The following is a 63365-nucleotide window of genomic DNA, read 5'->3' as shown; positions in this document are numbered from 1 at the left end:
CCTTAATTATCCTGAATGTATTTAATCCCAGCTAAATACTACATTTTGACTCCAACTCACAAAATGCCTCCTCGTTTCTGGTTAAGCGTGGCCATGGAAACTTATCATGCTTAACCCACGAGCATGCTCACTTAAAGAAAAAGTACTTATTTTCATGTTGAAACTATTTCAGGAAATATTTAGTGGAATGGGAGAAGTAAGAAAGAGCACACGAAGAGCTCTCTTGCTCTTTCACTTTAATTGAGAGTGACTAATTCGTCCAACCATTAATGGAATTTTGAAGGGCAGAGCTAGCACAATTTACTTTTAACAACTTGTGAAAAAACGAATTAAAAATAACAATTACCAACCTGACCTTGTCTCCACCAGTATAGGTGTTGCAGGTGTTATTACAAGAGTGCCTTCTTTGCACTCCCTTTATATTCCTTTATGTTGTTTGGTAGTAAATGAGATGAATAACAGATCTAACAACTCGTCACAGCATCCTTGAGGATCAGGATGCGTTCACGGCAGCAGAACTGAAAGATTGCTGGAGGAAATTGATGGGTCAGTTAGCATCTGTGAAGGTGAAATGATGGGCAACATTTTGATAGGCAAATCAAGACCATGCATTGGAAGAGTGGCAGCTATCATGACTCTTCACTGCTCCATCCATATCAAACAGATGTTTATCCTACCTTGAATGAGGAAAGGATATGCAAATATGTTGAATCACCAAACATACCAACAAATAGGTATCAGTTCCTGAAAGTTGCAATGCAGAACAGGAAAAACAGCATGTATGTCAGACGAGATCAAGTAACAGAGATGGAGACAATAGACAATAGATAATAGGTGCAGGAGTAGGCCATTCGGCCCTTCGAGCCAGACACTTGACTGTAGATGCTGGAATCTTGAACGAAAATCAAACTACTGGAGCTACTCAGCAGAAATGCTGAGTTTCTCCAGAACCTATCAATCGCTGCTTTAAAAATACCCAAACACGGCCTAAACAGATTCATCACCCTCATTACTCATTCCTCCTAATCTCCTTTCTAAGAGTCCTTTTATTCAGAGACTGTATGCTTTGGTTTTAGACTCTCCCATTAGCAGAAACATCCCCTCCACATCCACTCTCTCCAGGCCTTTCATTATTTGGTAAGTTTCAATGAATTCCCCCCTCATCCTACTAAACTCCAGCGAGTACAGGCCCAGAGCCACTCATCATCCCTGGGATTATTCTCCTAAACCCCATCTGGACCCTCTCCAACACTAGCGCATCCCACCTCAGATATGGGGCTAAAAACAGCTCACACAATTCTAAATGCGTCTGACCAGTGCCCTCCGAAGTTTCAGCATTACATCCCTCTGCTTTTATATTCAGTACTTGAGTGTAAACGTCAATGCACAGCGTTTAAGTCATCGCCAGCTGAAAATCAATAGGTGAAAATTTCTTGAATAAAAACAGAATTTGTTGGAATTACTCGGCAGATCAGGCAAGAAGTGTTGTTTGATTCCCTGAGGTCATCTTTTTTAGTTGTCAGTCTATATATTTTATTGATTTCATATAATATGAAGAAGCAGTTTTGTGTTTAAGTAAACAAACTTCACCAAAATCATTTTAGAAGTACTGAAATATATGCTCCAGAACTAGAACAGCATAGCTAGCTAGATCTATTATGGTCACAACACTGTTATTTACATGATAATGTGGAAATGTGTATAGGGAGGTTTCACGGCAGTCGGGTCACGACCCATGACCCGTACTGTTGTTTTTACGCTACTCCAAGTGGAGTACACGCGATGAACTGCAGGTAGGCACTTACCATTGTTTCCAGCGTAGCGGGCCCGCTGAAATTGTCAATTTTTGCGCTGTAATTATGGAAATCGGGATAAGCGTGTGAGACATTTAGCCTACTTCAGAATTCTAAAAGTGAGGAAAAATGACGGTAGATAGAAGCGAGAGCTGAAGGGACAACAACAGCTAGAGTGCTTAGCGAACATTGGCCGTTTGCTCACTGCATTTCATCAACTAAGGCATTATTTGTGTTTTTTCTTGATTCCTTTGGCATCTAAAAAGTTTCAGAAGTGATAAATCTGGCTGTAAATTTTTTAAATCGCCCATGGTTCTCAAGTGGGTTTTTACATACAAAATGAAAACGCATCTGAAGAAAAATTTAGCCAGATTTATCACTTCTGAGACTTTTTAGATACCAAAGGAATCAAGAAAAACCACAAATAATGCCTTACTGTTGATGAAATGCAGTGAGCAAACGCGATAATTCCCAATATTTTCAATTCCAATATCTGCACGGCCAATGTTTACCAAGCACTTTAGCTGCTGTTGTCCCTTTAGCTCTCGCTTCTCTTTAACTTCATTTCGCTTCACTTTCGGAATTCTAAGGTTGGCTACATGTCTTTCACACTTATCCCGACTTCCACAATTTTTTTCAGCGCAAAAATTTAACATTTTGCCGGTTTTTAACAGGTATGAAAGTACGCGTTTCTTGCATTAATAACATATACCGGAAGTTACGGATGTCCTCCAGATGGATTGAGCGGCTCCGTGCGTCAAGCCCTGTGACCCAGTGACCTTTCGTGCAACCCCCCTATAATAAGGCCACGAATAAAATCCAAAATGACCAAATACCATCCATTTACCCAATTTCTCATCGTCCACATGTTGATACGAAGACAAGTAAATGATGCTCATGCACACCCTTTCCTCACTAGTAACCTCATAAGGTCCCACATAGGAGATTAGTGGGCAAAATGAGTGCACATGGTATTGGGGGTAGAGTGCTGACGGATAGAGAAATGGTTGGCAGACAGGAAACAAAGAGTAGGGATTAACGGGTCCCAGAATGGAAGGCAGTGACTAGTAGGGTACCGCAAGGCTCGGTGCTGGTTACAATACACATCAATGATTTGGAAGAAGGAATTCAAAGTAACATTAGCAAATTTGGAGGCCTCCGTGGTGCTGCCAGGTACTGTACTTATTCTTGTAGGAAGAAACTGCAGATGTTGATTTAAACTGAAGATAGACACAAAAAGCTGGAGTAACTCAGCGGGACAGGCAGCATCTCTGGCGAGAAGGAATGGGTGACGTTTCGGGTCGAGACCCTTCTTCAGCATTGTTCAGCTTGTGTGCTCTTCTTATTTAGTCAGCCTGTGTGTCCTGGGTTCCGGATCTCTATGTGGAAATGGCAATAATAAGACCGCTAATACATTTAAATAGTTACTGTGATTTGTACTATTTGAGTTAGTGTTTAAGAGTTTAAAACGTGTAATTTAAAATTATCCAGCCCAGGTGCAGATCAAAATATCACCACACTCTGGCTCCACTTTCATAAGTGCTAAATGGCAAGCATGTGATCTGGGGAGCTTGGCTTCTGGGGTTAGTGAGCCTCAAGGCCTGGAATATTTTGAGAACATTTATCCTCAATCTAATTCTGAAGATTACAGATATCACAGTGGGTGCTGGGCGATAGGTGTGCCAGCCATCAGAGAGGTGCTTTAAATGTTATGCAAAATAGGAGTGTTTACATCAGATAGTTTAAACATGGGAAAGTGAAATGAAGAAACAAGGAACTGCAGATGCTGGTTTACACAAATGGACGCTAGGTTCTGGAGTAACTCAGCGGGTCAGTCAGCATATTAACCTCCAGAGATGCTGCCTGACCCGCTGAGATACTCCAGCACTTAGTGTCTTTATGTGAAATTAAGCCTGGTTACCTCATAGTGATGTGAATAGTTTAAATAATTCAGCACTGCCAGGACATTGTATGAAATATGCTTGCATATTTGTTTGTAGACCCAGATCAGGACATTGATGTATACTAATCGGAATGAAAACTCTTGCAAGATGAGGTGTTTTAGAGTTCTACGACCTATGGAGAGGATCGTGCACTTTAAGGTTTGCAAAGTGTGAGAATATTGCAATTAATTAACTGAAACTCGAAGTCGTGGACAAGGATCCTTATTTGAATAAAGGTCAATTTACTTCTATTATACTGTATGAAATATTCTCCCATATTTGTACTGAGAACAGATCCAGTTATTATACATATAGATCCAATCAATGACTATTTCCTGTTACTACAGATACCAAAAGCATTTGAAGATACTCATGATGACAGTGCAAATGTTGTTTTACATAAATCCCCAGTTGAGTGATTGTGACAGTTGTTGCAAAACCAGAAAAATGGATGAATTATAAACGTCAACAAATGGTTAATGTCCTAACAGAGTGTGGCCATTATGGGATACCAGCAGAGGGCATTTTGACAAAACAACATGGGCGAGCAATTAAGATTCCCTGTTCACAAATATAAGCCCCCCCCTGGAGCCCTAAACCTAACTCCAGCATTTGTGGTCAAAAGATAAAGTGCTGGAGGAACTCAGCAGGTCAGGCAACATCGTGGAGAAAATGGATAGATAAAGTTTTGGGTCAGTACTCAGGAAGTGCTTAATGGTTGCCTTTTTTACTCCGTAAGGTGATCTGCTTCTTGGAAAGGGGCCAGACTTCAGGCAAGCCGATTGTTCAGCATTTGCCATTAAACACCATATTTTTGGTGTACACAAACGATCTAACATTTGCTGGAGATGAGTGTTAAGGGCACACTTTATATTTGACCAAATATATTTAAGTGCTTCCTGTGCATGTAAGCTTGGAAGACAGGTCAATACATTGAGCAACAGGCACTCTATGTAATGCGTCATAGTTAATGGATGAATAAGTAGATGCTTTGTACAGAGGAAACAGTAAATCAAATGCCATCCACTCATTGATGAGAGGAAGTAGTTAGAAATACACCCTCCAAGGTGTCGTTCCAACAGCTCTCAAGGTGTTGGTGAGGCTGACTAAGGCGTGGATAGTAATTAATGCGTGCTCTCTGGATATCCAGCTCAGTATGTGCTGAAAAATTAAATCATAAGCTGAGAACTTGAATAAACCAAATATACTTTAGCAGAATCTGAATAGGAGCTACTATCCTGGGACAACAATAGAAGATGCTTTGGCCAAATGCAAACCCCTCTACAGGGAACCATAGGCTGAGAATATTTGTGAGGATACAGGCACACAAAGCAAAGATTTTGGTACTGTTCTGACAAGGATTTGCATGTAATCATTATGTTTTAAACAAAACTTTCAGGAACACTGGATGCTGAGGATACTGATCAGGAGACGCTTAGCAAGGTTCAGAAGCTGTTCAGTGTCTTGAACACACAGCCATGGGCGGTGATGGAGACAGATATGGAAGTAGCATTGAAGAGGCCTGTACTTTAACTTGGCATCATGTTCGGTACAGACACTGTGGGCTGTTCCATTTAACCAGGACATTGAGAAGGCTGCCAGACAAGGTGATTTGATGCAACATCTGAGCAAATGATTTGGACACGATGGAAAGAAAGAAGTGCAGTTTGAGCTTGAGCCACTTCTCAGAGCTTACTTCCAGTTGAGAGATGAGCAAGCTGATCTTTGGAAATGGAAGTTAAGTGTGGCAAGCCAGGAAGAAATGGCATAAGCAAATGTGTTCATTCCTCATTTCTGGAAGAGAATGGTTGCCCTTAAGGATGAGTAAAAGTGACAAGCATGACAGGGGAGATCAGAGACCATGTGCAAAAAAGTGAGACCTGCAGGTCTCCAGAAAGGAACCACCAAAGGAAAGTCTTCGCCCTCATAACATCCCAAACAAACCATGGGTCAATGTCGGGTCAGATCTATCACCTGGAAGGAACATGTATTTGGTGATAACTGATTTATCTTTCAATCTTTTGGGAGGTAGATTTCAGAAATGGCACGTATTCTTTTAAGGTTATTTACAAGTTCAAAAGACAACATCTGTAGCAGCATCTGTGATAATGCTGATCTTTTGATAATGGTCCATAGATCATAACATCATCTCTAGAAATCGTGGATGCATTGGTGATAATTTTCCAATGTTCTATAGACCCAGGTTCAGTTCCTGTGGATTGGAGGGTAGCTAATGTTATCCCACTTTTTAAGAAAGGCGGGAGAGAGAAAACGGGGAATTATAGACCAGTTAGCCTGACATCGGTGGTGGGGAAGATGCTGGAGTCAATTATAAAAGATGAGATAGCCGCACATTTCGATAGCAGTAACAGGATCGGTCCGAGTCAGCATGGATTTACGAAGGGGAAATCATGCTTGACTAATCTTCTGGAATTTTTTGAAGATGTAACTAGGAAAATGGACAAGGGAGAGCCAGTGGATGTAGTGTACCTGGACTTTCAGAAAGTATTTGATAAGGTCCCACACAAGAGATTAGTGGGGAAAATTAGAGCACATGGTATTGGGGGTAGAGTGCTGACATAAATAGAGAAGTGGTTGGCATACAGGAAACAAAGAGTAGGGATTAACGGGTCCCTTTCAGAATGGCAGGCAGTGACTAATGGGGTACCCCAAGGCTCGGTGCTGGGAATGCAGCTATTTACAATATACATCAATGATTTGAATGAAGGGATTCAAAGTAACATTAGCAAATTTGCAGATGACACAAAGCTGGGTGGCAGTGTGAACTGTGAGGAGGATGCTATGAGGATGCAGGGTGACTTGGACAGGTTGGAGGAGTGGGCAGTTGCATGGCAGATGAAGTTTAATGCAGATAAATGTGAGGTTATCCACTTTGGTAGCACAAACAGAAAGGCAGATTACTATTTAAATGGCGTCAAGTTGGGAAAAGGGGAAGTACAATGGGATCTGGGGGTCTTTGTACATCAGTCTATGAAAGTAAGCATGCAGGTACAGCAGGCAGTGAAGAAAGCGAATGGCATGTTGGCCTTTATAACAAGAAGAATTAAATATAGGAGCAAAGAGATCCTTCTGCAGTTGTACAGAGCCCTAGTGAGACCACACCTGGAATATTGTGTGCAGTTTTGGTCCCCTAATTTGAGGAAGGACATTCTTGCTATTGAGGGAGTGCAGCGTAGGTTTACAAGGTTAATTCCCGGGATGGCGGGACTGTCATATGCTGAGAGAATAGAGCAGCTGGGCTTGTACACTCTGGAGTTTAGAAGGATGAGAGGATTCTCATTGAAACATATAAGATTGTTAAGGGCTTGGACATGCTAGAGGCAGGAAACATGTTCTTGATGTTGAAAGGAAAAGGAGGTGGGGTAGCATTGCTGGTTAGAGAGGAGATTAACGCAATAGAAAGGAAGGACATTAGCTTGGAGGATGTGGAATCGATATGGGTAGAGCTGCGAAACACTAAGGGGCAGAAAACGCTAGTGGGAGCTGTGTACAGGCCACCTAATAGTAGTACTGGAGTTGGGGATGGTATCAAACAGGAAATTAGAAATGCGTGCAACAAAGGTAAAACAGGTATAATGGGTGACTTCAATCTACATATAGATTGGGTGAATCAAATTGGCAGGGGTTCTGAGGAAGAGGATTTCTTGGAATGTATGCGGGATAGTTTTCTAAACCAACATGTAGAGGAACCAACGAGAGAGCAGGATATTCTAGACTGGGTATTGAGTAATGTGGAAGGGTTAGTTAGCAGTCTTGTTGTGCGTGGCCCCTTGGGCAAGAGTGACGATAATATGGTTGAGTTCTTCATTAGGATGGAGAGTGACATAATTAATTCAGAAACAAGGGTTCTGAACTTAAAGAAAGGTAACTTTGAGGGTATGAGACTCGAATTGGCCAAGATAGACTGGCAATTGATTCTTAAAGGGTTGACGGTGGATATGCAATGGAAGGCATTTAAAGACTGCATGGATGAACTACAACAATTGTTCATCCCAGTTTGGCAAAAGAATAAATCAGGGAAGGTAGTGCATCCGTGGATAACAAGCGAAATCAGGGATAGTATCAAAACAAAAGATGAAGCATACAAATTTGCCAGAAAAAGCAGCCTACCAGAGGACTGGGAGAAATTCAGAGACCAGTAGAGGAGGACAAAGGGCTTAATTAGGAAAGGGAAAATAGATTATGAAAGAAAACTGGCAGGGAACATAAAAACTGACTGCAAAGGTTTTTATAGATATGTGAAGAGAAAAAGATTAGTTAAAACAAATGTACGTCCCTTGCAGTCAGAAACAGGTGAATTTATCATGGGGAACATGGCAGACCAATTGAATAACTACTTTTGTTCTGTCTTCACTGAGGAAGACATAAATAATCTGCCGGAAATAGCAGTGGACCGGGGGTCAAATGAGATGGAGGAACTGAGTGAAATCCAGGTTAGCCGGGAAGTGGATGTTGGGTAAATTGAATGGATTAAAGGCCGATAAATCCCCAGGGCCAGATAGGCTGCACCCCAGAGTACTTAAGGAAGTAGCCCCAGAAATAATGGATGCATTAGTGATAATTTTTCAAAACTCTTTAGATTCTGGAGTAGTTCCTGAGGATTGGAGGGTAGCTAATGTAATCCCACTTTTTAAAAAGGGAGGGAGAGAGAAAACGGGGAATTACAGACCAGTTAGTCTAACATCGGTAATGGGGAAACTGCTAGAGTCAGTTATTAGAGATAGGACAGCAGCACATTTGGAAAGTGGTGAAATCATTGGACAAAGTCAGCATGGATTTATGAAAGGTAAATCATGTCTGACAAATCTTATAGAATTTTTCGAGGATGTAACTAGTAGAGTGGATATGGGAGAACCAGTGGATGTGTTATATCTGGACTTTCAGAAGGCTTTCGACAAGGTTCCACATAAGAGATTAATATACAAACTTAAAGCATACGGTATTGGGGGTTCAGTATTGATGTGGATAGAGAACTGGCTGGCAGACGGGAAGCAAAGAGTAGGAGTAAAAGGGTCCTTTTCAGAATGGCAGGCAGTGACTAGTGGGGTACCGCAAGGCTCAGTGCTGAGACCCCAGCTATTTACAATATATATTAATGATTTGGACAAGGGAATTGAATGCAACATCTCCAAATTTGCGGATGACACGAAGCTGGGGGGGCAGTGTTAGCTGTGAGGAGGATGCTAGGAGGCTGCAAGGTGACTTGGATAGGCTGGGTGAGTGGGCAAATGCATGGCAGATGCAGTATAATGTGGATAAATGTGAGGTTATCCACTTTGGTGGCAAAAACAGGAAAGTAGACTGTTCTCTGAATGGTGGCCAATTAGGAAAAGGGGTGATGCAATGAGATCTGGGTGTCATGGTACACCAGTCATTGAAAGTAGGCATGCAGGTGCAGCAGGCAGTGAAGAAAGCGAATGGTATGTTAGCATTCATAGAAAAACGATTTGAGTATAGCAGGGAGGTTCTACTGCAGTTGTACAGGGTCTTGGTGAGACCACACCTGGAGTATTGCATACAGTTTTGGTCTCCTAATCTGAGGAAATACATTCTTGCCATAGAGGGAGTACAGAGAAGGTTCACTAGATTGATTCCTGGGATGTCAGGACTTTCATATGAAAAAAGACTGGATAGACTCGACTTGTACTCGCTAGAATTTAGAAGATTGAGGGGAGATCTTATAGAAACTTACAAAATTCTTAAGGGGTTGGACAGGCTAGATGCAGGAAGATTGTTCCCGATGTTGGGGAAGTCCAGAACAAGGGGTCACAGTTTAAGGATAAGTGGGAAATCTTTTAGAACCGAGATGAGAAAAACATTTTTCACACAGAGAGTGGTGAATCTCTGGAATTCTCTGTCACAGAAGGTAGTTGAGGCCAGTTCATTGGCTATATTTAAGAGGGAGTTAGATGTGGCCCTTGTGGCTAAAGGTATCCGGGGTATGGAGAGAAGGCAAGTACAGGATACTGAGTTGGATGATCAGCCATGATCATATTGTATGGTGGTGCAGGCTCGAAGGGCCGAATGGCCTACTCCTGCGCTTATTTTCTATGTTTCTAGAATGGAGATGAAGAAACACTTTTTCTCACAGAGAGTGGAGAGTCTGTGGAATTCTCTGCCTCAGAGGGCGGTTGAGGCAGGTTCTCTGGATGATTTCAAGAGAGAGCTAGATAGGGCTCTTAAAAATAACGGAGTCAGGGGATTATGGGGAGAAGGCAGGAACGGGGTACTAATTGGGGATGATCAGCCATGATCACATTGAATGGCGGTGCTGGCTCGAAGGGCCGAATGGCCTACTCCTGCGTCTATTGTCTATTTTCTGTTGTCTGTTGTCTATTGTCTATTGTCTGTTGTCTGTTGTCTAATGTCTATTGTCAAAGGATTGGCAGATTATTTACCGAATAATATACCTTACTTTCCACAGTAATAAGAAGGTCGGAGAATGCTGTGCGGGTGGCTAAGGACTGCTGAGGGAAGATAACTCAGCAGAGTCCAATCTTCCTGCTACCTGAACACCAAACATCCACATTCAAGGGATGATGAGCAGGTGTCTTTGTGGAGAGACATATAACCAGACAAACTACAACTCAGTTCAGTTCAGTTTAATTTATAGTCACATGTACTGAGGTACAGTAACAAGCTTCTTGTTGTGTGCTAACCAGTCAGCAGAAAGACATGACTTGATTACAATTATCCCATTTGCATTGTATAGATACATGATGAGGGAATAATGTTTAGTGCAAGGAAACTCCGATCAAGAATAGTCTGTCGGTCATCAAGGAGGTAGATAGTAGTTCAGCATTGCTCTCTGGTTGTGCTTGGATGATTCAGTTACCTGATAACAGCTGGGAAGAAACTGTCCCCGAATCCGGTGGTGTGTGTCTTCACACCTATACCTTTTGCCTAATGGGAGAGGGGAGGAGAGGGAGTGACCAGGTTGTGACTTGTCCTTGATTATGCTGCTGGCCTTGCTGAGGCAGCGTGAGGTCTAAATGGAGTCAATAGAAAGGAAGTTGGTTTGTGTGATGGTCTGGGCTGCGTCCACAATTTGCTGCAATTTCTTGCGGTCTAGGATTCCCAAACCTAGCTGTGATGCATCCTGATAAAATGCTTTCTATGTGTATATGTAGAAGTTAGCGAGAGTTGTGCCGCAATGTTGTTGGAACCAGGATTGTTAAAAAAAAGTGTAGGAGAATAATTGGAGGTGGCTAAAATAAGGTGGACACTACTAGACAGATGGCAATGATCTGCCACTACTAAGCTTTGGAGGTATCAGGGATGAACCCTGCATCAGAAATGGCAGTAGACAATGGGTCTGCATGAACACCAGACTCCAGATCATACAAGGTCATGACAAAGGAAGCCATCCCACAGAAGAATCACTTCCATTTTAGGAAGTCTACTGAAGAGACTTACTTGGTGGAAGTTACAGGGGGGTGCTTCATTCAGAGAAACGGAAACACAATGGAACCCAATTTCTTGATCACTTCCAATAGCAGTGTCAAATTGCCCATGACACGTTAAGGTGGAGACTGTTCTTTGTGCGAGTGAGACTCGCTTTTGAAATTCAGCGGCAAATGTAGTATTGCTCTGGTTCCATAAAGAATTCAGTGTTGTACAATATTTTTAAATGTGCCAGTTGTTGGTCAGCTCGCTGATTGCATTTTTCTTCTGCCCTCTGAAGGGGCTGCCACTTGGTTCTTTTCTCTTCTGGTAGTCCTTCCATAATGTGGAGCAGGGGCATATTCCCTGTGATTGCAGGGGTTTGCTCCGCTGTTCTAGCTTCACAAAATCATGGGTTGATAGGTTCATTATCCAAAGTAAATTGCCCTTAGCGTGCAGGTGAAGCTGCTGGGGATTTGAGGAGATGTAAAGAGGATAAACTGGGATTAGTGTAAATGGGTGTTTGATGCTTTTTGGGCCAAAGGTATGTTTTTGCACTCCATATGACTTGCACATAGTGATTACTCATTCATGATCTGAAATGATAAGGGCTACTAGCTCTTCAACTATGTATCATTTGCTTTTCATCCTCTTTCTTGCTCTGATGATTGTGGGTTTGAGTATCACACCGGCAACTGATGCTAATCTTGTCTGACTATCCTTCGCAATTAAAGGGAATGCAGGATTATTAAGACTTGGCACTTATGAGGTGAGGTATTAAATGCATAACCTTTTCCACTGAAAATGTGCTGCATTGGGGAGCCTGCACTTTTGAGATAATATATTGTAGAAATAGATTGCATGCAGAATCACAACATACTTTCATCCACAATTTATGAGGGCAGAGGTGAGTGGAGATGCCAGAAGATTGGGGACATGGGCAGAGGTGAGTTGAGATGCCAGAAGATTGGGGACATGATGGGAGATGAAAGATGGGTGGAAACGATCAGTTGTGCTGGGAAGCCAATGCAACAGGTAATGATTGGGGTAGTGATTATAGCGAGTGTTGAAGTGGGTTGGGGAGATGATCCAGGAACCTAGGGAGGGTATGAGGAAGCAAGCAAGATATTAGGGGTGACATTGAACAAAGGTTTTATGGTGGTGGGGAATATTGCAGAGAACATCTGAGACACTGGTAAATGACTGGTAAAAAATAATGGAGGACTGACAAAGCATAGAGATAAATTATAGGGGTTGGGGATATAGTTGTTCTCCTTGGGGAGGTTCTGACTGGATGAAAGAATAACATATCGATGTGTGGAATGCACAGCAATCCAGGCAAGGACAAACCTTTAACTAACACAACCACAAGCCTCAAACATTAAGTTCAGCTATCAGCAGTGTTTGTACCCTGTGCCAGTGGTTGCTTGCATATACATATTTATGTTGTGAATGTGTGTTGTATGCAGATTAGCTGCCAAAGGAGGTAGTTCAGGCTGGGACTATCCCATCGTTTAAGAAACAGTTAGACAGATACATGGATAGGTAAGGTTTGGAGGGATATGGACTAAGCGCAGGCAGGTGGGACATGTAGCGGGGACATGTTGGCTGGTGTGGGCAAGTTGGGCCGAAGGGCCTGTTTACACACTGTATTACTCTATGACTCCAACATGTCGGAGCACGCCCACCTGTATCCATGGGTACGTCCAACATGCGAGTGGAAGGGGTGAAGGAAATTTCCAGGTATGTGCACAAATACCAATTTAGAGTTTGTATAAAATTTGTTTTGCAGTCTACTTACTGCTACTGGTTGAACATTTATATATAATATCTAGGCTTGTGTGTGAAGAATCATCATTTTGTAGGGACAGGATAAAAACTGATTTTTAAAAAGAAAGCAAATATTTGGCACTACTTTTCAATTACGAAGAGAGTGAGGAGTCCTATTTCGTTGCCCAATTAAGATCTTTCACGTTCATTTCACAGTTATTGTCAAATTACCATAAATGGAGAGCTGAATGTCCTGAGATCAGTGCAGACCTGAGGCCTTTATCCATTATCGGTCTCCTAAAGGCTGGTTACCATGGGGTTTTGAGGTCTCGTGATTCCAGTGGAAGCCGAGTTTTGATATATAAAATTGGTAAGTGTTGCATCATTCATATCTATTGCCACTGATTATTTAATGAAAAGGCCAGCTTACTGCATTGCACATAGATAGCATAAATAAAATTAGCGATACGAGGGGACGAAGACAAATAAAAGACAAGAGAATGTATGCTAAACAAGTGGTATCATATGTTTGTTTGCTATGCTGGTCCAATTTCATTAATTGGACTAAATTGTTTAAACATTTATAGTTGTGTGGTGCAATGCATTCATATATATGAAGACTGTGCCAAGACATCTTTTAATTGGGATAAAAGAATGATTAGACAACATGCATCTTTTTTTTTCCTTTCAAGATAGCAATATTTTGAATATATTAGAATAGGTTTTGCTGGATGAGCATAAAGATGATGTTGCAGTCTTTCTGGATAAGCATTCTCATGCACAATATGTTTTCCATGCCATCTCCTGATTAAGCTAGTGATATACCATATCTGCATGAGGTTTGGAATTACTACAACATTTGCTATTTTTAATTACTTAGGACATTAAGTGTTCTCTTTTGTACAGACATTTCCTCAAAAAGGGGAAACAAGAATGTACAGTAAAATAAGTTAAAATGTATTAAAATGTTTGGAAAGATTAGTAGTTCAATAGACAATAGACAGTAGGTGCAGTAGGCCATTCGGCCCTTCAAGCCAGCACCGCCATTCAATGTGATCATGGCTGATCATCCCCAATCAGTACCCCGTTCCTGCCTTCTCCCCATATCCCATGACCCCGCTATTTTTAAGAGCCCTATCTAGCTTTCTCTTGAAAGCATCCAGAGAACCCGCCTCCACTGCCCTCTGAGGTAGAGAATTCGACAGACTCACCACTCTCTGTGAGAAAAAGTGTTTCCTCGTCTCCGTTCTATGTGGCCCCTGGTTCTGGACTCCCCCCAACATCGGGAACATGTTTCCTGCCTATAGCGTGTTCAAACCCTTAACAATCTTTTAAGTTATTTTGAGGTTTCAACATTGCAATCACGATTCTGCTTCCTGCTACGATCCATGTTAAAGCAACATAATGTAAATGTCTAAAACAAATTGAGTTTATGAATAGTAAACATCTATACCTCTCATTCATGAACCAAACTGTTGAATGAAGTTCTAAATGCTTAAGGATCCAGAAGGGAGTCTCATTTTTAATTGAGAGCAAGCATTTAGCAATGATTTAGTGGTTAAATCATAAGTGTAGTCAAAAGTTAAGGGTGTTTTGTTATCATATTTACTGACATGGAACAATTAAATTCTTACTTGCAGCAGCACAACTGGTTTGTAAACACTACATAGTAGCTAATATAATAAACAAACATTAAAAAACAAGTTAATTAGATTAAAAAAGAACAATGTGGTACAGAAAAAAAGCCCAAAGTCCCAGTGCAACCAAGGCAGTCGTAAGTTTTTTGTTTTAGAGATACAGCATGGAAACCGGCCCTGCAGTCCACCGAGTCCATGCCGACCAATGATCAGCTGACCAGTGAGCATGATGGTGCAGAGGTAGAGTTGCTGCCTTACAGTGCTTGCAGCCAATTAACCTACAAACCTGTACGTCTTTGGAGTGTGGGAGGAGACCGAAGATCTCGGAGAAAACCTACGTGGTCATGGGAAGAACGTACAAACTCCGTACAGACAGCACCCCTAGTCGGGATCGAACCCAGATCACTGGCACTGCAAGTGCTGTCAGGCAGCAACTCTACCGCTGGCACACCCTATCACTGGTGCATTGAGGCAGTAACTCTACCAGGGGGAGGATTTTGTTGTTACATAACATTGCAGCAGTAAATGTTCATGCCATTGGGTTGTGTGCTACCCAAGCATACTGTAATTCTAAACTAAACTAAACTAAACAATTTGTATACATTCCTCCTTCTAATTTACAATTCACACCTATTTACCCCCTCCCCCTCCCACCTGCATTCCGTATCTGGACTACACCTCCTCCCACCCTGCCCCTGCAAATATGCTATCCTGTACTCTCCATTTCTCCAGCTCTGGTGCATCTGCCCACAAGATGAGGCTTTACCTTCTAGGACATCTGAGGTCTTTCTTTAGTAAACATGATTCCCCCCCCCCTGGTGTCATAGATGGATCCCTCACCCATGTCTTCTCTGTGTCCCATAGATTTGCTCTCGCTCTCCTTCGCCCCAGATGGAACAAGGATGGAGTTCTTCTAGTCCTTGCCTTTCACCCTTCCAGGCTCCGCATTCAACACATCATTCTTTAACATTCCCACCACCAGTCACATCTTCCCATCCCCACCCTTTTCTACCTTGTGCAGAGACCGCTCCATCCGCACCTTTTTGGTTCACTCATACCTTTCCATGCATGACCACTTTCTCCCCAGATACTTTACTCTGCAAACATAGGAAAGGTAATACCTGTCCCCATACTCTTCCCTCCCATCCATTCAGGGGCCTGAGCAGTGTTTTCATGTGAGACAAAGATTCACACATACCTCCTCTTCCCTTCCCTTCCATTACCATTCTGACCTTTCTGTTCTGGGCCTCCTCCATTGCCAGAGTGAAGCCACACGCAAATTGGAGGAACAGCAACTCTTATTCTGCTTGGGTAGCTTATAATTCAATAGTATGAACAATGAATTATCAACCCCTTTTCCTCCCCAACCCCCCTTTTTACCCCACTCTCTTCCTTATGCACCACCTGGAACATACCCATTTTTTCCCTTCATCCTCCCCCAGTCCCCTTCCACCTCTATTCCTTCCTTTGGATTCACAGTTCACATATCTTCTATCCGTATCTCACGCTTTCTGTCTTTGCATCTCTGGCCTTTGTCCAACTATTTGCCTAGCAACCCCTGCTCCCCTTCACCAGTATACACCTATCCTAGGCTTTGTTCACCGCCCTCCTCTCTTCCTACTCACCCTCACCACAATCACTGTGGACTACATATACTCTGAATTACATATCCATGTTCTCATGAGATGACTGCTGAGTTACTCCAGCACCTTGTGTCTTTATTTTATAAACCTACATCTGCAGTTACTTGTGTCTCCATTTCACTATTACCCTAATTTCTTGCTACTTAGTACAATTCTTATTTATACTGCACCAGGTCCTCTTATTATGTGGCCTTCAATCTTTTTGATAACTCAGTTTAATGATTCCAATTGAATGAATGGGGTTATGTGTTTATGTTAAAGCTGAGGATCTGGACACAAAGATTATTTGGGCCTTCAGCTGTCCTACTTGAGTTCTGTCCTAAATTCCAATTGATTGCTGACTTATGCATATTGTAGCTGTTGATTGCTGTTCAACATGATCCTGGTTTAGATTAATTTAGAGATACAGCAGGGAAATAGGCCCTTCGGCCCACCGAGACCGTGCTGACCAGCGATCCCCACATATTAATACCATCCTGCACGTACACCAAGAGTCAAGAGTATTTTATTGTCTACACTAGGGACAATTTACAATTTTAACAAAGCCAATTAACCTACAAACCAGTTCATCTTTTTGGAGTGTGTGAGGAAACCGGAGCACCTGGAGGTAGACTGGGAAAATCAGGTTGGTTCAGGACCGCAAGAAAGAGAGTTTGTAGAATGCCTCCGAGATGGATTCTTAGAGAAGCTTGCAATGGAGCCAACCAGTGAAAAAGCAATTCTGGATTTAGTGTTGTCCAATGAACCAGATATGATAAGAGAATTCGAGGTAAAGGAACCGCTTGGAGGTAGTGATCATAATATGATTAGTTTTAATCTGCAATTTGAGAAGGAGAACGTTAAATCGGAGGTGGCAGTGATGCAGTTGAACAAATGGGACTATGAAGGCATGAGAGGGGAGCTGGCCAAAGTAAACTGGAAAGGGCATAATCCAGGAGACGCAGGATCATTTCATTCCAAAAAGGAAGAAAGATTCTAAGGGGATTAGGAGGTAACCGTGGCTGACAAGAGAAGTTAGGGATAGAATAAAACTAAAAGAAAATGATGTATAACACAGCAAAGAGTAGCCGGAAGCCAGAGGATTGGGAAACTTTCATAGGCCAACAGAAGGAAACAATACGGGCTGAAAAGATGAAGTATGAAGGGAAGCTGGCAAGGAATATAAAGGACAGTAAAAGCTTCTTTAGATATGTTAAGGGAAAAAGAGTAGCAAAGTCAAATGTGGGTCCCTTGAAGGCAGACACAGGTGAAATTATTATGGGCAACAAAGAAATGGCCGAAGAGTTGAATAGGTACTTCGGATCTGTCTTCACTAAGGCAGACAAAAACAATCTCCCAGATCTACTGGAGGACAGAGGATCTAAGGGGGTAGAGGAACTGAAATAAATTTTCATTAGAGAAATAGTATTGGGTAGGCTAATGGGACTGAAGGATGATAAATCCCCTGGGCCTGATGGTCTGCATCCCAGGGTCCTCAGGGAGGTGGCTCTAGAAATAGTGGACGCATTGGTGATCATTTTCCAATGTTCTATAGATTCAGGATCAGTTCCTGTGGATTAGAGGGTAGCTAATGTTATCCCACTTTTCAAGAAAGGAGCGAGAGAGAAAACTGGGAATTACAGACCAGTTAGCCTGACTTCGGTGGTGGGAAAGATGCTGGAGTCAATTATTAAAAAGGTAATAATGGGGCATTTGGATAGCAGTAAAATGATTAGTCCAAGTCAACATGGTTTATGAAAGAGAAATCATGCTTGACTAATCTTCTGGAATTTTTTTGAGGATGTGACAAGTAAAATGGATGCAGGGGTGCCAGTGGATGTAGTGTATCTAGACTTTCAGAAAGCCTTTGATAAGGTCCCTTATGTGGTAAAGAAAGCTTTTGGTGTGCTGGCCTTTATAAATCAGAGCATTGAGTATAGAAGTTGGGATGTAATGTTAAAATTGTACAAGGCATTGGTGAGGACAATTCTGGAGTATGGGGTACAATTTTGGTCGCCTAATTATAGGAAGGATGTCAACAAAATAGAGAGAGTACAGAGGAGATTTAAGAATGTTGCCTGGGTTTCAGCAACTAAGTTACAGAGAAAGGTTGAACAAGTTAGGGCTTTATTCTTTGGAGCGCAGAAGGTTAAGGGGGGACTTGATAGAGGTCATTAAAATGATGAGAGGGATAGACAGAGTTGACGTGGATAAGCTTTTCCCACTGAGAGTAGGGAAGATTCAAACAAGGGGACATGACTTGAGAATTAAGGGACAGAAGTTTAGGGGTAACATGAGGGGGAACTTCTTTACTCAGAGAGTGGTGGCTGTGTGGAATGAGCTTCCAGTGAAGGTGGTGGAGGCAGGTTCGTTTTTATCATTTAAAAATAAATTGGATAGTTATATGGACGGGAAAGGAATGGAGGGTTATGGTCTGAGCGCAGGTATATGGGACTAGGTGTTCGGCACGGACTAGAAGGGTCGAGATGGCCTGTTTCCGTGCTGTAATTGTTATATGGTTATATGGTCCCGCACGGGAGACTGGTGACTAAAATTAGAGCACATGGTATTGGGGGTAGGGTGTTGACATGGATATAAAATTGGTTGGCAGACCGGAAGCAAAGAGTAGGAGTGAACAGGTCCTTTTCAGAATGGCAGGCAGTGGCGCGTGGAGTGCCGCAAAGCTCGGTGTTGGGGCCGCACTGTTTACCATATATATTAATGATTTGGAAGAGGGAATTGGGAGCAACACTAGCAAGTTTGCGGATGACACAAAGCTGGGTGGCAGTGTGAACTGTGAAGAGGATATTAGGAGGTTGCAGTATGACCTGGACAGGTTGATTGAATGGGCAGATGCGTGGCAGATTCAGTATAATATAGATAAATGTGAGGTTATCCACTTTGGCGGCAAAAACAAAGGGGCAGATTATTATCACAATGGGGTTAGGTTACGTAAGGGGGAGGTGCAGGGAGACCTGGGCATCCTTGTACACCGATCACTGAAAGTTGGCTTACAGGTACAGCAGGCTGTGAAGAAAGCTAATGGAATGTTGGCCTTCATAACAAGAGGATTTCAGTATAGGAGTAAAGTGGTTCTTCTGCAGTTGTATAGGGCTCTGGTGAGACCACATCTGGAGTATTGTGTACAGTTTTGGTCTCCAAATTTGAGGAAGGACATCCTTGTGATTGAGGCAGTGCAGCGTAGGTTCACGAGATTGATCCCTGGGATGGTGGGACTGTCATATGAGGAAAGATTGAAAAGACTAGGTTTGTATTCACTGGAGTTTAGAAAGATGAGGGGGAATCTTATGGAAACATATAAAATTATAAAAGGACTGGATAAGCTAGATGCAGGAAAAATGTTCCCAATGTTGGGCGAGTCCAGAACCAGGGGCCACAGTCTTAGAATAAAGGGGAGGTCATTTAAGACTGAGATGAGAAAAAACTTTTTCACCCAGAGAGTTGTGAATATATGGAATTCCCTGCCACAGAGGGCAGTGGAGGCCAAATCACTGGATGGACTTAAGAGAGAGTTAGAGCTCTAGGGGCTAGTGGAGTCAAGGGATATGTGGAGAAGGCAGGCACAGGTTATTGATAGGGGACGATCAGCCATGATCACAATGAATGGCGGTGCTGGCTCGAAGGGCCAAATGGCCTCCTCCTGCACCTATTTTCTATGTTTCTAAAATCCACACAAGTCACAGGGAGAATGTATAAACTCCATTACAGACAGCACCCATAATCAGGATCGAACCCAGGTTTCTGGCAATGTAAGGCAACAACTAACCGCTGCACCACTGTGTCGCTCTTTGACATCATGGTGCTGGAAGGTAAGGATGTTGTAGGATCATGCTTAATCAATGATAGAGGTAAATAATGGGAATAGAAATAGTATCATGCTTAATATACTTTTGAGGCAATCAATTAGAAATGGAATAGATGGTAAATCAAATGCAATTCTATGAGATAATATTGGGTGAATTTTCTTTCCCAAATGAGGTCGAATTAAGGAAAAATGACCAGTATGTGATCACTGCCCATTTCTCTTTCCAGAACATTGGGATCCCAAGGTTTTTTCAGTCTATGAAGTGTTTCGCGTCAGTCTGATCACATCAGAACTGATTGTGAAGGAGGTCAAAACCCAACAAAATGGTGTGAAGGTTATCTTCGATCTCTATGGCTGGCGATTTGCTCATGTTTTGCATATCAATCCGACAGTTGCCAAAAGAATTGCTGAAGTGATTGCAGTAAGTTTTTCATCTTTAATTCAAGATTTAATTTATAACAAACCTTAATAGCAATATTCTCCCGCTCTGCCACTGCATACCTGGTGCTGTACTGCTGTACTATGTTTCCTTTCACACTACATCCAGATCCTTTGGTTAAATGCAGGTAAATCCAGGCTTCATCATTAAGGCCCAGAGCCTCATATTCCTAATCTCACTTATACCAGAATGCATCTTTAAAGTTTTCCTAAACTTTACAATGTCAGTACTCGCCTTCCAATAACATGATCAGTGATGGAAATCGGGGGATACGCAGGTGGATGGCGTTTCCCCTACTTTTCAGTTTCCAGTTTCCATCCTGTGCGCGAATTTGCAGCTTTATCCTGCGCTACTTAATCCAAGGTCGAGCGAACGAGCGGACAGACAAACGAAAGCAACGATCATAGAGCGGAATAGGTGACATTTCGGGTCTGTCAGTATCATGATGGAATATTCTTGAGTTGTAATTAAAGTGGATTAATGGTGGCAATCATTTTTTTGTACCTCAAGCTTGTAGATTTTCTGGGTACAATGCTTCCATAATATCTGTAAATACTAACGTTTTACAGCTCCCAGTAGATTATCCAAGTAACTGCATTTACTACAGTGGAAAATTGGGCAGAGAAATAGCAGATGGAGTTTAATCAAGATAAGTGTGACGTATGGCATTTTGGGAGGTCAAATGGAAGAGGAAAGTATATAGTGCATTTTCAGAATCCTGAGGAGCATTCATGTATAGATAGATCTTGTAGTGCAAATCTATATTTCCCTGAAAGTGGCAACACAAGTGGAAAGGATGGTAAAGATGGAGTATGTGGAGGCAGATACAGATAGGATTAGATAGATTGCCATCATGGTTGATGCAGGCATCGTGTGCAGAAGGGCCTGTTCGAGTGCTGAAGGGCCTGTTCATGTGCTATACTTTTTAAAGTTCATAACTAATCTGTGCTGCAATGCGTACAAAGAGTTTTTTTAATATCAATATATGTGTAATTTATTGTTCAGCCCCATTTATCTTGAGAATGTGGCAATGATCATGTCCCTGAACTGTCGACATTCTTATGATGGTAATGATTCTATAAGGCAGGATATTTCAGAGTTTCAATTCAACAATGACAATAGGTCAATGTTACATGATCCAATTATCCAATTAAGATGGTCAGCGTTAAACTTCAGAGTTACATTGTGGTACTGGGCTCCCACACAATTCTGTTCTTGTTCTTCATTGTGGAGGTTGCAAGGGAATGCGGAAGGTTCCAGGAAGATACTTGATTTTATGCTATATTCAATAGGCAATAGGCAATAGACAATAGGTGCAGGAGTAGGCCATTCGGCCCTTTGAGCCAGCACCGCCATTCACTGTGATCATGGCTGATCATCCACAATCAGTACCCCGAACCTGCCTTCATCCCATATCCCTTGACTGCAATCTTTAAGAGCTCTCTCTCACTCTGTCTTGAAAGCATCCAGATAATAGGCCTCTGAGGCAGAGAATTCCACAGATTCACAATTCTCTGGGTGAAAAAGTTCTTCCTCATCTGCATTCTAAATGGGCTACCCCTTATACCTGACTTTAAAAAATATATATATGATACCCACCTTAAAACTGAAAACTTTGTTCCTATCTATACTATCGAATTAGGATAATATGCACTCATAAAATCTATTTTAGTTTAACCATTGGATCAAATCATTCTTACATTTCTTTCTTCTGTGAAATGTAGAATCCCAGACATTTTAGTCCATCTTAATTGCAAAGAACCCAAATTAATTTCGCAAAGATGATTATCACTTCGGGAACAATTGGTTCCAAAATGTGCTTGTGTTTGAAATGGTTAGATAACAGTTCAATGTTCCACCAAAAGTAATTTGAATAAAAAAAGTTAAAATCTTTCTACAAAATATGTATCAATCAATGTAATAGAAAAAAGACACATTTTCTATTTGCATTGAAGAATGTTCATTGATGTGTTTAATGGTAACAATCTGTTGCTGTTTCATTCATAGTGTTGAAAGCAAATTTTTATTCAAAGTATCTAATTTCCTTTTGTTACTTAAAATAAAATGACATTGAACAACATGTCAATTTGTGTACATATCAGTTCCTATATAAATTAATATTTTTCAAAATGTAAAATAATTAATTCATGTCTCTTTAACTGTGAAGCTTTAAAAGAGCATTCCATTTGGAAAATATACTCAGAAAGTTGGTCAAACTAAGAGTTAAGAGTGTTTTATTGTTATATGTCCCAGATAGAACAATGAAATTCTTACTTGCTGCAGCACAACAGAATATGTAAACATAGTACATAACAGGAGAAAAAAAGAGTTCAGTGTGTTTATATATATATATGTATACACATACACACATACTTAATAAACAAGTTTACTGTCAGTTGTACATGTACGGTGAGACATTTACAATGAAAAATCTTGCAGCAGCATTATAGGCACATTGACAAACAATAGAGAAACAAGTTGTACATATGTTACACATAAATGACATAAAATTCTAAAAGATAAAAGACTCAAGATATTACCGCAAAATCTAAATTAGAAAATAAAATCAAGAGGTGGGCCGTAGTGTTCCGTTGTCAAGGTGGGGTTAGGGTTGAGTCAGGTTGGTTCAGGAACCTGATAGGTGTAAGAAAGTAGCTGGCCTGGACCTAGTGCCTTGGCACTTTAGGCTTCTGTACCAAAGTCTGACGGTAGCAATGAAAAGATGACATGCCCGGATGGTGGATATCCTTGATGATAAATGCTGCCTTGAAGCAGCATCTCGTGTGGAATGCACTAGGCTGACTTCGTCACTCTCTGCAGCCTCTTGCGTGTCTGTGTGTTGGAATTGCCATAACAGGTCATGATGCAACCAGTCAGGATACTTTCTACAGTACATTTACAAAGGTTTATTCGGATACATACCTAATCATTTTAAGAAAGTACAGTTGCTGGTGAGCCTTCTTCATGATTGCATCTATGTGCTGGTCCCAGAAGAGGTCATCTGAGATGGGAACACCCTGAATTGAAGCTGCTAACTAACTCCACCATCAAACCACCAGTAGAAACTGGCACGTGGTCTCCAAACTTCCACTTTCTGAAATCAATAATCAGCTCCTCAGTCCTGTTAACATTAAGCGAGTGACTGCTGTTGCAGCACCACTCAGTCAGGTGTTCTATCTCTGTCCTGTGCACTGACTCATCACTACGGGTGATCTAGCCAAACAGTGGCGTCATTGGCAGATATATAGATGGCATTGGGGGGAACGTATTCGGTATGTTTCAATAGATAATAGGCAATAGACAATAGGTACAGGAGCAGGCCATTCAGCCCTTCGAGCCAGCACTGCCATTCAATGTGATCATGGCTGATCATCCCCAATCAGTACCCCATTCCTGCCTTCTCCCCATATCCCCTGAGGGGGAACCTCATTGAAATGTACCGAATAGTGTAAGGCTTGGATAGTGTGGATGTGGAAAGGATGTTTTCACTAGTGGGAATCTAGGACTAGAGGGCATTGCCTCAGAATTAAAGGATGTTCTTTTAGGAAGGGGATGAGAAGGAATTTATTTAGTGGTGAATTTGTGGAATTCTTTAAGCTGTGGAGGCAAAGTCAATGGATGTTTTTAAAGCGGAGATAGATAGATTCTTGATTAGCACGGGTGTCAGGGATTATGGGGAGAAGGCAGGAGAATGGGGTTAGGAGGGAGAGATAGATCAGCCATGATTGAATTATGGAGTAGACTTGATGGGCCAAATGGCCTAATTCTGCTCTTATTACTTATGGCCTTATGACCTTATGAGATGTGGATAGCCACACAGTCGTATTTGCTTTCAGTAGAAACTGGTAGTGTTAAATCTTTTGATCAGATGGCAAAGTTAGGTTTGTTGGCAGGGCCACCACAATATTTTTAAAATTAGTGTTAAAAATGTTGAAACTCAGTTTATGCTTTACCAAATTTGCACCTTTGCACTGGTCATGAACCTTTGCACTGGTTTGGTAAATTCCATTGATAAAGCACAGTCTTTAGTCCTGAGAGACTGCACTTTTTTTCTCAGTTAGATTTCAGAAGTAGCAAGGTAGTACATTAACATAGAACAGTACAGTTCAGGAATAGGCCCTTTGGCCCACAATGTCTGTGCTGAAGATGATGCCAAGACCATCACTTATGTACCTGCACATAACACATACCTGTATCCCTCTATTCCTTGCATTTCCATATACCTTTCCAAACATCTTTTAAATTGCACAAACGTATGTACTTCAACCACCATCCCTGATAGTGTGTTCCAAGCACTCACCACTCTCTGTGTAAAAAAACATGTCCCGCATATTTCCTTTAAACTTTGCATCTCTCACCTTAAAGCCTTTAGTATTTCATTTTTCCACCGTTGGAAAATGATTCTGACTGTCTAATATGTCTCTCATAATTTTATATACTTCTATTAGGTCTCCCTACAAGCCGTAACCTCAAGCATTCCAGAGAAAACCATCCAAATCTGTCCAATCTCTCCCTGTAGCGAATCCCCCGAATCTAGGCATCACTCTGGTAATGACAAGACTAGGCCATTGACCTAGTACTCACTCAGAGTGGATCTTTTGGACAAGGTGTGGTTGGACAGGGTATAAAAGAATTTGAGCAGCAATTAAAGAAAGTTATGAAGTCAGGTATAGAAGCAAGTAAACTTGATCTTGTTAGGTTTTCCTGAGCATTTGTTTCAAAACAAGGGTTACATTTGCTCAAAACATCTTGAGAACTAGTAGATCTTAAGTAGGTGGCATTTTATTAAAAAGTAGAAAGGCCAAAAGTGAAATATAATGAGAGAGTCTTTGTTTTATTCCCAGGACTCCTTTCCACTGAAGGTCCGGGGCATTCACATGATCAATGAGCCTGTGCTATTTCATCCAGTCTTTGCTATTATTACAAAGTTCTTGTCAGATAAAATCAAAGAACGAGTGAGTAACTTTGCAATCTCCTTTTTATTTTAATTGCAGAGGGAATAAGTGTCCTCATTTTTTAAATTCTAATAACTGTGATAATAATGTTTTACTTTTAATTGAAACATAAACATATCAAAAGCATTCTTAGAATCCTATGAGCTGTTCTTTAATTTACTTGGGAATGTTGTCACTAGGCCAAAGCAGCAACTAATTATCTCTCATTTAAATGAACAGCAAATTCACTGTTGTTAAAGTTTAAAACAATAGATGTCTGTATTTATGCTACTATATTTCACTGATAAAAAAACAATCTTTTGATTTTATAATCGCTTTTGAGAGCAGAATGGTTACAACATCCTTAATACAGTCAATGAACAATTTGACAAAATCACGATATTGCAAATGCTAATCATCTGAAATAATAAAATGCAAGTTCCTGAAATTACTCAGTAGGTTAGACGGCATGTGGGAAGAAACAGTTCAAAGATGATAGACGCTTCATCAGATGTTTGTGCAATCTGCTACATTATGAATTCTGCAGCATCTATTTAATCTTGTGAGGTGAAATTTCAGCATGAATATAATAATAATAATAATAATAAATTGTATTTATTGGGCGCCTTTCAGACATCTCAAGAACACCTTACATAGGTTAACAGGAAATATAAACATATAATCAGAATAAAATAAATAATAAAGACATCACAGAAACACAAATTAAAAACAGAATTCAGTCCAAAAACAAAAATCAAAAACACAATGTGAAGAGAGAGTAGCGGCAGCTAAAGCGCGCCAGCGTCCACTCTCCCTTCACGGCAGCCATCTTGGACAAAGACTAACAGGATTACCTTACAGACAAAAAATCATCCCCCCACAATGGACACCACTGTGGGGGAAGGCACAATGTCCAGTCCCCATCCCAAGTTCACCCCAAAGTCAGGCCTATTGAGGCCACCGCAATTGCCTCTACGGAGGCCTGATGTTCCTGGCCGTTCTCACCGGGTGGTCTTGCCCCGGCGTCGGGAGAGTCCTCTCAGCGGCTGGGCCACCTGGAACGGCCGCTATCTAGCTGGAGACCGCGGCTTCCGAAGCCGACAAGGCCGCGCCGGTTTGGAGCTCCCAGACTCCCGATGTTGAAAACGGCGCCGCCCACTCCGCTCCGCAGCCCGGAGGTGTTGAACACGGCGGTCTCAGCTCACCAGAGCTCCAGCGCGTCGATCCAGCGCGGCGACCCAGGCAAGGCATCGCCCGCTCCGCTCCGTGATAGCGCTCCAGTGCTGTGCCGCCACCGAGGCCGAGGTGCTGGGCGGTCCCCGCCAGGAAACAGCGCTCCAAGCCCGCTGGTAGGCCACGAGGACGGGTCGACGGGCAGCCCGGAGAAAAAGCTGCCTCACCGACCAGGTAGGGACCTAGAAGTAAAATTAACCCCTACCCCCCACATTAAAAAGTCCATATCCCCTACGGACAAAAAACAGGACTCACTAAAAACTTTAAAACAAGCGAATTAAAACGGACGGCTGCTGGCTAGCAGCCGTTCCCCAAGATGGCTCCTCCTCCTATATTGTATATTATACATTCAGAGATGTCTGTGGTTATGGGGAGAAGGCAGGAGAATGGGTAGGTGGAGGGAGAGATAGATCAGCTATGATTGAATGGCAGAGTAAACTTGAAGGGCCAAATGGCCTAATTCATGTCATAAGATCACGTGATAGGAGTATAATTAGGCCATTCGGCCCATCAAGTCTATTCTGCCATTCAATCACAGCTGATCTATTTCTCCCGCTTAGCCACATTCTCCTGCCTTCTCCCCATAGCCTCTGACACCCGTATTCTACTCCGATCACTTATGATTCTACTCCTATCACTTATGATCTTATGACATTCTACAAATGTCACCAAATTAAAAAAATCAGTTACAGTATTTAAAACACCTATATATTTAACAAGTGCTAAATGTTTGCCAAATGTCAAAGCTTTCAGTGGAATTTCCATGTGGAGCTCGTCTAATATTCCAGTGAAGACCCCCCTGTCCTCAGTAATATCAAATCCATTAACTTTGTTAGTTGTTTAGATTTTTGTTGAGTTCACAAATAAAATACATGAGTATGTCTAAAATGTGCTAAAGAGTAAAAAAGGATTTAAAAAATGAATCCATTGTGCTTATTTCAGGTTCACATGCATGGACATAATTACCAGTCCAGCCTTAGAAAGCACTTTCCAGTTCAGATTCTTCCACCTGAATATGGTGGCCAAGGACCAACTTACGAAGAACTCTGTCAGGAATGGACCAATTTTGTGCTGCAGTCTGAGAAAGAACTTCTTGAGCTCTCACTTGTTACATGATACTACATTGCACAGAGTCTAGTGACCGAATAACAGTACCTTTATGGTGGTAATCAATGCAACAGGTGCTAAAAATGACTACACACTGTGGAACCAGTTGATAACCAGCAATGAACTGCCATGTTTTATAGTATATGTTTATTTTAAGTGATATTAAATATTGAATGAAATTGGTGATTTATGTAGTATTGTAGATTATTATGTATTCAGTATTTTACTGTATATTTCCGTTTCCAATTGCCTGTTTAAATATTGAAGTTTAATCTATGGAAACTGAAGTCTTTTTAACTGTGTTCTTACAAATGTATTCATGCGGTCACCATACCTACGTCATTGGGAATACAAGTCTTAACTATATTTTTTGTGCTAAGATTTCCTCTCTAATTGTAACTGCTATTAGGAACACTGATCAGTTTTAAGATCTGGGTTCTGTAAGCGGGGCTCTTTTGGTAAGCTCACCTGGTAAAGTATGTTACATAATATTTGACAGATAAACTTATGTGCCAAAAGAAAAGAGAACCATTATAAATGGGAGGTACACAAAAATGCTGGAGAAACTCAGCGGGTGCAGCAGCATCTATGGAGCGAAGGAAATGGGTGACGTTTCGGGCCGAAACCCTTCTTCAGACTGATAGGGGGTGGGGGGGGAGAAGGAATGAAAAAGGGGGAGGAGGAGGAGCCCGAGGGCGGGGGGATGGGAGGAGACAGCTCGAGGGTTAAGGAAGGGGAGGAGACAGCAAGGGCTAGCAAAATTGGGAGAATCCAATGTTCATGCCATCCGGCCGCAGACTACCCAGGCGGAATATGAGGTGCTGTTCCTCCAATTTCCGGTGTTGCTCACTGGCAATGGAGGAGACCCAGATTGGGAGAATTCAATGTTCATGCCAGCCGGCCGCAGGCTACCCAGGCGGAATATGAGGTGTTGTTCCTCCAATTCCCGGTATTGCTCACTCTGGCAATGGAGGAGACCATTGCCACTACAAACCCACTGACTCACATGGCTATCTGGACTACACGTCTTCCCACCCTGCCCCCTGTAAGGACTCCATCTCCTACTCCCAATTCCTCCGTCTACGCCGCATCTGCTCCCAGGATGAGACGTTCCACACCAGGGCATCGGAAATGTCCTCGCTCTTCAGGGAACGGGGATTCCCCTCCTCCACCATAGATGAGGCTCGCACCAGGGTCTCTTCCATACCCCGCACACTGCTCTCTCTCCCCATCCCCGCATTCGCAACAAGGGCAGAGTCCCCCTAGTCCTCACCTTTCACCCCACCAGCCGGCAAATACAACAAATCATCCTCCGCCATTTTCGCCACCTCCAACGTGACCCCACCACTCGCCACATCTTCCCATCTCCCCCCATGTCTGCCTTCCGCAAAGACAGCTCCCTCCGCAACTCCCTTGTCAATTCTTCCCTTCCCTCCCGTACCACCCCCTCCCCGGGCACTTTCCATTGCAACCGCAAGAAATGCAACACTTGTCCCTTTACCTCCCCCCTCGACTCCATTCAAGGACCCAAGCAGTCGTTCCAGGTGCGACAAAGGTTCACCTGTATCTCCTCCAACCTCATCTACTGCATCCGCTGCTCTAGATGTCAGCTGATTTACATCGGTGAGACTAAGCGGAGGTTGGGCGATCGTTTCGCCGAACACCTCCGCTCAGTCCGCAAGAACCTACCTGAACTCCCGGTGGCTCAGCACTTCAACTCCCCCTCCCATTCCCAATCCGACCTCTCTGTCTGCCCTCCCATTATAAATGGGAGCCAGTTTTCAGTGGGGAACTCACCCAATGCTCCAGAGGTGATGCATGAATATTTTAAATCCTGGGGATAAGAATAATCTGCAAGGAATAGCATGGAAACTATGGGCCAGCGAGCCTGACATCTGTGGCAGGTAAGTTAATTGAGGGGATTCTGAGTGATAAGATATATATGCATTTGGATAGACAGGGGTTAATTAGGGATAGGCAGCATAGTTTTGTACTTGGGAGTTCGCAGGTTATGAAATTGATTGAGTTTTTGAAGAGATAACCAAAGAGGCTGACAAGGGCAAAGCTATAGACATTGTCTATTTGCACTTCAGCAAGATCTTTGATACAGTTCCACATTGGAGGCTGCTCTGGAAGGTTAGATCACATGAGATCCAGGGAGAGCTAGCTAATTGGTTACAGAATTGACTTCATGGAAGGAAGCAAAGGGTGGTTGTGGAAGGGTATTTTTTAGACTGGAGGCCAGTGAAGAGTGCTCAAGGATCAGTGCAGGATCCATTGCTATTTCCGGTTTACATCAACAATTTGGATGAGAATGTACAAGGGATGATTTGTAAATTTGCAGAATAGACTAAAGTAGGTGGTATAGTAGTGGGACAGGCCCATTAGTTTTCTTTAAATCCGCAGAGTTTTGTTTCTTGGGCTCCTTTTATATTCACCACCACACTGTTCCTTTGCTTTCTTTATACTCACTCTTGCACCATTTCCACACTTCTTTTAAACTCATTGCGGTCCTGTTGCTAAGGTCATTTAAAACTCACCAAAAGGCTGTGTTCTACTGTTCCCTTAAATTCACAAGAACCCTTTTCCCACAACCTATTTAAGCTAACTGGTGCTACCTTGCTATCTTTAAACTCACTGGGAACTCTCTCCCATGTTGCCTTTAAACTCACCTGATTAACATTTTTTTAAACTACTCTGTAACATTTGAAACAGAAATAAATTGAAGTGTGCTGGGGTATTAATGGCAATAATGTCTAATAGTCCAGACAATTTGTCTTTGCCATTTATCATTACAAAAGGTATCTGATTTAGGAGTTTTACTGTATTTGCCCACAGTTATTTGTCTAAAAAGTCTTTGAAGCATGTTTGTGCCCCATTCACAACTCACAACCCCACCAAATTTTGCATTGTTGTTAAAGTAGGAAATATTACATTCTGTTCTCTTGACAAAATCATTGAAAAATATTGTGAATAGTTAGGGCTCCAGCAATGTATGCTGTAATATTTCAATATTTACTGCTTGTCAGGGAGAAATGTCCCATTTATCACTATCCTCTTTTTCCTATCTGCCCACCAGCTTTCAACCTATGCCAGTATATTATCCCAAACCTCATGTGCATTCATTTTTCACCCTATCTTTGTCGGACTTTATCAAAAATCTTCTCAAGGTCCAAATACACCAGGTTCACTGATACTCTCTTATCTATTCTACCAGTTACATCATCAATGTTGACTTTGTCTAACCATTCCGACATTCTCAAAGTGCCATGTTGTTACTAAGGTTAACTTAATCAATCGGTAGATCCCAGTTTTCTTCTTTTTTACGTACAGAGGTTACATTTACCATCCATCAATCTGCTAGAATTAGTTCGTCAAGTCCAGTGGAGTATATTATGATATGCACAAGCACAGCAAGGTACAGATACAATGAAAAATCTCACTAGCAGCAACATCACAGACATATAGACTCAGACAAACACACAACAAATATGTTCAATTTAACACTATGTTCAATTTAACCTTGTTCTACTCATAGTGCCGCAAGGTAGCAGTACAATTTTATCCTTGGTTGTACTAAAGCTTAAGCAAAATAAAACCGGGAAATGCTGGAAAAACTGAATAGACCAAGCAACATTTGTTGAAAGAGAAATAAATGTTTCAGCAGGAAAGAGCTTTATTTCATGGAGCGCAGGAGGCTGACGGTTGATCATATAAGGATGTATAATATAATGAGGAGAATAGATAGGGTGAATGTACAGTTTTTTTGCTCGGGGTAAGGGAATCGAGAACTGGAGGGCATACGTTTTAAGATTCGAGGGAAAAGATTTAATGGGAACCTAAGCAACAACTTTTTCACACAGTGGTGTGTATATGGAAGAAGTACTACCAGAAGAGGTAGTTGTGGCAGGTATAATAACAACATTTAAAAGACATCTGGAGAAGTACATGGAGAGGAAAGGCTTAAAGGGATATGGGGGAAATTAGGGGAAATGGAACTAGATTAACTGTGGCAAATTGGTCAGCTTGGACAAGTTTAGCCAAAGGGCCTGTTTCCATACTGTTTGACTGTGATTTTAGGTTGACATGCTTAACTAGCTGAGTATTTTCAATATTTTCTGCTGCATCTTAACAAAATACTGCTCACAATGGCACAATAAACCACCAGGTGGCAATACAGTGCAGCATTGATTGTTTGTTGTGATGGGACACTTTGAGAACTTAGTAAAGAAACATGCTCATTAATAAAATAGACATTCAAGGTTATGGTTTTGTAGCCCATTATACTCAAATGAACTTCCAAGCTGGTACTATAGTATTAGTGAAGTTTTATTTCATCACGAAGCTTGAAATTTCCTGGTGCTGATCATGTTTGTTAATGTGTAGGAAGGAACTGCAGATGTTGGTTTAAACCAAAGATAGACACAAAATGCTGGAGTAACTCAACCGGGACAGGCAGCATCTCTGGAGAGAAGGAATGGGTGATGTTTCGGGTCAAGTCTAAAGAAGGGTCTCGACCTGAAACATCACCCATTCCTTCTCTCCGGAGATTCTGCCTGTCCCGCTGAGTTACTTTTGTGTCTAACATGTTTGTTAACTCATGATTGAAACCTAAACTGAACAATGTGATTGGATTGTTTAAGTGTACAAAGTCTGGGAGTTGCAAAAGCATGCAGGCTGCATTGCTTGCATGGTTCTGTCCTATGACAGTTTAACATCATGTGCAAAATTATTTTTGTATTTATCACCCTCTGCGGGTCACTCACATCCATGCTGGTGTAATGGGAAAGTTAACTCCTGCTCCTGCAGTAGTTAAAAGAGAAGTAAAAATGGAGAATGCTGGAAATGCTGAGGTGGTCAGGCAGCAGTTGCTGAAAGGGAAAGAAGTAATGTTTCAGGTTGATGACCATTCATCGAGGTTGTTAATTTGAGGGGTCAACACTATCTCTTTCTCCACAGATGCTGTTTTCTGCAGAGTATTTGCATATTTTTAAATATTTTATTCTGGATGTCCAGCATCTGCAGTATTATGCCAATGTAAATAAAGGACTCCAAGTTTACCATTGTCTACTAGCTGAAATTTTCTTGCAGGCAGATCTTCTCTTAAGTATTTTCTTTGGGGTTTGTTCCTCCCTACCTCACTTTTAGTTTTTACTTTTAGGTTTAGAGATACAGTGCGGAACAGGCCCCTCGACCCACCGAGTCCGCACCGACCAGCGATCCCCGCACATTAACACTATCCTACACACACTAGGGACAATTCACACTATACCAAGCCAATTAACCTATCTTTGGAGTGTGGGAGGAAACCTAAGGAAGATCATGGAGAAAACCCACACAGTCATAGGGAGAACGTACAAACTCCGTGTAGACAAGCACCCTTAACCATGATCGAACCCGGGTCTCTGGCGCTGTTAACGCTGTAAGGCAACAACTCTACCACTGCACCACCATGCCGCCGCTACTGTCACCACCATGCCGTCACTGTCATTGTAGCTAGGGTGTGATTTATACCGTTCCCGAACCGTTCATACTGGCACTGCACTCCACATCAAACCTCCCCCAACCCCCCCCCCCCCCTCCACCAATTCCCTGAAAGATCAAGCATTTCATCACCATGATGTAATTAAGCCTTTAAGCATGCCAAAGCAATTGTAAATGCCATTGAAAAATAGCTTATTGGATATTAGAATAATATTTTGATTGACAATATATGAAACACTACACGCAACATACTTTGCATTTGGCATGTTAAAGTGCATAATAGTGCATGTGTCTTAAAATATGATACAATTTAGCATTGAAACTAACCTAGATTTTAATCCCTGCGCCACTTGCACAGACATAGAAACCAGATTCCACAAGGAGAAGCATGAATGAAGTTGGAATTTTCTTGAACATTCCTGTCAGCTGAAGTACTTACAGGGAGACAAATAAAATCAATATGTAATAGGACTAGTGGCTCTGCAGTACTTTTTTCTAATGTGGTGGATTTCCATTTAACTGACTCTCTGCTTCTTATATGTTCAGCGTGGACCTGTTCTCCACCACAGTGGAATACCTTTCGGTTCACCACTCAGTCTGGCTCATTCCCTTCCCTCCAGTAGTTGGGAAAAAAACATTGCTGGAAAAGAGAACACTTGAACCAAGTGTCCCTTGTGTTGAATCAAAGCTGCTGTGCAAAGAATTGCAAATTCCCTATTAATAAGCTTCAGGAAAACAACATGCCTATGGATCACAGACACTAAATTTAAAGATCCTGCTGTTTCACTGTTGTGTCGGGGTGGAAGATTGCAACCTTCACGTGGTCCACCCTGTTTCGACGAATGCAATCAACCTGGCGTGCACAAACAGAACAAGTTGTCTTACAAATTTAGGCTGTGAACGCCATACACAAGAAGAAGCAGACTGGTGTGTCAATCTCCACTCCTCAACATCACTAAACCAAGTTCTAATCCCACTTCAGAGGTTTGAGTCAAAATATCTAGGTTAATATTTCAATAGGAGGAAGAGTTGCAAGATTATTGTACTAATTTCTTGGCCCGCATCCAAAGAATAAACTGCGCTGGGTAATATTTATCTTTCGATATATTTGATAAAAACTGTTTACATAATGAGCACTATGTGCTCTCTTTCTATTTGGAAATAGGAGATCATATTTCCTCATTTCAAAGTAACTGCACTTCAATAGTTCTTTAAATTGTGTAAAGTGTTTAGGAGTGCGCTGAGGTTATGAAAATGCTACATTATGAAATGGGAATTCCCACAAGTTCTGTTGAAAGGTCTTTCACTTAAAATATCAATTGACCTTTTGGCTGATGTTGTCTGACTTGTTCACTACATCCAGAAAAGTTTGCTTTTATTTGATGTATTTGAAGGTCATTTTCGTTTGTTGCTATTATTTACTTTATTGTAAAGAAAAACATAAGAAATGAAGAAAACTAGCTCAAGTGTGCTCTGTTATGGATAAAGAGGAGCTGGTTGTTGTACCATACAATTTCCTGATAAGGCAGTGTATCAAAGGTTATTAAAGGAAATAAAGGTATAAGAAGTAACATATCGGGATTGATAAAACATTGTGTGGTTAACAGAAAACAGACTACAGGCCCCAATAGGTATGTTATTGATGGCAAAGTGCAATGAGTGATATAAATTGGGATTGGTCCTGGAGCTCTAAATTCATGCCTTGGATAAAGGCACTCAAGTTATGGCGACTAAATTTGTTGATGGCACAACGGTAGGTAGGAAAGTTGTATGTCAGGAGTGTATACGGGTTTAAAGATGTATAGGTGGATACACAGATATAATGTGGAAAAATGTAAATTGTCGATCTTGACAAGAAAAATAATAAATATTTAAATATGAGATTATTGTGGTTAATTTCCTCGGCATAAATATTACTTCTAATGTCCCCATGTCCAACCATATTGATGCTATGGCCAAGAAAACAAACCCAATGCTTCTATTTCCCAAGATGATTAAGTAAATTCAGAATGTTTCCAGTGATTCCATCCAATTTCTATGAATGCACCATAGAAAACACTTGATAGGATGCATCACAACTTGGTTTGGTAACTGCTTTGCCCATGATAGTAAGAAATTGCTGAGAGTTGTGGAGCAACCCAGTCCATCACGCAACCCAATCTCCCCCCACCCCCTATCAACACCATCTACACTTTGTTGCCTTGGAAAAGTTACCCCTTTCATTCTCTCTTCTCCCCTCAACCATCGGGCAGAAGTTTGAACAAATGTATCACCGAATTCAGGAACAGCTTCTTCCTCACTGTTATCAGATTGTTGAATGGACCCCTCATGGTCCCAATCTTTCAATCTACCTCATTGCAGCTCTTGCACTTTTTTAAGCTGCATTTTCTCTGTGACTGTCACTCTATTGCACTGTTCCTTTCTCTTTTGCATTAACTGTTGTACTTTTCATTTTCACTGCATTTCGGTACAAGCAGGGCTGCCATCTCTCGCGCTTTGAGCGTGAGAATCACTCATTTGGACAAATTCTCACGCTCTCACGCTGATCACAAATTTCTCACGCCCTGTCGTGAGAAATTATGTGGATCAACGAAAATGACAAAACTCATATAAACTGCATGAGCCACGGGTGTTGGAGAGCCGGGGCTGAAGCAGCGGCGGGAACAGATGCCGGGAACGGGGCTGGCGAGTGTTTGCAGGGCTGGCGAGTCGCTCGCTGCAGCTCCGGCCATTGAGCAGCTTCAGTGCAAGAGTCCCGGGCCGTCGGAGGCGTTGGAAGCGTTGTGCCGCTGCCGTGAGAGTCTCTGTGCCGAAGGGACAGAGACTCTCTAAGGGAAGGGGAGAGAGGGGAAGGAGACAGAGAGACGAGGGGGGGGGGGAGGGTGAGAGGAGAGAGGGGGAGAGAGCAGGGATAGAGAAGAGGGAGAGAGGAGGGGGAGAGAGAGGGGGAGAGAAAGAGGTAAGGGAGAGAGGGGAAGAGAGGGGGGGAGAAAGGTAAGGGAGAGAGAGGAGAGAGGGGGAGAGTGAGGTGGGAGAGAGGGGGAAGAGGAGAGCGGGGTGATGAGGATGAGAGAGGTTAGGAGAGGGAGGAGGAGAGAGGGGTGGTAAAAGAGAGAGGGGAGAGAGGAGGGGAGAGAAACGGGGAAAGAGAGAGAGGGGGGGCAAAGAGAAAGAGGAGATAGAGACAGGAGAAAGAGAGGGGGAGAGAGGGTAGAAAGAGCAAAGGGGAGAGTGAGGTGGGAGGGAGAGTTGGGGGGAGAGAGGAGGAGAGATAGAGAGAGAGGGGACGAGAGCTGAGTGAGAAAGGTGAGAGAGAGATGGGGGGAGAGAGGGGGAGAGAGAGAAGAAGGAAAGGGGGGAGAGAGTTAGGGGAAAGAGAGGGGGGAGAGAGGGGGAGAGAGAAGGAGAGGGGGAGGGAGGAGGAGAGAGAGTTATGGGAAAGAGAGGGGGAGAGAGGGAGAGAGGGGAGGGGGGAGAGCGGAGTAAGGGGGCGAGAGAGAGGGGGGAGAGTGAGGTGAGAGGGGGGGAGAGGGAGAGGAAGAGAGGAGAGAGAGAGAGGGAGAGGAGAGAGTGGGAAGGGGAGAGAGGGTGGTGAGAGGAAGAGACAGAGGGGGAGGGGAGAAAGAAAGGAGGGGGAAAGAGGGGGGGAGAGAGAGGGGAAGTGCCGGGGGGGGGGGTGAGAGCGGGGGACAGAGAGAGAGAGGGGGGAGAGAGGGGGAGAAAGGGGGATAGAGAGGCAGGCAACTCCCATGCATTGAGCGTGAGAATCACGCATATCGCCAAATTCTCACGCTGATCACAAATATCTCAAGCTCTATCGTGAGAAATTCTGTGATCAACGAAAATTTCAAAACTCATATCAACTGCATGGGCCACGGGTGTTGGAAGCAGAAGCAGCGGCGGGGACGAATGCGGACGGGGAGTGGGTCTGGCGAGTGTTTGCCGGGCTGGCGAGTCGCTCACTGCAGCTCCGGCCATGGAGTAGCCTCAGTCCAAGAGTCCCGGGCTGTCGGAGGCGTCGGAAGCATTGCACTGCTGCCGTGAGAGTCTCTGTGCCAAATTCGTCCAGGTGACCGGCATGGATCAGGCTGCGGCTCGGTGCATCCTGGAGGGCAACCAGTGGCTGCTGCAAGTAAGTACCAAACACCGGGTAGACGCAGTGGAAGATAGTGGCCTTGAAATGGGGGTGGTTGGTGAAAGCATCCTGCTTGTCTGCTAGATTTTCACTTACTGTAACTGCAAGAATGTTCCCGATGTTGGGGGAGTTCAGAACCAGGGGTCACAGTTTAAGAATAAAGGGTAGGCCAGTGAGGACTGAGATGAGGACAAACTTTCTTCACGCAGAGAGTTATGAATCTGTGGAATTCTCCGCCACAGAAGGCAGTGCAGGCCAATTCACTGGATGTTTTCTAGAGAGAGTTACATTTAGTTCTTGGGGCTAATGAAATCAAGGGATATGGGGAAAAAAACAGGAAAGAGGTACTGATTTTAGATGAACAGCCATTATTATTATTGCTTTATTTATATAGCACATTTTAAGTCAACTTGCATTGACACCAAAGTGCTTTACATAAATTAAATAATAAATTTACATACAAACCATAGAAAAAGGTTAAAAATAAATAAAGAAAGAAAATGGACACAACACATTATAGAGTTCAACACAAACGTCCCCCCACAACAGAATCAAAAATGTCCACTGTGGGGAAAGGCAGCAGAAAGTTAAGTCCTCTTCCTCTGAAACACCCGAGGTCGGGGCCCATTTGTGGCCTTGCAGCCAGTCCGATGTTTTCAGGGCCCTCTTGCCGTGAAGATGGAACACTGGCGTCGGGTGAAACAATTCCTCAAGCGGCTTGGAAAGTCTGGAGTGGCTGCCTCCTCCCCGGAGACTGGAGAACTCGTAGACGTCAGGCCGCGCCGGTTGGAGCTCCGACCCCGGCGAACTCGATCCCTGGCTCCGCGGCGCTCCAAATCCAGCGCCGCCCATGGCCGGACGCCCGCCGCCCCAGCTCCGCGATGTTTGGATCGACGGCCACAGCGCTCCGGAGCTTACCTCACGGCGACCCGGCAAGGCATCGCCCGCTCCGTGGTTCCGCTCTGTGATGGTGTCCTTGCGCTGCGCCGCCGCCGAAGCTGTAGTCCCGGCCGGTCCCGACAGAAAACGCCGCTCTATTCTCGATGGTAGGCCACGAGGACGGGGCGAAGAAGCAGCTCGGAGGGATGCTGCCTCTCCGACCAGGTAGGGGACTAAGAATTAAAGTTTCCCCCTTCCCCCCCCCCCACCCACCACATAAAAGACCTCCACTAACATTTTGGACAGGACTTAAAATAAAAAAAAGGTGAAGAGACGGACTGCGGGCAGGCTGCCATACACAGACGGCGCCCACTCCCGCACATCCGCCATGATCATATTGAAGGCAGTGCTGGCTCGAAGGGCTGAATGGCCTATTCCTGCACCTATTTTCTATGTTTCTATGCTTGAGTATATAGCAATAAAACTCGATCACTTGATTTTGAAGCATTCATGCATGGTGGAGGTATAATGTAGTCATAGAGTGATACAATGTGAAAACAGGCCCTTCGGCGCAACTTGCCCACACCCGCCAACATGTCCCAGCTATGCTACCTGCTTTTGGTCCATACCTCCAAATCTGTCCTATCCATGTATCAGTCTAACTGTTTCTTAAATGTTTGGATAGTCCCTGCCTCAACTACCTCCTTTGGCAGCTTGTTCCATACACCCACCATCCTTGGTGTGGAAAAAGTTACCCCTTAAAAAGTTACCTCTTAAAAATACTTCATATAAAAAACATTGAAATTATACTTCTACAACATGATTTGAATACATGATTTGAATATATCAAATTTCAACAAGTCCCTACCCTGGGAGGGGGGACACCCCCCCTTCCACACCCTCGCCCCACTCGGTTGCTCCACTCCCTCAACGGGTACCCCCAAGGCCAGTGATCATTGATCGCGCAGCCCCCCCACTTTCAAAAACGCTCCGCGGCCCCTGGTTCAGACGGAGAACACTGCCAGATGTGAGCGGGGAACTGAGGCCAGTTGTCCGTGATGTCTGTGAAAAAGCTACTTTTATAACTACTAAACCAGGTTCGCTTCTTAATAAACAGACACCACACAAACTGTTTGGTAGACCAGTTCACAACTTTACTTATTATCGGCCGATGGAAGGGAGGGAGAACTCCAGTCAAGTGACCATTACAGACACTTGACCGTCCTCCGTCCACCACACTGAACAACAGAATTACATTGCCTTAAATAGGGTTTTTTTGTCCCCTTAGCACATTTCACAGACATTAGTCATGGTCAGAGGTACAGGAAAAGGTTTCCACAGAATGCATCACATCAAAGGCCTTTTGTTTACATGTTACAAGATAACATTGGCCATTTGGTTTACGACATTTTATCTTTCCACTTCCCTGTTCCTCTCTCGTCCTTCATAAACATTGGCTATTTGGATAATGCCATTTTATCTTCACAGAGATCACCCTAGCTCTTTCGCTGCTTTCTCGCTGTCATTTGGTCCCTCATAAACATTGGCCATTTGGTTTATGGCATCTTACTTCAAAGATGTGACTAGCTCTTTCTCTCTGCTTGTCCCTTGGGAGACAATGTTATGGTGTTTATTATCCCACACACTGCAACCTGAGGCAAGCCTAATTTGACACTAAATATAAGCTATAAGCTAGCCCAGAAACCTATTTAATATCTTCTTATATTTTTAACTAAAATTCAGCTTCATCATTCCATCCTTTTATCAAAATTTTGATAACAACTACAGTCCTTGCTGAGTACATACGAAAGACCATAAGCATCTCATCAGACAAATTAATAGTACACTAGTAACACAATCATTTCATAGTGGACAATCGTTTCACAAGTCCCTCCAAACATTTTAAATGGCCACCAACCTCTCCCGGACGTGACACTAAGATACTACCATAGGACAGGAAAAGGATCATTAAAATTGCTCAGCCTTTATTCGGCTTCGCTTGGAATTCCCCGTGTGCTGGTGTAACTGGTTCATGCTTCTCTTGTGTGGCACTGCATTTGCAACATAACAATGCCTGTCACAAATATACTGTTTCCTAAAAATACACCAGTGCCTTGGTTGTGGCAAAAACAGGTAGATTTAACTGGCCTTTGCAGACCTCTTACTGTCTGTAGTCAGGTTATCTTTGCTGCGCTTGTCATGTTTGACTTCAATCTTGTTTAAAAGGAGGTGTGTACCATCCTTTAAATGTGGGTTAGTCCGCAAGCTTGCCATTCTGAAGAAAGTTCAGTCCATGTGGGCTGGGCCACCCCAGAATAAAGGGAGCATCAATAGCCCATCGTCCTTGTTTCCACAAACTGTTCACAGTCAATCAAATGTATCCAGCGACGATGATCTTCAATCTTTACGGCAGTTCATGTTGTTAGCAACACTTGGTTGTTCTTTTCAACACAGTCTCAATTTTTCTTGTCCCAGCACCATCATCGTATAGCTTTTATGGCCTTGGTCACTGGTTTCCAGCAAAAACTCCTCCAACCTGGGAATGTAGATCTGGCAAGACATGGGTTAATTGCCGACCATACATAATTAGTTAATTGCCCAGGGTCTGTAGGTGGCTTCCCCCCACTCTCCAGGGGGTGGATCAAACAGCTTTTCCTGTATCAATAAAAAGTTGTAAATCTTGTTCCCAGCTGAGTTTCTCCAGCACTTTTGTCTTCCTTTGATCCTCCAGTATCTCCAGTTCCTTCCTAACACTTCCCTTTGAATTTATTCTTTAATTCGATTATATCCGAAGAGGCTCTCTCCACCTAAATATTCAATTCTCCAAATATGTTCTCTTCCCCAATCTACTTCCCTCAAACCCCCTTTTGTAAGTCATAATACAATTTTTCATCTACCTTCATTTTCCTCAAACAGCACATGCTTCAACATCTTTTTGTTTGCTTGCAAACAGTAATCTTGCTTCATTTGCGTTTTAAAAGAAAACCTCTGTTATCATATCAAAACAACCTTTCCCAAAAGAACTCACTCAGAATCAGTAATCAATAATACATTTTCTTTTTCTCTGTAATTTTGTCATTGCCAATCTCATTTAACACTTTAATCGGGATGAGTCTTTTTTAAACTTGGTTCAAAAGATTTATAATCAACCAACACATTTTATCATTCGAGTATAGCTCCGCCCCCCATTCATGCCTGTTTCTTAACAGAGCACACCATAAACTGTCTGTCGCATTTGCATTTTAAAGGACAAACTTCTTAAAGCGACACACAACGTTGCTCATTGCTTCGAATTTCACACATTCCACATAAAAAATATTGTTTTACAAGCAGTACATATACAAAAACATTGTTTTACCAGCAGTATATATACAAAAACATTATTTTACCAGCAGTATATAATATTTCATCTTCAAAGACATCTCTTTGTAATTTACTTTCCCTTTTTCTGACAAGACTTCTGTTTACCAAAATCCTGGTTACCTAACCCTAATTGGACATTGATCCAGATCATGATTAGTCAGACTCCCCTTGATTTTTCAGTCTCCTTAGCTCTTTCCTCATTTCTCCATCAAATTTCCCTTCATCCCCAAATTTTTTATAACATAGTTGCCTGTCAGAAAAAGGATTTACCTCCGGGGTAATTTTGTTTTGCAATCCCCATTGACTCTTTCCACCATCCCAGATGCCTGTGGGTGGTGTACACAGTGAAATTGCAGTCGAATATTAAAATGTTCACATTTTTCCTTATTAATAGTGGTTAAAATGAGGACCATTGTCTGAGCTTATGACATTTTAAACTAAAATTCAGCTTCATCATCTGGATCCCAATGCTCAGCGTTCATGTTTCAGAATTGGCTAATGTTATTGATTTGTAATTAGCTTGATTTATTAATCTGGAATATCCAGGGGGATGGGATAAGTGTAATATTGAAATGACATGCAAGGTGTCAGGCTGTCTGTCACAACATACAGCACCAATAACTGATTATTTCCTTCAGTTAAATATTGGGAAGTTAGCACTATTGTCATTTACTACTCAACTATTATGTTTGTTTACCTCACTGACTATTTCTAAACACCCCCCCACCCCCCCAAAATTCCTTTGACAGGTTGAATAGAAATGTCCCCAATCTCATTGTTTTATTAATTCACACGTAGATGAACATCCTCAAGGAGTGTAATCAGATGGAAACTGATTCAGATGTGATGTTTAAGAGCTTGTTCAAAGAAGGGGCATACTTTAAAGTGACAGATATACCTGCAGGGGAATGTGTGAGGAGGTTATTATTTGTCTTTAGTTTTAGCTTGAACCAGGACATCTGAAGATTCAAAGTTTACGATAGTAATTGTGCTGATACTGACTCTAACCAACCACGTAATGAACATCATCCATTCCGAAGGTTTATTTTTAATGCCATTTAAACTTCACTTGGATTTCAATCACTTCAACGTAAAAGTAATTGGGAAAGGGGAGCATTGGAACAATAAGTTGCCCTTGGTACATATTAACTGTAATGTAATAATATATGCATGTTGATAGGTGCAATCAAAACAAAGATATTTTTATCATTGTTGTGTTATGAATACCACATAAAATATTATGTACTCTCAAAATCACATTAAATGGAATATTAACTTAAATATATAGTTATTGGACTTTGCATTTTGGAAAAGTCCCAGCTGAGAGGAAGATAGCAAAATACTGAAAATATTGGGGGGAAAAAATGGTATTGAAAGAAATGGTAACAGAATATTTATTCAGCTGAGGGAGTATAACTTTATGGATGAGAAATTGTGTTCAACCAATTGATGACTTCTTTGACAAAGTAACTAGCATGTTAGATAACAAGGAAGCCAATGGGTGTAGCAAATTATGTTATGCATAATTTGGTCCGTGAAGTGCCCCATAAAAGATTACATCATTAGATAAGCACCTGTGGACTTGAACGTAATAGGTTAAGTCCAGGGGGTCAGATATGGGGCTTTATGTGTGGGACAGATATATTGTCAGTGCAGAGGGGCTAGGAGCAAGGCCAAGTGTGCATCCAGAGTCAAGGTCTGGAATAGTACTAGGTGTGCAGTCAAAGCTGGGACAATGTGAGTGTTCAGCACTGGGAACCTAAGCAGGTAAGCAGCTATGATCAGGGTAGAAAAGGGGGCCAGGTGCAAGGCTGGACTCAGGTTCAGGAATGAGAGAAGGTATGCAACTGGAGTCAGGGTCAGGAGTAGTACCAGGTGTGCAGTGAGACCCAGGTTGGTCAACATGGGCAAAGTGTTTGATTATAATCTGATTTCCATACATGAATATACTAGGATCATTCATGTGCTGCACCTGTTGATCAGTGCCTGGGCTCTACTGTGGAATGTAATTAGGAATGTAATTTCGTCTAACCTTATTACCATATAACCATATAACAATTACAGCACGGAAACAGGCCATCTCGACCCTTCTAGTCCGTGCCGAGCACGTATTCTCCCCTAGTGCCATATACCTGCGCTCAGACCATAACCCTCCATTCCTTTCCCGTCCATATAACTATCCAATTTATTTTTAAATGATAAAAACGAACCTGCCTCCACCACCTTCACTGGAAGCTCATTCCACACAGCCACCACTCTCTGAGTAAAGAAGTTCCCCCTCATGTTACCCCTAAACTTCTGTCCCTTAATTCTCAAGTCATGTCCCCTTGTTTGAATCTTCCCTACTCTCAGTGGGAAAAGCTTATCCACGTCAACTCTGTCTATCCCTCTCATCATTTTAAAGACCTCTATCAAGTCCCCCCTTAACCTTCTGCGCTCCAAAGAATAAAGCCCTAAATTGTTCAACCTTTCTCTGTAACTTAGTTGCTGAAACCCAGGCAACATTCTAGTAAATCTCCTCTGTACTCTCTCTATTTTGTTGACATCCTTCCTATAATTAGGCGACCAAAATTGTACACCATACTCCAGAATTGGCCTCACCAATGCCTTGTACAATTTTAACATTACATCCCAACTTCTATACTCAATGCTCTGATTTATAAAGGCCAGCACACCAACAGCTTTCTTTACCACCCTATCTACATGAGATTCCACTTTCAGGGAACTGTGCACAGTTATTCCCAGATCCCTCTGTTCACCTGCATTCTTCAATTCCCTACCATTTACCATGTACGTCCTATTTTGATTTGTCCTGCCAAGATGTAGCACCTCACACTTATCAGCATTAAACTCCATCTGCCATCTTTCAGCCCACTCTTCCAACTGGCATAAATCTCTCTGTAGACTTTGAAAATCTACTTCATTATCCACAACCCCACCTATCTTAGTATCATCTGCATACTTACTAATCCAATTTACCACACCATCATCCAGATCATTGATGTACATGACAAACAACAGTGGACCCAACACAGATCCCTGTGGCACCCCACTAGTCACTGGCCTCCAACCTGACAAACAACCATCCACCATTACTCTCTGACATCTCCCATTCAGCCACTGTTGAATCCATCTTGCTACTCCACCATTAATACCCAACCATTGAACCTTCTTAACCAACCTTCCATGAGGAACCTTGTCAAAGGCCTTACTGAAGTCCATATATACAACATCCACTGCTTTACCCTCATCAATTTCCCGAGTAACCTCTTCAAAAAATTCAAGAAGATTAGTCAAACATGACCTTCCAGGCACAAATCCATGTTGACTGTTCCTAATCAGACCCTGTTTATCCAGATGCTTATATATATTATCTCTAAGTATCCTTTCCATTAATTTGCCCACCACGGACGTCAAACTAACAGGTCTATAATTGCTAGGTTTACTCTTAGACCCCTTTTTAAACAATGGAACAACATGCGCAGTACGCCAATCCTCCGGCACTATTCCCGTTTCTAATGACATTTGAAATATTTCTGTCATAGCCCCTGCTATTTCTACACTAACTTCCCTCAATGTCCTAGGGAATATCCTGTCCGGACCTGGAGACTTATCCACTTTTATATTTCTCAAAAGTGTCAGTACTTCCTCTTCTTTGAATCTCATAGTTTCCATAGCTACTCTACTTGTTTCCCTTACCTCACATAATTCAATATCCTTCTCCTTGGTGAATACCGAAGAAAATAAATTGTTCAATATCTCCCCCATCTCTTTTGGCTCTGCAGATAGCTGTCCACTCTGACTCTCTAATGGACCAATTTTATCCCTCGTTATCCTTTTGCTATTAATATAGCTGTAGAAACCCTTTGGATTTACTTTCACCTTACTTGCCAAAGCAACCTCATATCTTCTTTTAGCTTTTCTAATTTCTTTCTTAAGATTCTTTTTACATTCTTTATACTCCTCAAGCACCTCATTTACTCCATGCTGCCTATAATTATTGTAGATCTCCCTCTTTTTCCGAACCAAGTGTCCAATTTCCTTTGAAAACCATGGCTCTTTCCAATTTTTACTATTTCCTTTCAACCGAACAGGGACGGAAAGATTCGGTACTCTTAAAATTTCACCTTTAAATCTACTCCATTTCTCTTCCACATCTTTCCCATAAAACAAACTGTCCCGATTTACTCCTTGTAAATCCTTTCGCATCTCCTCAAAGTTAGCCTTTCTCCAATCAAAAATCGCAACCCTGGGTCCAGTACTGACTCTCTCCATAATAGTATTGAAACTAATGGTATTGTGATCACTGGTCCCGAACTGTTCCCCAACGCATACCTCTGCCACCTGACCCGTCTCATTTCCTAACAGGAGGTCCAGCACAGCCCCTTCTCTAGTAGGTACTTCTATGTATTGCTGCAAAAACTATCCTGCACACATTTTACAAACTCGAACCCATCCAGCCCATTCACAGAACGTGTTTCCCAGTCTATGTGTGGAAAATTGAAATCTCCCACAATCACTACCTTGTGCTTACTACTAATATCTGCAATCTCCTTACATATTTGCTCTTCCAATTCTCGCTCCCCATTTGGCGGTCTATAATACACCCCTATAAATGTTGCTACCCCTTTCCCATTTCTCATTTCCACCGAAATAGCCTCCCTAGACGAGCCCTTCAATCTATCCTGCCAAAGCACTGCTGTAATATCTTCCCTGATAAGCAATGCAACACCTCCACCTCTTGCCCCTCCAATTCTATCACACCTGAAGCAACGAAATCCTGGAATATTTAGTTTCCAATCACAGCCCTCCTGCAACCATGTTTCACTGATCGCCATAACATCATACTTACAGGTGTCAATCCAGGCTCTAAGTTCATCCACCTTTCTTACAATGCTCCTAGCATTAAAATATACACATTTAAGAAACCCACCCTCTCTTATTCTCTGTTTATTGACTTTTTCTTCTCTCTCCCCTATATTTTGGGTCAGAGTGCTACCATTCTCTGCCTCCTGCCTCACACACTGGCTGCTCGCTTTCCCAATTTGAGTCCCTCCACCCAACCATACTAGTTTAAAGTCTCCCCAGTAGCCTTTGCAAATCTCCCCGCCAGGATATTGGTCCCCCTCGAGTTCAAGTGCAACCCGTCCTTTCTGTACAGGTCGCACCTTCCCCAAAAGAGGTCCCAATGATCCAGAAACTTGAATCCATACCCACTGCACCAGTCCCTCATCCACTCATTTATCCTCCACCTCGCTCCATTCCTACTCTCACTGTCGCGTGGCACAGGCAGTAATCCTGAGATTGTTACCTTTGCAGTCCTTCTCCTTAACTCTCTACCTAACTCCCTAAATTCTTCTTTCAGGACCTCTTCTCTTTTTTTACCTATGTCGTTGGTACCTATATGTACCACAACCTCAGGCTCCTCTCCCTCCCATTTCAGGATTTCTTGGACCCGTTCAGACACATCCCTGACCCTGGCACCAGGGAGGCAAACTACCATCCGGGTCTCCTGTCTGCGTCCACAGAATCGCCTATCCGACCCCCTGACTATAGAGTCCCCTATTACAATTGCCCTCCTCTTCTTTTCCTTACCCTTCTGAGCAACAGGACCGGTCTTTGTGCCAGAGGCCCGGCCGCTGTCGCTGCCCCCAGGTAGGCTGTCTCCCCCACCCTTACTCAAACATGAGTACTTATTTTCAAGGTGTACAGCCACCGGGGTACTCACCAGTCCCTGCCTCTGCCCGTTGCCCTTCCTAACTGTGACCCAGTTTTCTGTCTCCCGTGGTCTTGGAGTGACCACCTCCCTGTAACTCCTTTCTATGACCTCCTCGCTCTCCCTGAGCAGACAGAGGTCATCGAGTTGCTGTTCCAGGTTCCTAACACGGTCCCTTAGGAGCCCCATCTCGACGCACCTGGCGCAGATGTGGACGTCTGGAGGGCACTCAGACTCCATGACCTCCCACATCTGACATCCAGAACAGTAAACTGCCCTGGCCCTCATTCTCCCCCTTATCCGAATACAATACAAAGCCTTACCCGGGATACAAGCCAGTCAGCTGCTTCCTCTAGTCCGTTCGACCAATCAGAGGCTTCCACCAGCCCCCTTAATTTGAAGTGTGATCTGCGAATGGAATGTTGCAGATTTTGGCTCCTCCGTCTAACGGCTCCTGGGCCTCTGTTGAAACAAGCCTCGCAATGGTTTTTTTAACTCACCACACGGAGGTCGCTCCTCCCTCTAATGGCTCCTGGGCCTCTGTTGAAACAAGCCTCGCGATGGGTTTTTTAACTCACCACACGGAGGTCGCTCCTCCCTCTAACGGCTCCTGGGCCTCTGTTGAAACAAGCCTCGCGATGGGTTTTTTAACTCACCACACGGAGGTCGCTCCTCCCTCTAACGGCTCCTGGGCCTCTGTTGAAACAAGCCTCGCGATGGGTTTTTTAACTCACCACACGGAGGTCGCTCCTCCCTCTGTAACGGCTCCTGGGCCTCTGTTGAAACAAGCCTCGCGATGGGTTTTTTAACCCACCACACGGAGGTCGCTCCTCCCTCTAATGGCTCCTGGGCCTCTGTTGAAACAAGCCCCGCGATGGGTTTTTTAACTCACCACACGGAGGTCCCTCCTCCCTTTGTAACGGCTCCTGGGCCTCGGTTGAAACAAGCTCCGCGATGGGTTTTTTAACTCACCACACGGAGGTCGCTCCTCCCTCTGTAACGGCTCCTGGGCCTCTGTTGAAACAAGCCCCGCGATGGGTTTTTTTAACTCACCACACGGAGGTCGCTCCTCCCTCTGTAACGGCTCCTGGGCCTCTGTTGAAACAAGCCCCGCGATGGGTTTTTTAACTCACCGCACGGAGGTCGCCCCTCCCTCTGTAACGGCTCCAGCTAATCCAATTTAAAGCATATATATTGCATTCAAGTGTAAGTTAAAAGACTTGCTACAGTATGCACCATATTGCACAATTCAAGCTGAAAAATGCAAAAGCTCTGTACCAATGGGAGATGGGACACCCTCCTCCCACATCCTCCCCCCCACCACCCCCACCCCACCCCCACCCCCCCCCCCCCGGTCGCTACGCTCCCTTGAGCTTGGTCTCTCGCAATTTCTCACTGCCAACTCTCACCCAATGTTGGCAGCCCTGGTACAAGTGACAATAATAGTGGCAATGGGAGTCTCGGTGGTGGTGGAACTTTGGGGTGGAGGGAGCAGGGAACACAATGGTGACCCGGCGTGGGGGGGACTGCCGTGAAGAACAATGGAGGATCCGGCGTGGGGGGGGGGGGGGGGGCGCCGTGAGGGACAGTATGAGAACAAAGGGGGACCCGGTGTGTGGGGGGGGGGGGGGGCACTCTAGTTTAGAATCCTCTGCCCAGAGAATAAGTCTGTGCTTGTTATGTTTATTTGTTCCGGTGAAGGCGCTGTACACACGGCAGCCAGCCAACAACCGCTTGTTCTTTTCTTTTTTTTTTGCACTTTTATGTTCAAGTTTTTGTGTACCTTGTGCGTTGTGACTTGGCAGACCAATTTCTCTCCGGGGATGAATAAAGTTTTAACGTATCGTATCGTAATAAAGCATTCAAATTTCGATTATTGTTGCTTGGGGTCATGGAAAAGGACAACAGTCACAAGAAATAGGGTTGATGGGTGTGATATGAGCTTTGTATTAATATGTAGGACAATGGCAGAAGTCTATTTATCCATCATTTTATTCAAGATTTTGGAAATCAGGTGAGTTGTGCAGTGTCTTTGACGTGGATATTGTCATCTATTATCATTCAGCTACTGAATCTAGAGATTTCAATAGAATGGAGATGGAGTGATATGATCTTCAAACCGGTATAATGACGTTCAAACGGACATTCCCGGAAAGGGTTAGCAGTGTTTTCTGTTTTTTAAACTTCATATTTGCAGGGCGGCAATATTTGCTGTGAATGCACCGTCCCGTCCCCTCCAAAGCTCCGTTCGATGATCTTTGGTCACCTCCAGCCCCCCCCCCCGCGCGCGCGCGCACACTGCGCGGCCTCGAGCCCGGAGCCGCCCCGGGGCCGCGACCAACCGACCAAAGATCTTTGGACGTGACTGAGGCCTGACGTGGTTTCTCTGGCAACGCGGCGCCTCGAGCGGGTGAAGCCGCCGCCGCGGGGCCGGGCCGGGCCGGGCCGAGGATGGAAGTTGTCCGGCTGCCTTCTCTACTCGCACTGTTGCTGTGTGTCGGCCTGAGCGGGCACTTACTGTCGGCTGCCGCTGGCAACCAGCGACCCATTATCGGTAAAGTGAGAGACCCGAAACATCTCCTATCCATGCTCTCCTGAGATGAGATGCTGCCTGACCCGCTGCTGAGTTACACCAGCACTTTGTGTCCTCTTTTATTGAAAAGGACTCTCCTCCAGGACGGGGCAGTGCAGCCGAATCCAGGCCGGCACCACTTATAGAAAGATGCTGGAGTAACTCAGCGGGACAGGCAGCATCTTTGCATAGAAGGAATGGGTGACATTTCGGGTCGAGACCCTTCTTCAGACAGCGAGTCAGGGGAGAGGGAGTCTAGAGATAAGGTAGCGTAAGGTGTGAAAAAGACAAATCAAAGCAGACGTTGGTCAAGGAAATATATTTATTTTACTGAATGTATGCCAAGTTGTCACGTTCCCCTCAGCCAACAATGAACTATTCTATGTTTCCTTAAGCATTGTCTGCTTTGTTCTATCATTTTCACAACTTATCCTTCCATATCTCTGGACTCCCTCTCCCCTGACTCAGTCTGAAAAAGGGTCTCGACCCAAAACGTCACCTATTCCTTCTATGCAAAGATGCTGCCTGTCCCGCTGAGTTACTCCAGCATCTTTCTATAAGTGGTGCCGGCCTGGATTCGGCTGCACTGCCCCGTCCTGGAGGAGAGTCCTTTTTAATAAAAGAGGACACAAAGTGCTGGTGTAACTCAGCAGCAGGTCAGGCAGCATCTCATCTCAGATGTTGTAAACATCTTTCTGAATTGTTACCAAAATTACAGTTTTGAACGGATGGTTAATATGCTAGAAAAACTTATTTATTATTATTTTTTAAATATTCTTCATTTGGTCTCTGTAAACTGTTTTCATAGTCATACAGCACAGAAACATGCCTCATCTACACTAGTCCCACCTGCCCGTATTTGGCCCATATCCCTCAAAACCTCCCAGCTGCACGTCAGGCTGCTAGGGGAGATGAGAGCCCATGGTATTAAAGGGAAGATACTAGCATGGATCGCGGGTTGGCTGGATGGCAGAAGGCAAAGAGTTGCAATAAAAGGCGCTTTTTCAGGTTGGCTATCTGACTAGTGGAGTTCCGCAAGGATCGGTGCTGGAGTCCCTTCTCTTCACATTGTACATAATTTGGATAAGGGGATTGAAGGTTTTGTGGCCAAGTTTGCAGATGATGCTAAGGTAGGAGGAGGGGCAGGCCGTGTAGGGGACGCAAGGATTCTGCAGAAGGACTCGGACAGGTTAGGAGAGTGGGCAGAGAAGTGGCAGATGAAATTCAGTACAGCAAAGTGCGGTCATGCATTTTGGTAATTAGAATAAAGGCGTAGATTATTTTCTAAATGAAGAGAGAATCCAGAAATCAGAGGTGGAAAGGGACTTGTGAGTGCTGGTGCAGGACTCTTAAAAAGTTAATTTGCAAGTCGAATCGGTAGTGAGGAAGGCAAATTGAATGCTAGCATTTATATGAAGAGAACTGGAATACAGAAACAGAAAGAAAAAGAAGCTGAGGTGGCCAAGGTGCTGGCCAGGCTGCATTTGGAGTACTGTGAGCAAATTTTGGCCTCAAATCTGAGGAAGGATGTCCTGGCTATGGAGAGGGTCCAGAAGAGGTTTACAAGAATCATTCCAGGAATGAGTGGGTTAGCATATGGTGAGCGTTTGATAGCACTGGGCCTCTACTCACTGGAGTTTAGAAGGTTGAGGGGGGATTTCATTGATACTTGCAGAATAATGAAAGGCATAGATAGAGGCGCCGCAGTCTTGATGCCTCCCGGTTGGCTGCAGAGAAGCCCAGGTAGGAGCCCGGCTGGGTCCACGCTCGCGGGTTGGCGGACCGGGGTTGGCACCATGGAGGCCTCAGGAGAGTCCTCTGCAAAGTTGTGGAGAGATCAGTGCGGCGGTCGATAATGGCGCCGACCGACAGACGAAATGGACGCTTGAAGTGGAGCGTTAGCAACAGTGAAGCCTCGGCGGCGGCGGTGAAATAGCGGTGGCAGTGAAGCCTTGTGGCAAATGGGGCCACGGCAGTGATGAAGCCTTGCTGCTGTGGCGATGCCTCGCGGGTCGACCTGCGGTCGACGGTCGATAAGAGTGGAGACCGCCGTGAGGGAGGGGGAAGGAATAACAATGGAGGACCTAGCTTGGGACTGCCATGAGGGAGGGGGAAGGACAATGGGGAGGGAATTTCACTGCCTTGTCACATGTGACAATAAAGTATTCCATAGAGTGGATGTGGAAAGGTTGTTTCCACTGGTGGGGGAGTCTAGGACCAGAGGTCCTAGCCTCAGAATTAAAGGGCGCTCCTTTGGATAGGAGGTGAGGAGGAATTTCTTTAGTCAGAGGGTAGTTAATCTGTGGAAATCATTGCCACAGAGGGCTGTGGAGGCCAAGTCAGTGGAAAATTTTAAGACAGTGACAAGCAAATCCTTGATTAGAACGGGTGTCAAGGGTTATGGGGAGAAGGCAGGAAAGTGGGATTAGGAGGCAGAGATCAGCCATGATTGAATGGCGGAGTAGACTCGATGGGCCGAATAGCCTAATTCTACTATTACTTGTGAACTTATCCATGTACCTGTCCAAATATTTAAATATGATAGTACCTGCCTCAGCTACCCCCTCTGGCAGCTTGTTCCATGTACTTACCACTCTCTGTGTGAAAATAACTGCCCCTCAGGTTCCTATTAAATCTTAAAAGTTGGTCAACTGAAATTAATGAATTCATTGCTGAGGACTGAAGCATGTCTGGATGTTACTCCTTGACTTTCAGATGTTACTCCTTGATTATTAGAAAAGTTTATGAAACTACTATAACACACTCCTTAGTCTCCTGCATAAAACTTTATAGATTCTGGAATGATATTTTTGAAATATTTACAAAATTATTCAAGACAAGAATGGAACCTAATACTGAAATGATTATATTTGGCGTAATGGAAGATGGGAATAAATTGAACACATCTCAAAATCTATTCCTTAACTATGGTTTAATAATAGCAAAAAAATTAATTCTTAAATTTTGGAAAGGTACATCAATACCAACGCTTAAAATGTGGATTGCAAGTATGTTGGACACCGCTCATCTTGAGGAAATGCGATTCCTCCTAATGGATAAATCAGACCAATTCATAACGAGTTGGTCTCCATTCGTCGTTTTTTTGGAATCATATGGTGCAACACAATTGTAAAAAATAACTGTTTCAGGACTGGACGAGGGTTGGTCAAGACTATAAATAATGATCTCTTTTTTTTTTCTTTTCTTCTCTCTATTCTCTCTCTCAACTTTTTTCATTTACTCGTTTTCTTTTTTCACACACTATATATTTCACATCTTTCTATCCTTTACTATCTAACTTCTTTTTCTTATTCTAATCTTTTTTCAGTGTAACAAAAAAAAAAAAAAAGAAGTTGTACATAAAATGTATTATGAAAATATATATTAGGCACTTTGGTGCCATATGACTGTACTTACTTCTAATAAAATAAAATATTAAAAAAAAAAAAAAGAAAAGTTTATGAAACTAAAGACAGAAGTCAGTCTGAGAGTGGGATGAATCATTAAAATGTTAGGCTACTAGAAGCTCAGAGTCACCGTTCAGTGTTTCATGTCTTAACCTGTTCTTGCTCCACAGTGCAAATTTCTCCTTGCCTTGATTCTTCTTTCTACCCTTATCCAGTCTCTACCTCCATTCATGGCAGCACTGATGCCACATGCCATTTTCACAACATCTGACCCCAACTCACTCTTTTTCACAGCGGAATACATACTGTTGGAAGAATTCAGCAGGTAAGGCAGCATATGTGAAGGAAAGGAATGGTTATGTTTCAGGTGGAGATCCCACATCAAGGCTTAGAGTGTAGAGGGAGGATAGCCATTATAAAGGGAAGAGAGGAGATGAAGTAGGGGCCGGTATGTGATAGGTAGAGTGAGGGATGATGGGCTTATGGAGCCTGGTGTAGGAACAGGAGGGGTGAAGTTGGGAGATAGAGGCTAGAGTGATAGGTGGCAACAGACAAGGAAGAAAAAAGGGGCAGTGGGATGGGGAAGGTGAAGAGACAGAGACTGAAAGGTAATAAGTTGAGGCATAAGAGGTACAAGTGCTGGACTCTGACAAGTAAAAAGTGATAAATGGAATGAGATAACAGGAGAACGATGGACAGCTGGAACTTAATGGGTGAGGGGATATGATATCCTATCCGAAAAGTGTGTGGGTAATCAGTGGATGGAACCTGTTGGAGGATGGGGACAAATTTTGATGATCGGGACTTGCCGGAGGTATGGAGAAAAAGGTGGGAGAACAAAAGTAGATTAGAAGAAGAAAGAAAGGGGGAATATGGAGGTAAGACTTTCCATTCCAGGACATCAGAAACACCCTTTTTCATGAAATATGACATCCCTGCTACTGTGATTGATGGATCCCTCTCTCGTATTCCTCCATTTCTAAACTTCACCTCTACCACTCTTTCCATTACTCCCTGATCTTATCATCCTTTCCTTACCCATTCCTCTCTGTCCCCAGCATTTTCTTCTGCACCTGCAGAGGTATAACACTTGTTTCTACACCTCCTCCCTCTCAACTCTGCAGGGACCTTGTCAACCCTTTCAGGTAAAGCAAAGTTTCATATGCACCTCCTCAAACCTCGTCTAATGCATTATGTGCTTTCGATATGGCCTCCTCTACATTAGCAAGATCAAGTATGTATGAGGTGATCAGTTCGCAGAGTAGCTGTATGCTGTCTGCAGTAAATTTCCAGAGCTCCCAGTTCCATGACATTTCAATTCCCCCTTTCATTCCCACACCAATCTGTTCATCTTTGGCCTTCTCCACAGCCAGGGTGAGGTGTACCTCAGTAGTCTACAATCCAATAGTAATGGGTTGAATTATCTTCCGATAACCCTTTCCCACTGCTCTTTCTGACCAATTTCTTCTGCTGTGATCTGTATGTCACAGTTTCAACAGTTTCTATCTCCCTTTATTTACACTAGCTCCAGTCAGATTAACTTCCTGTAATAAGCCTTAAGTATCTACCCCAAGTTAACACCAATCTTGTCATCATTGGCCTCATCAGCAACAACGATGAGTCGGCCTATAGGGAGGAGGTCCAGCTCCTAGCAGCATGGTGTGCTGACAACAACCTGGCCCTTAACTCCAAGAAGACCAAGGAGCTCATTGTAGACTTCAGGAAGTCTAGGGGCGGCACGCACACCCCCATCCACATCAACGGGACGGAGGTGGAACGTGTTTCCAGCTTCAGGTTCCTGGGGGTCAACATCTCCGACTCTCTTGGACCCACAATACCTCAACTCTGGTCAAGAAGGCTCACCAGCAGTCTCTTCTTCCTGAGGAGACTGAAGAAGGTCCATCTGTCTCCTCAGATTCTGGTGAACTTCTACCGCTGCACCATCGAGAGCATCCTTACCAACTGTATCACAGTATGGTATGGTAACTGCTCTGTCTCCGACCGGATAGCATCTGCAGAGGGTGGTGAAAATTGCCCAACGCATCACTGGTTCCTCGCTCCCCTCCATTGAGTCTGTCCAAAGCAAGCGTGTCTGCGAAGGGCGCTCAGCATCGCCAAGGACTGCTCTCACCCCAACCATGGACTGTTTACCCTCCTACCATCCGGGAGGCGCTACAGATCTCTCCGTTGCCGGACCAGCAGGTCCAGTAACAGCTTCTTCCCTGCGGCTGTCACACTACTCAACAATGTACCTCGGTGACTGCCAATCACCCCCCATGGCCAATATTGAAAAAAAACATGGTAGTGAACGGGTTAACCATGCCTACATTCCAGTTTTTCTATTTCAAAATAAAAATAATCGACCTGAAACTCCTCACAGATGATGCCTGACCAGCTGAAAATTTCCATAATTTTCTGTTTTATTTCAGATTTTCAGTACTTAGTTTTTTGCTTTTCCATTTATATATCACTTTTAATATACCTAATTTCCAAAGATATTATCAAACAAAAATGATGCTGGGCAAAATAGCATATCAGGTCAAAGCAAAAGCTTATTAAAAGTATTTTGAATTTAAGGATTGTTTTAGAAGTGAACACTTATAAGTTGGGACTTCTAATTACTTTGTCATAAAATCTTTAAACATCCAAAGTATTACTGTAATACAAATTTATGCTAAACTAGATCATGTTTCCTAGAGTCACAAATAAGGCATCAATGCATAGGTATTCAAATTGGGAAAGCTAGCAGTCAGCGTGTGAGGCAGGAGGCAGAGAATGGTAGCACTCTGACCCAAAATGTAGGGGAGAGAGAAGAAAAAGACAATAAACAGAGAATAAGAGAGGGTGGGTTTCTTAAATGTGTATATTTTAATGCTAGAAGCATTGTAAGAAAGGTGGCTGAACTCAGAGCCTGGATTGACACCTGGAAGTATGATGTTGTGGCGATCAGTGAAAATGGTTGCAGGAGGGCTGTGATTGGAAACTAAATATTCCAGGATTTCGTTGCTTCAGGTGTGATAGAATTGGAGGGGCAAGAGGTGGAGGTGTTGCATTGCTTATCAGGGAAGATATCACAGCAGTGCTTTGGCAGGATAGATTAGAGGGCTCGTCTAGGGAGGCTATTTGGGTGGAACTGATAAATGGGAAAGGGGTAGCAACACTTATAGGGGTGTATTATAGACCGCCAAATGGGGAGCGAGAATTGGAAGAGCAAATATGTAAGGAGATTGCAGATATTAGTAGTAAGCACAAGGTAGTGATTGTGGGAGATTTCAATTTTCCACACATAGACTGGGAAACACATTCTGTAAATGGGCTGGATGGGTTGGAGTTTGTAAAATGTGTGCAGGATAGTTTTTTGCAGCAATACATAGAAGTACCTACTAGAGAAGGGGCGGTGCTGGACCTCCTGTTAGGAAATGAGACGGGTCAGGTGGCAGAGGTATGCGTTGGGGAACAGTTCGGGACCAGTGATCACAATACCATTAGTTTCAATATAATTATGGAGAGGGTCAGAACCGGACCTAGGGTTGTGATTTTTGATTGGAGAAAGGCTAACTTTGAGGAGATGCGAAAGGATTTAAAAGGAGTAAATTGGGACATTTTGTTTTATGGGAAAGATGTGGAAGAGAAATGGAGTACATTTAAAGGGGAAATTTTAAGAGTACAGAATCTTTATGTCCCTGTTCGGTTGAAAGGAAATAGTAAAAATTGGAAAGAGCCATGGTTTTCAAGGGAAATTGGACACTTGGTTCGGAAAAAGAGGGAGATCTACAATAATTATAGGCAGCATGGAGTAAATGAAGTGCTTGAGGAGTATAAAGAATGTAAAAAGAATCTTAAGAAAGAAATTAGAAAAGCTAAAAGAAGATATGAGGTTGCTTTGGCAAGTAAGGTGAAAGTAGATCCAAAGGGTTTCTACAGCTATATTAATAGCAAAAGGATAACGAGGGATAAAATTGGTCCATTAGAGAGTCAAAGTGGACAGCTATCTGCAGAGCCAAAAGAGATGGGGGAGATATTGAACAATTTATTTTCTTCGGTATTCACCAAGGAGAAGGATATTGAATTATGTGAGGTTAGGGAAACAAATAGAGTAGCTATGGAAACTATGAGGTTCAAAGAAGAGGAAGTACTGACACTTTTGAGAAATATAAAAGTGGATAAGTCTCCAGGTCCGGACAGGATATTCCCTAGGACATTGAGGGAAGTTAGTGTAGAAATAGCAGGGGCTATGACAGAAATATTTCAAATGTCATTAGAAACGGGAATAGTACCGGAGGATTGGCGTACTGCGCATGTTGTTCCATTGTTTAAAAAGGGGTCTAAGAGTAAACCTAGCAATTATAGACCTGTTAGTTTGACGTCAGTGGTGGAAAAATTAATGGAAAGGATACTTAGAGATAATATATATAAACATCTGGATAAACAGGGTCTGATTAGGAACAGTCAACATGGATTTGTGCCTGGAAGGTCATGTTTGACTAAACTTCTTGAATTTTTTGAAGAGGTTACTCGGGAAATTGATGAGGGTAAAGCAGTGGATGTTGTATATATGGACTTCAGTAAGGCCTTTGACAAGGTTCCTCATGGAAGGTTGGTTAAGAAGGTTCAATGGTTGGGTATTAATGGTGGAGTAGCAAGATGGATTCAACAGTGGCTGAATGGGAGATGCCAGAGAGTAATGGTGGATGGTTGTTTGTCAGGTTGGACGCCAGTGACTAGTGGGGTGCCACAGGGATCTGTGTTGGGTCCACTGTTGTTTGTCATGTACATCAATGATCTGGATGATGGTGTGGTAAATTGGATTAGTGTAAGTATGTAGATGATACTAAGATAGGTGGGGTTGTGGATAATGAAGTAGATTTTCAAAGTCTACAGAGAGATTTATGCCAGTTGGAAGAGTGGACTGAAAGATGGCAGATGGAGTTTAATGCTGATAAGTGTGAGGTGCTACATCTTGGCAGGACAAATCAAAATAGGACGTACATGGTAAATGGTAGGGAATTGAAGAATGCAGGTGAACAGAGGGATCTGGGAATAACTGTGCACATAGAATGTTGCCTGGGTTTCAGCAACTAAGTTACAGAGAAAGGTTGAACAAGTTAGGGCTTTATTCTTTGGAGCGCAGAAGATTAAGGGGGGACTTGATAGAGGTCTTTAAAATGATGAGAGGGATAGACAGAGTTGACGTGGATAAGCTTTTCCCACTGAGAGTAGGGAAGATTCAAACAAGGGGACATGACTTGAGAATTAAGGGACAGAACTTTAGGGGTAACATGAGGGGGAACTTCTTTACTCAGAGAGTGGTGGATGTGTGGAATGAGCTTCCAGGGAAGGTGGTGGAGGCAGGTTCGTTTTTATCATTTAAAAATAAATTGGATAGTTATATGGACGGGAAAGGAATGGAGGGTTATGGTCTGAGCGCAGGTATATGGGACTAGGGGAGAATACGTGTTCGGCACGGACTAGAAGGGTCGAGATGGCCTGTTTCCGTGCTGTAATTGTTATATGGTTATAAGGTATGTTACAAAACCTACCTTCAGCGGCGCTGCAGTTCAGTCGCTGTCCGTGTGCGCGACTTTGGCGTCTTTGAGAGGGGGGTGGGTTTAAAATGCGATTCTTCTGCAGCCTATTAAAAATCGATCTCTGTCAGGCTGTTTAGTTGCTAAAGAAAAATCGCTTCGACTGCCGTTTTATTAAGTTTATTAAAATTATCGCTGGATCATTTAATTGTTGGAGTAAAATTAAAATAATCAAATGCCGTCAACACCGACAACGGGACGGATCTCACGTAGGGGACAAGGCAAGGTATGCCAGTTTATTTTTTCATATAAACTTGCTTCTTAGGATGCCTTTAATCAAAATTTCAAGTTGCGAAAATGTCATTATGTAAATATACGAACCGGCAGTATTTTTCCTGCAGATATGGGGTTTAAATTCACTGCAACCGCAATGTTCCAAACCAGCGCGTTCCACAAAATTCCACTCGCAAGATGATTTAAATGCCCATTAATTTACAGCAATTAAGCACTAAATTCCTTCCATTTGGCCTATAAATTCACTGACAATTGAGTTTTTAAAATCTTGTTATATTGTGAATTCTTGTGTGAATGTTATTTTCACACTTAGGCTTTTTAAAAATGTTAACCTTTTCGTAAGAAATGGATAGATGTTTAGATCTAGTAGTTGAATTTTGTAATTAGCTACAATTGGGTAACTAACTAATTATATGCTTTAATTTCAGGTCATCCAAGTAAGATTGTTTCATATTTGTTTCAGAATGCTTCAATCTATAATAACTGAAAATTTCATTCAGTTCTCTTAATTTTTCAGACAGTTATGGGCTTTTGACAGTCCTTAATCACAGTTTTGTGTTCAGTCAATGGAAAAGCAATAGGGAACAAGATGCTAATTTCCGAGTATAGAAATGGCCATAACCTTTTTAATACTAAAGATATGAAAGTGAATTAGGTGTCAAATTAAACTTCCTTTTATGCCTTATCTGATGGGATAAATTGCACTTGATTTTTAAAATCTCAAAATTTTGTAACATTGCTACAAGGTATTATAATCTGTGTACACATTGCTCTCTTTTTAAAAATGTTTCTGTTTTTGAAGGTGTGCTGGCTCAGGAAACAGGCGGTGATATAATTCAGTTTGGCAAAAGCTACATTGCTGCGTCATATGTGAAGTTTCTAGAATCTGGCGGTGCAAGAGTGGCGCCTATAAGGTGGGTTGGTATCCCTGACATAGCATTGTTTATCCAATACTATTCTTTCCTCCATAAGTTCATAAAGTAACCACAAAATCTAGGTTTAGATTTCCCTCAAGACTCAAAGATTCAAAGGTCCGTTTATTGCCAATTAAGGTACAGTGAAACTCGAATTACCATACAGCCTTACTGAAAACAAAGCAACAAGACACACAACTACATAAAAGTTAACATAAACATCCACAACAGCAGATTCTCCACATTCCTCAATGTGATAGGAGGCAATAAAGTCCAATCTTCTCCGCTGTCGGGGCAATCGAACCATCCGTAGTCGGGGTGCACTCGAAGCTCCCACAGCCAGCGATCAAAGCCCCCACGTCGGTGCGATCGACGCACCCACGTTGCGGCTGTTGAAGACCCCGCATCAGGGCGGTTGAAACTCCCGTGGCTTGGAGCTCCCGAATTTGGTCTCTAACCAGCTCCACGATGTTAGTCTGCAGGCTCCCATGGTTGGAGCTCCGAGGTCGATCCCCGACAGGGATTGCCAGCTCCACGTCGGTAAGTCCGCAGACTCCCGCGGTTGCAGCTCCCGAAGTCGCTCTCCAGCAGAGGACGTCAACTCCACGAGTTAAGCCGCAGTGTGGATGGAGTTACGATATGGAAAAAATTCACATCTCCGTCGAGGTAAGAGATTATAAAAAGTTTCCCCCACCCCCCCACATAAAGAACACTAAAACATACATTCAACACATACTGATGGACTTGGCGAGGCAGCCATTGTTGGCACCACCCACATTAACAGAATGAATTGAGGAATGTTTATTGAAATTATATTGTATATCTACATGGATACATCAATCTCTTCAGATCGTTTACCTTGTCATGGTCAAGAGGCTTGCATGCCCCAATGATTCCGCGAGCAATGCCAGTTTCTGGTAGGGCCACCCATGGCGGTAAGGTCAAGGATGAGGGTCCAGACTAAGATCGACCCAACCAACAAGACCTCAACGGCGGATCAGGCGGACAAAGTTATCTTGAACTTAATGGCTGTGAAGGCGGATGAAGGCTGCAACAGATCTATCAGCTCCAATCGTCTTGGTTCCCTTACCATTGGAATTAGTTGATTGATTTGTGAAGGACCATGTGCTTCTTGGAGTGCAACATCAAGTACACGTTAAACAAGCACACGCACAGGCGTCTTCATTCTGTGAGCAGCACAAAACTTCTCAAGACTTTCAACGATCGGGGAAGGGCGATGGGAGCAGGCCTTGTGATGGCTGGTAGCTCCTAGTCAAGAACCGGCATGGAAGCGGTGAATATTTGATTCAATCACTCAACTTTGAACAGAAGCAGGAAAGTTGTTCGGTAGCAGTATTCATGTCTGAGGCAGCCCGATTTAGGATCTACTCTGCTCACCCTGAAGTGGGAAGGGGCTAGAAAAGGTGCCCTAAAAATAGTCAGCTTCACCTCATCCTGTCTGGAAAGCCGCATCCAGAGGGATTACCATCTTGCGGTCGAAAACCATCAAGAAGAGAAACTATGAAACTCGGAACTTGGAATATACGAACTCTGATGAACAACCCAAACTCAGACCGACCAGAGGGAAGAACCGCCTTTGTTGCTCGGGAACTCCGAAAATTCAGCTTTGACATCGTTGCTCTGAGTGAGACCCGCAGAGCTGGAGAAGGGCAACTAAAGGAAGAACAAGGTCAATACACCTTTTTCTGGGTCTTGATCCTAAACAACTGAGGATCCACGGAGTAGGTTTTGTCATCCGAAACAGCCAACTTCAGAAGCTGACAGAGCAACTTCTGGGAATCAACAAACGTCTTATGACTCTACGAATCCAGCTCGTCAAGTATCAATACACCACCATCATCAGCGCCTATGCTCCAACTCTGGGCACTGAAGACGGATAACTTGACGATACACCCAACTTGACGATGTCCATTCCTCTGTTCCCAACGACGACAAGATCATTCTCTTAGGAGTCTTCAATGCCAGAATCGGGAAAGATCATAGGCTCTGGACCGGAACAATCGGCAAGGAAGGAGTTGGCAAGGTCAATGCAATGGAACACTCCTCCTCACCAAATGGGCTGAACACAACCTGGTGATTACAAACACCTTATTTTGCCATAAAAACAGTCTCCTGGCACAAAGTCTCCTGGCAGCATCTACGTTCCAAACACTGGCACCTCATCGACTACATCACCGTACGATCCTGTGACCAACAATATGTACTGAAAACAAGAGCCGTTACTGCTGCCAACGAATGCTGGACAGACCATTGTCTCATCTCATCCACCATGAGAATGAAGATTCGCCCCAAAAGGAAACATCAAAACCAGAACACCATCAAGAAATTCAATGTTGACATCCTTCAAGACATCAACCATGTACAGAAGTTTCAACAAAAACTTCAAGAACAACTGCTTCAACAAATCCAACCATCTGTTGAAGAACACTGGAATCTATTGAAGAACGCTCTCATCGCCTCCTGCAAGGAAACAATAGGGTTCAAGTTAAAAAATCCATCAGGATTGGTTCAACGACAATGACAAACAACTCCAACAACTCATCAATGAAAAGAGAAAAGCTTTCATCCCCTTACAAAATGACCAACAGTCGGCTACCATAAGGAAGTGCTATCAGGAATGCAATGCTGCAGTCCAGAAGAGCACCCGAAACCTGAAAAAACAATGGTGGAGGGAGAAGGTTCGGGAAATCCAACAACTAGCAGATGCCAACGACATTCGAGGGATTTTCAACGCCACCAAAGCCATTTATGATCCATCCACTCACGGTCAAGCCCCTCTCAAAAGCAAAGATGGCTCAAGCATCCTGAAGAGCAATGCTGACATCAATTCTAGATGGAGGGAGCACTGAAGATCTTCTAAATCAAACCGCCTCTTGACAGGAATGTGATCAACAATATTCCAAAGCAGCCTGTTGACGACTCCCTAAGCAGAACACCATCACTTGAAGAAGTCAAGGAAGCCATCAAAACCTTGAAAAGCAACAAGGCAGCTGGACTCAACGGAATACCAGCTGAGGTCAATAAAATTGGAGGTAACCTGCTCCATTACCAACTACATCATGATCTGGACAAATGAAGACGTACCAGGAGACTTTAGAGACTCAGCAATCGTTACCATCTACAAAAGGAAAGGCGATCGATCTGACTGCAGAAACTATTATGGAATTTCCCTATTAGCAACCGCAGGCAAGGTCCTCACCCACATCATAAACACAACCAACTCAAGCCTTTAGCCGAGAAGATCCTTCCGTAGACACAAACCGGTTTTAGACCATCACGTGGAACAGCCGACATGATCTTCACAATGCGTCAATTACAAGAAAATGTTGTGAACAACTTCAACCTTT

General features: G+C 43.2%; 1 protein-coding gene across 1 annotated transcript; it reads left to right on the top strand.

The window, feature by feature from the left end:
- The first annotated feature begins 5188 nt into the window (after positions 1-5188).
- ttpa (alpha tocopherol transfer protein) lies at positions 5189-28081 on the top strand. The gene is made up of 5 exons (XM_033020653.1): positions 5189-5343; positions 13127-13280; positions 20223-20416; positions 25279-25389; positions 27544-28081. The coding sequence occupies exons 1-5, from the start codon at positions 5215-5217 to the stop codon at positions 27715-27717; spliced, it is 762 nt and encodes a 253-aa protein (XP_032876544.1). The 5' UTR covers positions 5189-5214; the 3' UTR covers positions 27718-28081.
- The last annotated feature ends 35284 nt before the right edge of the window (positions 28082-63365 follow it).

This window comes from Amblyraja radiata, chromosome 5 (genome assembly GCF_010909765.2).
Source record: "Amblyraja radiata isolate CabotCenter1 chromosome 5, sAmbRad1.1.pri, whole genome shotgun sequence".
Classification (NCBI taxonomy): Eukaryota; Metazoa; Chordata; class Chondrichthyes; order Rajiformes; family Rajidae; genus Amblyraja; species Amblyraja radiata.
The sequence above is the reverse complement of the archived record's forward strand: the minus strand, read 5'-3'. Positions and strand labels throughout refer to the sequence as shown.

What these genes read in the sequence shown, in the direction of transcription:
- ttpa (XM_033020653.1), top strand. Translation starts at nt 5,215, where the DNA reads ATGGGCGGTGATGGAGACAGATATGGAAGTAGCATTGAAGAGGCCTGT. An exon ending in GAATTGCTGAAGTGATTGCA is followed by an intron (nt 20,417 to 25,278) that starts GTAAGTTTTTCA and finishes TTTTATTCCCAG; the next exon opens with GACTCCTTTCCACTGAAGGT. An exon ending in CAGATAAAATCAAAGAACGA is followed by an intron (nt 25,390 to 27,543) that starts GTGAGTAACTTT and finishes TGCTTATTTCAG; the next exon opens with GTTCACATGCATGGACATAA.